This window comes from Pseudochaenichthys georgianus, chromosome 12 (genome assembly GCF_902827115.2).
Source record: "Pseudochaenichthys georgianus chromosome 12, fPseGeo1.2, whole genome shotgun sequence".
In the NCBI taxonomy this organism is placed as follows: Eukaryota; Metazoa; Chordata; class Actinopteri; order Perciformes; family Channichthyidae; genus Pseudochaenichthys; species Pseudochaenichthys georgianus.
The window spans coordinates 28,431,731-28,497,673 of record NC_047514.1 but is presented as its reverse complement, the minus strand read 5'-3'; the positions used below and the strand labels follow the sequence as shown (position 1 = coordinate 28,497,673).

The 65,943-nt window shown below is 42.4% G+C and overlaps 3 protein-coding genes across 3 annotated transcripts in view; all 3 read left to right on the top strand.

Moving 5' to 3' along the window:
* Window positions 1-6,956: 6,956 nt before the first annotated feature.
* Window positions 6,957-47,911, top strand: eeig1b (estrogen-induced osteoclastogenesis regulator 1b). The gene is made up of 11 exons (XM_034096526.1): window positions 6,957-7,159; window positions 33,265-33,385; window positions 33,969-33,998; window positions 43,697-43,813; window positions 44,014-44,060; window positions 44,578-44,738; window positions 45,074-45,169; window positions 45,728-45,935; window positions 47,443-47,564; window positions 47,646-47,715; window positions 47,795-47,911. The coding sequence occupies exons 1-11, from the start codon at window positions 7,014-7,016 to the stop codon at window positions 47,838-47,840; spliced, it is 1,164 nt and encodes a 387-aa protein (XP_033952417.1). The 5' UTR covers window positions 6,957-7,013; the 3' UTR covers window positions 47,841-47,911.
* Window positions 47,912-59,530: 11,619 nt separating this feature from the next.
* Window positions 59,531-61,086, top strand: dpm2 (dolichyl-phosphate mannosyltransferase subunit 2, regulatory). The gene is given in 7 exon segments (XM_034095534.2): window positions 59,531-59,545; window positions 59,644-59,783; window positions 60,076-60,250; window positions 60,505-60,544; window positions 60,547-60,570; window positions 60,573-60,605; window positions 60,691-61,086. Coding segments are annotated over 7 exon segments (483 nt in total). The 3' UTR covers window positions 60,747-61,086.
* Window positions 61,087-63,210: 2,124 nt separating this feature from the next.
* Window positions 63,211-65,943, top strand: part of pip5kl1 (phosphatidylinositol-4-phosphate 5-kinase-like 1) — a 35,849-nt gene continuing 33,116 nt past the window's right edge. Inside the window, 1 exon segment of the mRNA XM_034096197.2 lies at window positions 63,211-63,445. Coding sequence (XP_033952088.2) covers window positions 63,249-63,445 — 197 coding nt within the window. The 5' untranslated portion in view covers window positions 63,211-63,248.

The following is a 65,943-nucleotide window of genomic DNA, read 5'->3' as shown; positions in this document are numbered from 1 at the left end:
CCCTATCACCTCTGAGGATACTCTTCCTTCACCCCACAGCTCTCTCTACTCTCCGTTCACCCTTTCACCCTCGCCCACCCTCCTGGAGATCGCTGAACACACGAAGGAGATACAGAGGGTTGGCACCGATTCCTTCCTGGAGTTCAAAGACCAAACTAAGGCGATACACAGGGTTGGCAGCATGTCCTTTACCCCCGCTCCTCAACGACGCCCACCAAAATCACCGCAGAGACGCACACCATCTCCCCCGTCTTCATCACCGTGCCTACGTCAACCACCTCCCCCCCCTGGCAGCATGTCCTCTACCCCCGCACCATCTCCCCCGTCTCCATCACCGTGCCCACGTCAACCACCTCCCCCCCATGGCAGCATGTCCTCTACCCCCGCACCATCTCCCCCGTCTCAAGAAAGCATCTGCAGTCTCCGAAGCCTGATAAGGATGTGTGTGTACAAAATGCAACAAACTCTTACTGATATGTGCTGGGTCCAGGCTCAAGGGCGTATGGCACACTCAACTGGCCCTGCCTGCCTGTAGCTTTGCCGATATCTGTGTTGATAGGTAATAGATTAAGAGCGGTGAATCAGCTTAGAAACAGGAAGTGCTCAAACGTTTGTGTGAGTTTATCACATTTAGCAGTGATTCCATGTCAGCCACAGCTTGTCACAACAAATCTTACTGATAGTGTGTCCAACAAACTTAAACTAGCTTTATTAAATGTCAGGTCTCTGGCAGGAAAAACATTTTTAATCAATGATTTTATCACTGAGCACAATCTTGATTTTATGTTTTTAACGGAAACTTGGATTGAACAAAATAACAGTGCAGCTGTTCTTATCGAATCAACCCCTCCCAACTTTAGTTTTATGAGTCAGGAAAGAATGCATAAGAGAGGGGGTGGAGTTGCTATATTGTTCAATGATTCCATTCAATGCAGGAAGACATCTTATGGGAACTTTGCTTCTTTTGAATATGTGGCCCTTCAGCTGAAATGCTCCTCTCGAGCTCTGTTCCTAAATATCTATAGACCACCCAAATACTGTGCAAGCTTTTTGATGACTTTACTGAACTGCTGTCTATAGTGTGTATTGACTTTGACCGTCTAGTCATTGTTGGTGATTTTAACATCCATGTTGACAACCCCCAGGACAGAGGGGCTAATGAACTGTTTTGTGTTCTTGATAGCTATGGACTGACTCAGCATGTGACGGAGCCCACGCACAATAAGGGGCACACTCTGGACTTAATTATCTCAAAGGGTCTGAATATCTCTGAGGTTGTGGTGACTCTCTGATCATTCCTGTGTTTTCTTTGAGAGCTATATTTCTGTTCAGAAAGAGGTAACCACAAAGCGATATTTAACTGAAAATACTAGGGAAATGTTTACTCAGAATTTTTCTTCCACACTTGCCCCTGCTAACATCTCAGTAAATGCGCTAGTAGATCATTTTAATTCAAAAATTCAAAATGTTATACTGTAGATGCCATTGCTCCAACTAAGGTAAAGGAAGTGACTGGGAAGAAAATATCTCCATGGAGAAAGGCTATGACCGTGAGAGCAGAAAAAAGAGAGTGTCGAAAAGCTGAACGCAGGTGGCGAAAAACAAATCTCCAGGTTCACTTTGAAATCTATAAAGAGAGACTTGGCCTTTATAATTTGGAATTGAAAAACACACGACAGTCTTTCTTCTCTGACATCATTACCAAAAACAAAAACAATGCACGTGCCTTGTTTGCTACCGTCGACAGACTAACTAACCCCCCAGTATCAGTAGCCTCTGAATTTCTATCCACCAGGGCGTGCAATGATTTTGCCTTCTTCACTGACAAAATTCTGAAAATCAAACAAGCAGTCAGTGCCTCTGCATCAGGAACAGCAAATGTGTTGTCCATATGTCCACCAAATATCAATTCAAACATCAAGACACAATTCCATCAGATTAATGATAAAAACCTACAGTAGAGGACATTATTCAACTTCTGAAATCCTGCTGCCTTGGTATTATTCCAATAGGATTTTTCAAAGATGTTTTTCGTTGCATGGCCTCAGATCTACTTCATATAGTAAACAAATCTCTTTACTCAGGTATTTTTCCACAGGCCCTGAAAACTGCAGTCATTAAACCGCTCTTAAAAAAAAATAATCTAGATGCTTCAGTAATGAACAATTACAGGCCCATATCAGACCTCCCATTTCTAGGTAAAATCATTGAAAAAGTTGTTTTTCAACAGGTGAGTAATTTCTTGCATTTAAATAGTTGTTTCGATGTGTTCCAGTCAGGCTTTCGTCCAAACCACAGCACTGAGACTGCTCTTGTAAAGGTCTTCAATGACATCCACTTAAACACAGACAGTGGCAGAACTTCAGTGTTAGTATTATTAGATCTCAGTGCTGCGTTTGACACTGTTGACCACAACATATTACTCGACCGACTAGAAAACTGGGTGGGACTTTCAGAAACAGTTCTAAATTGGTTTGAATCCTACTTAAAGGACAGAAAAAACGTTGTTTCTATAGGTAAATACACATCTGAGTTGACAAATATGACATGTGGGGTACCTCAAGGCTCCATCTTGGGGCCTCTTCTCTTTAACATCTACATGCTACCACTGGCTCAGATAATGAAAAACAACAAAATAAGTTAACATAGCTATGCGGATGACACACAAATGTACGTAACAATTTCACCAGGAGACTATGCTCCAATTCAAACACTGAGTAAGTGCATTGAACAAATCAATGACTGGATGTGTCAGAACTTTCTCCAATTAAACAAAGATAAAACTAAGGTAATGGTTTTTGGAGCCAAGGCAGAACGTGTAAAAGTTAGCGCTGAGCTTCAGTCTGCAATGTTCAAACTAACAGATAAAGCCAGAAATCTAGGTGTAGTCATGGACTCTGACCTGAGTTTCAACAGTCACATTAAAACAGTTACTAAATCAGCCTATCACCTAAAGAATATATCTAGGATTAAAAGACTAATGTCACAGCAGGATTTGGAAAAACTTGTCCATGCTTTTATATTCAGTAGACTCGACTACTGCAATGGTGTCTTCACAGGTCTCACTAAAAAATCTATTAGAAAGCTGCAGCTGATTCAGAACGCTGCTGCTCGAGTCCTCACTAACACTAAGAAAGTGGATCACATCACTCCTGCTCTGAAGTCTTTACACTGGCTTCCTGTGTGTCAAAGAATAGATTTCAAAATACTGCTGCTGGTTTATAAAGCTTTGAATGGTTTAGGCCCAAAATACATTACTGACCTCCTGCTAAATTATGGACCATCCAGATCTCTCAGGTCTTCAGGGACTGGTCAGCTTTCTGTCCCCAGAGTCAGAACTAAACATGGAGAAGCAGCATTCAGTTATTATGCTCCAAATATCTGGAACAAACTCCCAGAAACCTGCAGGTCCGCTGCAACTCTGACTACTTTTAAATCCAGACTAAAGACTTTTCTTTTTGCCGCTGCTTTTAATTGAACTATTCACATCTTAAACTGAACTGTAACTTTTATCCATGTATTTTTTCTTTTAATGTTTATTTTATTATCTTTTCTTTTTAATGACTGATTGGAAATGCCATTTTCTTAATACCTTTCGTTTTTTGTAAAGCACTTTGAAAGGTGCTATATAAATAAACTTGCCTTGCCTTGCCTTGCCTTGCTATGTTAGTACATTCTTAAAAAACAAAACACCATTTAATTTCGGGTTAAAATGTGTTGTAACTGCGTTACTGAGCATTGTAACGGGTAATATATTACCCACATTTCATTAGTAATGCGTTACATTACTTCGTTACAGCAAAAAGTAATATATTACTGTCACTCAGTTACTTTTGTAACGCATTACACCCAACACTGTCCCCTACAAATGTACCATTTCAATCATTTCAAAGGGACACCGACACATTGGATTAAGCTATGGATTAACCTTCAGCAGCGTTTTTATTGTTTTAATGCCATTGAAGACCACTTTGACCAGACAACGACAAAGGTAAGCCATTTTTTGCCGTTTTTAGCTACCTAGCGCCACATGTTTTGATGTCTGTTCTTGTTCATATCTTCGAGAGTTCTTATCATAGAGTGATGATGTATGTACCTATTGATTCTGTGTCATCTCACGATGCTAATCGGTGGGTTGGATGTGCAGATAAGATAAGTAATAAGGGTGTTATTCCGCTCGTGGCAAATTCAGAGGCAGAGCGTTAGCTTTGTGGGTTTTGTGAGTTTCTTCCCGTTACATGGACATAAAACATTCATAGTTTATTGAATATTAAGATGCCCTCAGACGCTGTATTATATATAGGGCTGTCAGTCGATTACAATATTTAATCGCGATTAATCGCATGATTGTCCATAGTTAATCGCGATTAATCGCAAATTAATCGCACATTTTTTATCTGTTCTAAATGTTCCTTAGAGGAATATTTTTCAAGTTTTTAATACTCTTATCAACATATGAGTGGACAAATATGCTTTATGCTAATGTTTATTATCATTTGAACAATGACAAATATTCTCATGAATATTAAACACAACAACCTGGAACCTCTCTCATACAATTAAAAGTGTGTGTGTGTGTGTGTGTGTGTGTGTGTGTGTGTGTGTGTGTGTGTGTGTGTGTGTGTGTGTGTGTGTGTGTGTGTGTGTGTGTGTGTGTGTGTGTGTGTGTGTGTGTGTGTGTGTGTGTGTGTGTGTGTGTGTGTGTGTGTGTGTGTGTGTGTGTGTGTGTGTGTGTGTGTGTGTGTTGGTTCGTTGGAGCTATGTGCAACTCAAGGCATATGCTCGAACCAGGGTTTCCGCTAGGATTTTTTCTCGCCGGTCAAATGTCCGGGCAGAATTTATTTTACCGGACTATTTGAAACTTACTGGTCATATTTCAATAATAATAATAATAGTAGTTGTGTAGCAGAGTTTCCGTTAGCAGGTAATTACCGGACTATGAGCGGATATGCTGATGTTTAAAACTCAGTTCACGGGGCTCATTTTTATATTGCTTCAGTTTATAATCGTAACAGATCGAAAAATTCAGATTCATTTTTCAATAAATGATTCCACAAACAACAAACAACATAATTATTACATTCAAACAAACTACTTGTAGTAGATAACGTACATTATTCAGAAGTTTACATCAACTTTGAATAATAACACGGGAGAAACGGATCCTCTCTTTTCCCCTCTCTCTCTCCTGACAGCACGTCAGTTTCTCATGCAGCTCCTGCAGCTCGCTAAACAGAGGGCGGGGCTTCAGGTGATTATGCAGAGCTGCGTGTCTCGGTCAGACTCAGCAGCCGATCTGATCTCTCTCTCGCGTCCGGTTACACTTCACTCGCGTTTATGTCCATATCGATCAGATCCAGCTCCTGAGTGGCCTTTATAGAGAGCACCGATCAAACTATTAAGAGTGAATATCGGCCGATAATCACCGGCGGCCGATCGATCGGAGCCTCCCTAATTATTACCAGACATTTTGACCGTCAGGTTTTGAATTTACCGGTTTTTTATAAATGTTACCAGCTAAAAACCGATAATTACCGGCTAACGGAAACCCTGGCTCGAACGGGAGCTGCCTGGACGCTGCGATCATGTTGCGCGCATTAACACTAGCTGAGTGTGCTGACTTCTCCTACAATGTCCCACTGTCTGCTTCCTGCATAAAGTCCTCGGCGCAGTTGTGGCGAAATGTCGCTCCTCTGTTTTCATTTAAACAGCTCCTTATATCCGTTAGCGCAGCTAGCTAGCACCAGATGCTAACAACAGCAATGCACGTAAGGTCTCTCTCTCGCCTCACTCGGGCCACACAAACACACACCCTCCCAGTCCTCCCGATGGCCAGTCGGTGCCTGCCGGTGCCTGCCGGTGAGCGTGGAAGTGTGGTCTGCTGCAAGCGGGCAGCAGGAGCGGGGCTGTCAGCATCAGCTTGTAGATGGTATTTTAAACTCGATGCGCTCTGAAACTACGGGGCGGCCAAGGAAAAAAATACACATGCGTTAATCGCGTTAAAATAATTAGTGGCGTTAAAAATGTTTTGCGTTAACGCGTTATTAACGCGTTAACTTGACAGCCCTAATTATATACACTAGAATTGTGCAAAGTAGATGTTGTGCATATTGTTCTGGGTTCTAGGAAAGGAGAAACTCAATAAAATATTAAAAAGATAAATATTGGCTTACTAAATATAGTGTAGACGTAGTATAAAGCATAACACATAAAAAGAAAAATACTTAGGTTAAGTACAAGAACCATAACATTTTCCTTAAGCAGCCTTCAATACTTAAGTAGCCTAAATGTACTTCCCTACATTCCACCACTGCCTCCATTTTCAGCTATGCACTCTCTGCACCTCTGCACAGTGTGTACACTTTGTGGACGGTCCCTAACTCTGAGTTGTTTTACAGCCTGTCTGACTGTTGAACTCTCTACCGGGGAGGGAAAGTTGTGGAAGATGCACTGAAACCGATGAAAGGGCCAAAAACCCCGCCAACGGTACACAGCCAAAACCAGAATGCGGAGCACCGGACAGACGGAGCGGTGAGTCAGAGAAGTTTCCCCGGCACTCAGCCTGCGGAGAGCCGCCCCGGCGCTGCGTGTTCGCGTGGCAGCTGTCTGAACCGCGAGAGAGACACTGTTACTGCTGGAGGAAACACAGAAAGAGTTTCAAACTGTTGAAAAACCTTACATTCATAAATCAAACTAAAGCATTACATAGGATGTGTTTTTTTAAATCTACTACGTGGGATAGAAACATCCAGGGTACATTTAATGTCCACATCTGTCATTGCTGTAGAAACCGTAACACGAAGTTCCCAATGGAGCTGCATTCAGCTGCTTGTATAACTCTAACAAGTGTTTTTATTTCCCATTCCAGGTCTGAACATGTTTCCAGAGATGACTGACCTTGAAGCAAAGAGGGATTTCCATTCCTTACTTTAAAGCCACGTTCAGTATATTTATTTGTTCCTAACTCTTCCATTGGTGTTCATCATACCAGGAGCACACTCCAGCTGGGAACAATGTCTTTTTTGACAAGAAAGAAGAAGTTCAAATTTCAAGTGCACTTTACATTGGAGGAGCTAACAGCAGTGCCTTTTGTCAATGGAGTGCTTTTCTGCAAGATCCGGCTGATTGATGGGGGGGACTTTGCCATTCAGTCATCCAGGTATTTGGAAACACTCTCAACTCCCTTGTTTTGAAGCACTAACACCTCTGTTGCATGCAACCAACACACTCTGCTTTCACTAGCATACTCTCTGACACAAATGTCCCCCCCCCCTAATTTCAATAGTTGACACTCAGAGGTGGGAGAAGTAGGCCTACTAAATCTGTACCAGAGTGTAGGAATACTCTGTTAAAAGAAAAAGTCCTGCATTCAAAATGTTACTCAAGTTAAAGTACAAAAGTATTGGCGATAAAATATACTTAAAGTAGCAAAAGTACTGCAGATTGGTCCATTTCAGAATAATATATACAGTGGAGGAAATAAGTATGTGATCCCCTGCAGAACATGTGTTAGATCTTGGTGGAGGAACCCTTGTTGGACACAGAGGTCAGACGCTTCTTGTAGCTGGTCTCCAGGTCTGTGCACATCTCAGGAAGGATGTTGGTCCACTCCTCTCTGAAGACCCTCTCCAAACCTTCAGGTGTTGAGGCTGATGCCTGGCCTCTGGAAGCTTCAGCTCCCTCCACAGACTTTCTATGGGATTAAGGTCTGAAGACTGGCTAGGCCCCTCCATCACCTCAATGTACTTCTTCTTTAGCCACTCCTGTGTTGCCTTGGCCGTATGTTCAGGGTCATTGTCCTGCTGGAAGACCGCTCCATGACCCATGTTCAGAGTCCTGGCTGAGGGAAGGAGGCTGTCGGCCAAGATTTTACGCTACATGTCCCCGTCCACCCTCTCCTCGATTCAGGGAAGTCCTCGCGTCCCCTTAGCAGAGAAACACCCCAAAGCAGAATGTTTCCACCTCCATGCTGACGGGGGGGTGGTGTTCTGGGGTTATAGCGGTGGTTCTCAAGCTTTTTCTGTCAGGCCCCCCCTTTGGAGGAAAAAAAAAGCCGGGCCCCCCCAACACAAATAGTCACGTAATGGGCCAAGTTAACATTTATTAAAATACATCAATATGAACGTGAGCATTCCTTTGCTAGAACAGTGATAATAAAACAATGCTCCATAAGTCTGTGTGGTCAGAAAAAAAAACATAATACAATTGTGCAATCCCTTTGCTAGAACAATAAGTTATAATACTTTGCCACTTTGCAATCTGTGCAAAAAAATGAAAAGAAAGAAAATGCTGATATTTGGCAAAAAAGTGTGTCCTCTCACATTAGTGGCTGCAATGAGCCTGTTTGGCACTGCACATTTCTTCAAAACGGGTTGCAGGCTCAGTGGCGGTGCCAGAGATTTCTTTTGGGGGTGCTGTGGGGTAGCTTGACGTTTCATAGAGGGTGCGCACACATTTAGGGTTTCCCATTAATGTACCGGTCGCTACAGTTTCTACTGCAACAACCCCCACGCAAATACACAGTGTACCCGCGACTGTTACAATTAAGGCTCGATAATCAGCTCACGGCATATAGGTGTAAGCAGGGGTCAAGTGCTATTTTTATAAGTGGGGATTGGACCTAGATTTACTTTTTCCTTATGGATATTTTACAAATCACTCCCCTTTTAAACTCTATTCTTTTTTTACTGTCATATAGTACTTCAAACCTGTTTTTCATTTATTCTCTCATTTTTGTATAACTATAATGATCATATAAACGGGAGCCTCGGAAATAATTGTTTACATTAATCGTGACCAAAACGTTTGAGACCCGGCCACTAGCTCGCTAGCACCAGAAGCTAACAACAGCGATCTCCGGTACCGGTTCCTCTCTCTCTCTCTCTCTCTCTCTCTCTCTCTCTCTCTCTCTCTCTCTCTCTCTCTCTCTCTCTCTCTCTCTTAAAACTTAAGTAAAGTACAAGTAAAATTGTACTTAAGTAGAGTACTTGAGTAAATGTACTTAGTGACATTCTGTTTTCCCACACAGAACATGTCTAGATTATGTCCACACTCGCTGCTAGAAGGCGTGGATAATTGACCTCTGTTGTGAGTTTTCCACCTCAGATAAGAGCTACAGCAGTAAAACTGGTATGGCACTGCACGTCACCACAGTTTATGTTATTTCACCCTCATGTCTCCTGGGAAAATGGCCTTTTGTGCTGTTTCAGCTCCAGCCTGACTACAGCGACACTGGGAGCTGCCCAGGGAGGCACCAGCCTCCTGCTGCTCCTCTCTGAGCCTCTCGGAGTATGTTGATGTTCAGTGGTTTGCCTCGGCAAGTTTTGAAGCAAGCTAAATGTTCTTCTTCAAACTGGCTTCTCTTCACATCGAGACCAATTTTCAACAGCAGCAACAGCCAAAAGGGTGGGGAACTTTGTATGGGCTGTCCAACAGCTATAGAGCTGCTGGTCCTTTTTGTGCATGTTTTAACCCTTTTAGAGCTTATAATATTGCAAAATACAATTCAGAATTAGTCTTTTTCCTCTTGGTTTTCATTCCATTCTTTTGCGTTAAGAAATAAGCAGAGACTTTCTTGCCTGAGATAACTAGGTATGCAATTACCACCTAACAGCTCAACAGTTTAGGAAATGCTTATATTTGCTTCTTTCTGAAACTGAGATGACAAGATCAATATCAATATTATGCGTGTAGAGCTGGAGTGAGGAGGTGGATAGCCTAGCTTAGCATTAAGACCTGAGGAAGGTGTAAACTGCTAGCCTGGCTCCACCCAAAGCCATGATAAACTTCCCAACACACCTCAAGCTCGCATATGATTACATTGTATTTCTTTGTTTCAAATTTGTATGCAACAGAAAAGTATTGTTCGAGGCTCTAGAGGAAATGATGTGTTGAAAGCATTTCTTTACATAATCACTACTCTGCCCAGTATTTGTGTGCACGGTCTCCAGCTATAGAATAGGTAGCCGTATTTGTGAGGACAGGTCCTGGTACCTGCGGTATAACTCTGATAACACCTGACCCAGAACTAATATTGATATTTATTTCACCTTTACAAGAAATTGAAGTTTATGTCCTAAGATGTTGATATTCCTATAAAGCAGATTTGATATGTTTCCCAAAATTGAATTCATGTAATACCGTGTCTGTCTGGGAAATATGTTTGCAAAAGACTTTTACGCAGTGTTTCCGCCAGGGGTGCGTCTTGCCGTCATTTGACGCCCTTATTCAGCTCGGAACGCCCTGAACTCGAGCCAAAGGCATCCAAAAAAATAAATAATTCGAGAGAAGATCGAGTTTTTATGGCTTGAAATTACGAAAAGGAAAAAGGACAAGGACATCCCTCTTGGAGGGGCAAAGGAGTCTGGTGGGATTCTTTCCGCCGCCAGCAAAGCGCGTTCCTGTGACGGAAAGTGTTCTGCCGGCGAGCCTTGATGGGGTGCTAGTGGAGCCGGAGCCTCGCAGCGGCGAAACAGAGGCTCCGCGGTGAACTGTGGTAAAACGAAGAGCCGTTTAGGAGCCGAAAGAGCCGGCTCTTCTTGGTGAGCCGAGCCCAATGATCCGGAATTCCCATCACTAGTACATAAAGAGATAGTATCTATAAGGGACGGCTTGATTCAAAATTCAAGTAACGTGACACGACGTGACGTCACACGCTCTCCCCCCCCCCGCTCTCGGGGTGGACGCCCTCTCAGCCCTGGTCTGGCGGAAACACTGTTACGTCCTTTTGATAGTATTCCATTTTTTATAACAGCACTTTGCAAAGCAAGAGGCAAAATATGCTGTTGAGAGAGAGAGAGAGAGAGAGAGAGAAGAATGAATTGAAATATTCAAAAATACACTCAGCCCAGGGGGATGATGAAAGCAGATTGAACATGAATAAGAAACAGTAGTAAAGTGTCTCTGTCGGCAGTCTGCCATGTATCCTTTAACCAGAAGGCAGTCAGCAGCTTGGTGCGTGGGGTCCCTTCAGACAGCGGTCAGCAGGTCACGGCTTTGATCTACAGCCACTGAGCACTTTGCCTGCATGCAAATAACTCAGTTAGTCAACACTGTTTTGGCTCACAGTTACCTAACTTCCCAATGCGAATCCATGCCATGTGTCCGTGTACAGGCTCAAGGAATGTGCAGTGAGTTAGTGTGGTGTTGTTGTTGTTGTTGTTGTTGTTGTTGTTGTTGTTGATGATGATGAGACACAGGGAGACCCTCACTCTGGGTGCAGTGTATTCAGAAAACCCTTCACACAACCCTGACCTGCTAATATTACTACTCATTCTATTTGATTAATGAAGTAGTAAATATCTTAGAATGATTCTAAAATATTTCTGTTCTAAATCTATACTTGTTATTTAACGTTTCAGTAAGGCATTTCATCCAGGAAGCATAATGGAAAGTGGCTGATAATAATAATATTTTGGACACATCTGTATTTCTTGAGGGCTTGTTTGTGTTTACATTATTGAAAGACAATGAATCCCCAAGGAAGACTTGCAAGAGGTGCTGGAGCTAGGATTCACTAATATTATAATAATAAGCCCATTTCCACAACATTCTAACTATTCGTTTCCCATACCAGCCTGTGGAAGGAGCACGCATGTCCGGTGCTGAACAGGATCAAGCTTCTGGGTTCACATTACTGACCCACCACTGACTATCCTTTGACCACTGACTGTACACTGCTCATGTGTACTTGGTTTCACATTATCTTCATACATCCTACATGGGCTGATGACATTGCTCTACTGTCGTGTGTAGTCTGCCGTGATGGCAGCGTGGCACGGTGCTTTGGTGTGCTTTTATATAGAGAAATGAAGAGCTGCTTCTATTTGCAGTGCAGCTCGAGAAAAGGGAAGTGTGAGCAGTCGGATGTGTGTGTGCTCAGTCTCCTGTTGTCTGCTCTCACTGTAAATGGTCCTTTCTGCTTTTCAATATTCAGTGCCACATTATGCTTGAACCTAGACAGGTCTCTAAGCATGATCTGTGTCTGCCATCAGTAATACAGCAGTCAGCTTTAACACATATGAATATATTGGATCAAATTTCGATTTATTTCGATTGTTGTTCATAGATTAAGCATATCTTTGGATTGCTTTTGCTCAGAAATGTAAATCTTTAAATATGTTTATTGGCATTTTCTTATATTGGAACAACAATATGAAAACAAACATGTACTTCACACTTATACACACATACATAATAAATAGAATAGAGGAATTCCTCAATTCCCTTTCAGAGATCACCTTCCCATCCCTCGTAATGTTCATATACGGTTCCAAGAGCTGAATAAAGTCCTTCTGCTTGCCCTTAGTGATGTATGTCAGTCTTTCTAGACCAACACTACCAACAAGTTCCTAAACCAAGTCTTCAGTGATAGAGCATCCATATTTTCCAACATAGCAATAGCCCTCCTGGCTTAAAGAAGTCCAAAGTCCAAACGTTTAAATCTATAAATCTTGTCTGTGTGATCAGTGGTCAGCTTTGATGTCATGCATAACCATTTAAAGTTCCACTCCACATACGTTTTAAGTGCTTTTCCATTTTCAAGGGTTTAAAATGTAGTTCCATCACCAATGTTCCAATCAACCTTTAGTTTCCTCTACCTAAAAATAACCAAAGATATGTAACTGTGCACATCTCTCAATGTTTCAGTTATAGACCTCCATGGGACCTTATTTCGGAAAAAGTATGTATTGAAGTCAATGGGGAGAGAAAGATTATCTTTCGATCCCGTTTGAATTGTGCCACGAATTACACATATGATGTTTGTCAATTTAAAAGATAATTTTGCAAGTCAAAAAAATTAAAATGTGTCGTCAAACTGTGAAGTAACACATTTTTTTGTGTGAAACCGCTCAATGAACTACAACTCCCATCTCGCACCCAGTGGTGTTTTTATATGTACACAAGTGGTGGGGCACAACAAACGTAGATATCTATAAGCTTCTGCAGAGAGGTTCATGGCTGGTGAGGCTCTGACTCTTCAGGTTTACAAATATTATATTTTGACCTAAATCAAAATATAATATTATTTTCAAAAGCTTTTTTTGTCTGATGCTTCAATTAATTTTAAACAGACAGTTCAACAGAAGGATACCCAAAAAAATTTAATTTTATAATTTAAATATTGAATTGTTCTCTCTTAGTAAGATCCCATTTTCAATAAAATTGTGGTCTTACCTTGACTTGAAGATGAAGTCCATTTGCCTATCCTTCTGGACAAAAATCTCTATTACTTTTTTGTAAAAGTCCTCCTTATCTTCTTTTAGTTTCAAAAGTCTATCATAAATCTAATCGATAGATTTATGATTAGAAAATGATAAAAGTAGGGTAGACATGTGGATATTATCCGGCTGAACAAAACGTGCATTTATCTAACAGCTACGTTTCCCACAGATCTTATTTCGAGCTATTTTCTAAAATCCTATGGAGAAATCTCATTACTTTTTTGTGGAGGGAAGCCATGCGCAGCTTACTTCCTGGTTTTAGGACGCGTCTCTCGTCTCCTCTTCACACACCACACTTGTCGCGGCACACGTACTTACAGCCAATCAGCTCTGAATGATGTGAGATGACGTATGGTGGGGATGGCAGCACTTTGCCCCTATGGTCATTATTTTTTTGCCACACACATTAAATAGGAAAATACTCTGAGCATGCGCAGTGTAGTTTTTACAGTCACCGTTCACTTAGACAGTGAGAGGGAGGGGCAGGATCGGGTTTTGTCCCATGGCTCTAAACAGCTCAATAGGCACACACTGTAGACACTAATTAGAAGAACACAGACTAAAACAGCAATGTACAGACGAATCAGATGATTAAACATGATCTTAAAATATATTTTATATATTTATTTTTAGCATTTTTTTGTAATCATTATTTTTAATACTTTCTGCTGACACTAGGTGGGGCTGTGCCTGCCCCTAATGACCAGTCGCCACTGCTCGCACCACACACCAAGACGGCCGTCACGTTGGCAAATTTCACTTCTTTCTTTCAGAACGATGTGAAAAGTATTAAAAGAGGTGAAAATCACTCCAAGTCTGAGCATGTTGAGTTAGTCGGTTCCGTAAGAGCCAGCAGGACCGGGATTCTGGGATTTGTAGTCTTTCTAGTTGCGTATTTCTCATAGTCTTATATTTCAACAGTTTTACGACAAACTGTGACTTTTTTGACTTGGAAATAATTTTTTAAGATTGACAAACATCATATGTGTAATTCATGGCACAATTCAAACGGGATCGAAAGATACGTTTTCTCTCTCCATTGACTTCAATACATGATTTTTCCGAAATAAGGTCCCATGGTGATCATCGGAAAGGGAGGGACTTCGCCACTCTATAGGCGCTTTCACACCGGAGTACTTTTCTCAGGAATAGTTCCGATAGTTCCTGGGAATTTGCATTCACACCGAAAAGATCTGGAAATAGAACTTTCTTTTGCAAACCTTTTCTCCCCAGGAAAGTCCCTGCTAGAGAGCAGGGACTTTCCTGGGGAGAAAAAGGTTCCAATTTCTGATTGGCTGGGCGAATTGCAAACCACGCCCCGTAAAACTCGAAAAAGTTTTGTGAAGCCGCCATTGTATTTGCTGGCATTAGCATTATTAGCATTAGCATTAGCCCAGCGCACAAACGGAGAGAGACTAACTTATGTCAACACAAAAGAAAACATGGGAGCGGTGGAGATGAGGAGGTGTTGGCGTTCTGGCGATTTACTCGGAAGGCTTCAGTAGAAGCTGCTGGGACTCCCAGCAGCTTCTACTGAAGCCAGTCCCCAATTCCGGGGACTTGCGGCCGGGACTTCGGGTGGCAGTATACGCCGTGAAGTGGTTTGCGGCCTGCCAGTAAACCCAAAGCAGAAGAAGAAGAAGTGACGTCAGTGGCTTAATTTGCCTAATCCTCCCTCAGGTACTTATTCCGGTGTGAACGCGATCTCCCCAGGAAAGTACCACCTCTCTAGCAGGGACTGAAAAGGGGTGAAAAAGTTCCCGAAGTTCTAGTTCCAGATCTTTTTGGTGTGAACGCAAAATCCCAGGAACTATCGGAACTATTCCTGGGAAAAGTACTCCGGTGTGAAAGCGCCTAATAGGAGTTGAGTGTTCTTCAAAGTGTGATTTTAACACATTAGCTGTATTTAACTGTTCTTGGAAAACAGACGAATATACTCTTAACACAAGTGTGTGCTAAAGAATGTAAGCAGACAAGTTGACCTGCTGAGTCTCTGGTGTCGTGAGGACATGGTCAGGCTCTGAGCTTTCTCCTGTCAGACACAGGTGTTATTCCTCAGGAGAAAGCTCAAACATCTTCAACAGATTTCAGCCACGAACACATTCACCAGATTCTCCAGCTGTGCTTCATGAAGCTGCAGGTGTGAAGGGCAGATGTTTCTCCCTGCAGCGACAGTGTTTAAATCAGGGGATTCAAACATATGGCCCGTGGGCCTAAGCAGGCCCTCTGGATGACTTTCCAAAGTTCACAAATGACAGAGAAGACATTAACTGCAATTTTCACAACTTTTATGTATTTTGTAAATATACATTTTATACATTTACAAGGCAGTGGGAAAACATAACCTTCTTCCTTAATAGTTCCCACTCTAGTCTGTATTGTGTCAGTTCGGATAACTTCACAGATGGGGTAATGAATGTCAAATAATTTCTAGTTGTTTTAATCATAAAGTAAATTAGAATACTGTTCAGTTCCATTGACTTAATGTGTTTAGCCTTTGTAGATACACTGTGATCTGTTGTAATGCACATGTGTACATTATAAACTGAGGCATACAATTGATATCAGGGCGTTGCCATTTTCTTTTACTTTATGTTTCAGCTTAACATTCAGTGTAGATCCATGCACCTGTTTAATGCACATTAACAAACCTAGAAATACAATGGAAAACTTAAAATAATGCAAAAACCGGTCAACAGTGTATACTGAAATTTAAAAGCATGCGTTAGTCACTAACTCAGACTGTGGCTGTTTTAAACGTCTCCTTGAGGTTGTGAGCGAGCGGCCATGTAAAGCACAGCTTCATTGTGAGAGAGAGCGCTGCCTGTATCTACTCGCTGTACAATGGTGTGTTTGTGAAGGCTGGCTGTAAGAAAAGAAGTGGCAGAACCTGTCTTGCAGTCCTTTGCCTCTCCCAGTCTCCAGGCTTGTTGTTTTAGGAGCACTAAACTTCAGGTCAGCCTTTAGATAAGCGGGGTGGGAAAAGTTCCTTTGATAGTGTTCAAGTTAGGGTTAATGTTAATGTAGGAAAAGAGAGCCAGAGGATATTTACTCAAGCTATTAAGAATGATTGTGCAGGAACAAATATGAGAAACCCTGCCTGAACAGACTGACGTTTTGGATAGCACTGTTTTCTAAAACCACCTCAGCCAAGGTTCCAAGCGAAGCGGAGTAGATAATACAAGTTTATGTTAAAACATTGCAGAGGACACAAACTACTGTCACTGTTATATGTCTACCCAACGCAGCTTTAGAGGGGACCTATCATGCAAAATGCACTTTTGTACGTCTACATGAATACATGAGTATGTGTCCCCGGTGTGTCAGGGAACTCACCAAGTGTCAGAAAACACAACCCTCTCTCTTTTCCTCCATGCCCAAATCTCTAAAAACGGGGCTGCAACGGATCTGACACAGACTGATACAGATTTGAAAATTCTCTGACGTCAAGAACGAGGAGCTCCGCCTATATGGCCAACCCTCCACCTATCGGGGAATGTGGGGTTGGGCAACGGCCGGCCAGTACCGCTCGAAAGCGCTGGAGACGCTGTAGTACATATGCCAGGCCTGTAAGTGGCGCTGTAGTCTGCCACAAAAGCAGCGAAGAAGACTTCCCGCGCATGGTTGCCATGGTTGCCCTTCTGTTTATTCTCCACTGTGGCTCTTTTTCTCCCTCCCCGAGGCAAGCGTTTGCTCCTGCTGCTGTAATCCAATGCAATCCCTCCCCGTCGAGGCAAGCGCTGTAATCCTCTCCGGCAGTCCACCAGCAGATGACCAACACCCACCTCTCCGCCTCTTCCAAGGGACGAGGGGACGGTGCGGCAGAGTTTCAGTTAGATTTTTTTCCGCCGGTCAACATGTCCGTTAAAGTTTAAATCTTACGGACAAAATTAGAAAAGTGCCGGTCAAAGTTCTTCTTTGTTATTTATTGAGCTTTAAAACAAATGAATAATGACTCTTTATAATCATATAAGAATAAGACACAGAGGACGGAGACGGGCCCGGCGCAACGAGGGGGCAAAAGGAATAAAATGTTACATGTCAGTAAAAACAGAGTAACAGGCCCTTTCTCATTTCATCAATACCCCCTCCTCGACTTCTCGACTCCTCGGTCCTCCGGTGGTGACCAGGAAATGGATTTCAGCGCGCCATGTTGAAGGACATCTAATTTCTCTAAATGCACTTCGAGGTCCGAGCATCGAGCGTCGAGGAGGCTCTCTGGAGGAGCTCTAACCGAGGATACACTGATGGCTCCTCCACGGCTCCTTCGTGGATGCATTTCCGGCAACAGATATGTTTCAAAGAGTCGTGACGCACGACCGGACTTATCTCAGCCAATGGCAGCTCTGCATGCATCCCCTGGATATTATTTTAGAAACTGCTTTCATCGCAACGCGATGTTTCCAGAGAGAACAGCTGTGAGGTCCGTGCAGAAAGCAGAGCAGTGTGTATAATATATATCACTCAGTAGAACAGGCCTACTCTCTTTATTTGCTTTAGTTTAGTAGATATCTACAAACAAAGAGTCCATATTTTTCTAAGACCATTTAGTGCTTCACATTATAAAATACACAACGGCTGTAGCCTGATTATGCTTTAGGAGCTGTAGGTGTGTGTGTGTGTGTGTGTGTGTGTGTGTGTGTGTGTGTGTGTGTGTGTGTGTGTGTGTGTGTGTGTGTGTGTGTGTGTGTGTGTGTGTGTGTGTGTGTGTGTGTGTGTGTGTGTGTTGTACAGTGTGTAGGTGCGTGTTGTACAGTGTGTAGGTGTGTGTGTGGTACAGTGTGTAGGTTTGTGTGGTACAGTGTGTAGGTGTGTGTGTTGTAGAGTGTGTAGATGCAGCGGACAGACAGGTCTCAGTTGGTTTGGTGTCCTCTGCTTACTTTTAATACTTGTAAATACAACTTTTGTCCCGTCATTTATTTTCCTCATTGTAGCGACCAGAGAGAGGGGGGGGGGTATCCAGTCTCTGATAGTGTTGCGTTATTATGAGATATTACATACATACATGTGTGTGTGTGTGTGTGTGTGTGTGTGTGTGTGTGTGTGTGTCCGCATCTGTAGCCTGTTATTGTCTCATGACACCGCACTGTGAATGAATCAAAGTAAATATATAAGTCGTCATGAACACATCTGTCCATCAGACAGAGGCTGCTGTGCCTCCTGTCATCATTAATGGACGTCTCTTTAAAATGACCGCTCAGAGGAGAGGAGTTCTCAATTTCTCTAACTGCCTGCTGCTTCCCCTCCTCTCTCCTCGGTTCCCCTCCTCGGCTCCTCCGCTCGTATCTCCTGTGGGCGGGACTAAGTATCGAGGATAGGAGTCGAGGACGGGAGTCAAGGAGGGGATTCGAGGAGGGGAGTCGAGGAAGGGAGTTGAGGAGGGGAATTAGTTAAATGAGAAAGGGCCACAGTGTTGTGCCTTTTTGTAGCGTTAGCTTCTTCTTCTTCTTCTTCTTCTTCTTCTTCTTCTTCTTCTTCTTCTTCTTCTTCTTCTATGTTCCTACCCGTGAGATATTGGACAAAAGAAACTCGGCTAGTAGTGTCAACTAAATCCATATTACAACAAAAGTGCTTTAAACGAGGCAAATTACGAAAGTATGTTCTCAATCCCCAAGTATGGGATTGGATATTACATTAGATTAGATGTATTGTCCCCAGGGGGAAATTCATTTGCACAGCTCTGTTGTGGTAATCTGTATTATATAAACCGTATTGGTACAATGAGCGACATCTAGTAGCGGATTGTGGAACATTGATCTGATTTTTCTCATGGCAGTTTGACTCTAGAGACAAACCAGGGGACTTTTAATCTGTGTCTGTCCATTTGGTGTAGTGTTTTATCCAATATTACATTTGGTTTATATATTAGTCACTTTATTATGAAATGCCAGGTTTTAGGCCTTGGTCTGAACATTCAATCCTGGAAATAAAAAATCAACCAGATACATTTTTCTAGATAGATAGTAAGTAAGTAAATCTGTATAGGAAGACGAGTTAAGGGGTAGAGGAGAAAAGGTTATGGTTTTAGTCTGTTAACCAAAGTGCAGCCATCTAATAATGTACTATCTGTTATTAAAGATAATAATAATAATAATAATAATTTCAATTTATATAGCGCCTTTCACGAAACCCAAGGACGCTTTACAATGGGAAGTAACAAAAAAAAAAAAAGGTAATAATAAACATACAGAGCAATAGCAGGAAATAAGTGACTGTAAATTAGATGAGGCCAAAGGCCTGAGTGAACAGATGGTGTTTGAGGTGTTTCTTGAAGATCAGAGGAAAAGAACAGAATGAGAGGGGTCAATCCGGAATAAATATAAAGAAGCAAAGATATTGTAGAGCAGTGAGAAGGAAAAAAGCTTGGTGTGTCAATTCATTACATTGCCAGTATTTGTCGTTGTTGTGAGAAAAACAAAATCGCCCCCTCGGATTTTTTAACTGCCCCCTCAGTCATTTCATCCTGGAGCCGGGCCTGGACGGAGATCTCTTTTTCTCCCCCACTTCTGACAGTCCAGCAGCTGATCAGAGCATGCTCCCCTCTCCTGCAGGGGGGCGTGGTCAGCTGCAGCTCATTTGCATTAAAGCAAATCAATCAGCCCCCTGCAAAAACAGGGCTGGAAAGAGTAAATAGAGCGAAATGAGGCATGGCTAAAATGCAGGATCTGTTCGGTATTTTGAAAAAAAAAACTATATTTATATACTTTATATAGGTATGGCCCTACAATATATTGTTCAAATATAGCATGATAGGTCCACTTTAAGTTCTTTGAAGTATTTATTGTCTTGTGTTTCAAAAAGCATGAAACACAGTCCTTTGGTTATACATTGCTCAGACATGTATCTGTGAAACAAAATGTATTGAAAGTAGAGAAACATCAGGAATCTTATGAACATAATGCAGCGTTCCGGTGTTTCCCATAGGATAAGAAAATGCTTAAAAAAAGACCTTAACGCTTCAATGTGTGGCCCTTTAAAGCAAAATTAAGAGGTTATATCTATCAAGACACTTTCTCACACACATGCAAACACTCACACATAGACTCACTGTAAATAAACTCACGTTAACCCACAGTCTGAAAATAATTACGCACCAATCTTTCTTTGCTGTAGATCATATATCTGGGCCTATACAGACTACGTAGATAATACATTTTTAATACATTTAGGGCAGATTATATTAAGGCATGCCCCCACAGTCTATACAATGAATGTGAAACACTGTAGGGATCATGATGTACAGGTTCAGTAGTTTCTCTGGACTCAAAACATTTGATTGGGTTGAATGCTTTCCATTTGAGAGTTACACCGACAGTATCAAGGATACCCTTCTGTTTGCATCGGCTAATGAGCCCTTAGCACAACTCAGTAGAACTACATTAGTGATAAGAAGCACAGCACACAAAAGTATGCTGACAGACACTTTCCTGCTGCACTGGGTCAAGATAACACCTTTTTATTTCAGTTTGAAGGTTAAAACAATTTGGAGACATCGGGTTTTAAGGTGACATTATAGAAACAGAAGCTATTTGGCAGGCTCTGCTCCACCCAGCTGTTTTCTGTATTCACCAGCCACTAAAGGATAAGCATTGGTACCTCGTTTTAAACCAATCATATTGCACAGACAAACCCTACCTGTTGGCACAATAAGTGTTCATAAAATAAATATAATACCTAGATTGTTGCAACCTCAACAGATGTTGCCAAACTAATTTCCCTGCAGATTATTTTTAGATTAATATTAAATGTTCACACATATTGCTGTCGAAATGTTTAAGAATGAATAGTATAAGAACAAGGGGGACAGGAAGGGCCTAATATGCAGCTATACTACTGTATATACAGTGGGGCAAAAAAGTATTTAGTCAGCCACCAATTGTGCATGTTCTCCCACTTAAAAAGATGAGAGAGGCCTGTAATTTTCATCCTAGGTATACCTCAACTATGAGACAGAATGAGAAAAAAAAAAAAAATCCAGAAAATCACATTGTCTGATCTTTAAAGAATTTATTTGCAAATTATGGTGGAAAATAAGTATTTGGTCAATAACAAAAGTTCATCTCAATACTATGTTATATACCCTTTGTTGGCAATGACAGAGGTCAAACGTGTTCTGTAAGTCTTCACAAGGTTTTCACTGTTGCTGGTATGTTGGCCCATTCCTCCATGCAGATCTCCTCTAGAGCAGTGATGTTTTGGGGCTGTCGCTGGGCAACACGGACTTTCAACTCCCTCCAAAGATTTTCTATGGGGTTGAGATCTGGAGACTGGCTTGGCCACTCCAGGACCTTGAAATGCTTCTTACGAAGCCACTCCTTCGTTGCCCGGGCGGTGTGTTTGGGATCATTGTCATGCTGAAAGACCCAGCCACGTTTCATCTTCAATGCCCTTGCTGATGGAAGGAGGTTGTCACTCAAAATGTCACGATACATGTCACGATTCATTCTTTCCTTTACACGGATCAGTCGTCCTGGTCCCTTTGCAGAAACAGCCCCAAAGCATGATGTTTCCACGCCCATGTTTCACAGTAGGTACGGTGTTCTTTGGATGCAACTCAGCATTCTTTCTCCTCCAAACACGTCTAGTTGAGTTTTTACCAAAAAGTTCTATTTTGGTTTCATCTGACCATATGACATTCTCCCAATCCTCTTCTGGATCATCTAAATGCTCTCTAGCAAACTTCAGACGGGCCTGGACATGTACTGGCTTAAGCAGGGGACACGTCTGGCACTGCAGGATTTGAGTCCCTGGCGGCGTAGTGTGTTACTGATGGTAGCCTTTGTTACTTTGGTCCCAGCTCTCTGCAGGTCATGGACTCGGTCCCCCCGTGTGGGTCTGGGATCTTTGCTCACCGTTCTTGTGATCATGTTGACCCCACGGGGTGAGATCTTGCGTGGAGCCCCAGATCGAGGGAGATTATCAGTGGTCTTGTATGTCTTCCATTTTCTAATAATTGCTCCCACAGTTGATTTCTTCACACCAAGCTGCTTACCTACTGCAGATTCAGTCTTCCCAGCCTGGTGCAGGTCTACCATTTTGTTTCTGGTGTCCTTTGACAGCTCTCTGGTCTTGGCCATAGTGGAGTTTGGAGTGTGACTGTTTGAGGTTGTGGACAGGTGTCTTTTATACTGATAACGAGTTCAAACAGGTGCCATGAATACAGTTAACGAGTGGAGGACAGAGGAGGCTCTTAAAGAAGAAGTTACAGGTCTGTGAGAGCCAGATATTCTTGTTTGTTTGTCGGTGACCAAATATTTATTTTACTGAGGAATTTACCAATTCATTCTATTACAAATCCTACAATGTGATTTCCTGGATTCTTTCCCCCCATTCTGTCTCTCATAGTTGAAGTGTACCTAGGATGAAAAATACAGGCCTTTCATCTTTTGAAGTGGGAGAACTTGCACAGTTGGTGGCTGACTAAATACTTTTTTGCCCCACTGTATATTGTGGGCACAATATGAATGATTTAATATAGGACTGAGGGAATCCAGATACATGAATTGATTTGTAGTCTAGAGAGGACTGACCCTTTGTAAATAATAAGAAGGTACAACAGGAGGGTATAATAACTAAAGAGTAATGTCTGTTTCTGATTTTTTTCTTCTAGCATGATGAAATCCAGATCAAGATTAGATAACATTTTTCGTGTTTATTAAATTGTGATTACTGCTGTTTTTGTGTTTGTTCAGGTATAGTTAAAACAACATGGTTTGGTGCATAATTGTATATTTCATATGGCTGTGCACTTATATAAATACATGCTGCCCATCCTGATAATACTGGTCAGCAGTAACCACGCTGTTTGACATCACATCCCAAGAACACGCCTGTGGGACTGAGTCATCAGCAAACAGCAGCTGAGTGGTGTGTGTTGTGTAACTGCAGAGCGGATCATGGAACTGGACGATTCCCATGTGGACCTTCTGACATGTGCGGGACAGATACTGTAACTTCAGAGTTCACAAGTCAGGACAAGCCGAGCACGCCGAGTGTGTTTGTGTGTGTTGAGAGAAGTGTAGATAGCTTAGTAAACCCTATTCACAGCTTTAGTTTGAGTTCCCGACTAGCTTAGTCTTGTTGAATTAGTTAGTGAGAAAGGCCTGTTTTCAGACTAAGGACGGGACACTCTGGATCAAGCCCATCAGGCTTCACTCCCCACCCCAAATCCACGGATGCAGGGATGAAGGTTCTGTGTCTTAGTTCTCCAGCTATAGCAGTCTGAGCTGCTACGTTGTGGTCTCTTTCTCTGTTTGTGTTCCCCTGCTTTGGTCACCACGTGGCCAACATTTAAAAATGATCACATGGACACTGCAGAAATCATTTTATTGCTGAGTGTTAGACACATAGACTGCATCTGTTTGCAATCATTGGAAAACCCCTCAACACTCCTGGGTGACATCATCGGGACTATCATCACAATGTGTAGTTATATCATTTGTAAATGTTCAATACATCTCTTGAAACAATGCTCTTTAAACCTAGTGAGGAAGTAACTAAACTGGAAACAACAAGCTACAGAAGAACTGAAGGGGGGGACTTTAAATATGTGAAGCCGTTTTCAAACGACCAAAGGGGGCCATGCCCTGCTTGCTGTTTGAAATACATCTATTTGCATAATCATTGTCATCATTATGGCCTGTAAATAAACACATTTTAAAGTTTTTAAAGAGTGCCTCTCGCTACGAGGAGCCTGCTGAGGGTTTAGTCCAGGGGTGTCAAACTCAATTTCATCGTGGGCCACATTCGCATAAAGGTTGCACTCAAAGGACCGATTGTAACTATATAAATATAATATATATATATATATATTACATGATTGCCTCTGAATTTGATTATTATTGGATAGGATAATAACTTAGTAATTAACTACTTCTGAAAGCAGAAGTCCAGGGAAAATAATTGCAAGTCTCTTCAGTGGGCATGTCACAAAACGAGATGCATTGTGGGTAATTTATGGGCAACCTGCTCATATAAAGTGGCATGTAACCGTATAATAAACGTATTATATTCGTTGCAAGCTCTTGCGGGGCCACATAAAATGAAGTCGCGGGCCGGGATTGGCCCCCGGGCCTTGAGTTTGAGACCCCTGGTCCAATCACATTGCAGCTCAATGCATTACATGACTACTTTTGGGAGTTGATAACTAATAAAATGCAACAGTGGTGGATTCCCTTGTCAGAAGCGAAGTCAAGCTCTCTGTGGTCACCCAGATACATGTGGACTTACTCGAAATTGGTTTGTTTTTCAAATATGTGAGCATAGCTGATGGATGTGTGTGTGTGTGTGTGTGTGTGTGTGTGTGTGTGTGTGTGTGTGTGTGTGTGTGTGTGTGTGTGTGTGTGTGTGTGTGTGTGTGTGTGTGTGTGTGTGTGTGTGTGTGTGTGTATAGAGAGGAGGTGCAGCAGAACTGTGTTCGATGGAGGAGAAAGTTCTCTTTCGTGTGTAAGATGGCTGCCTAATCCAATCACTGGAGTGTTGGACCCCTGCATCTGCCGGGTCTCTGTACGTAAGGTAATTCCCAGCAGCCACCTGTGCATGTATAGTACGGCCCCCAGTAATTACAACTGCCTGATACTACCTCACATAATGTTGGGCAATTTGTACAATTAGCATAATTGCCGTAATTAGCACTCATGACAATTTTGGAGTGGTTTCTGAGGTTATGCTGAATCCATTTCTGAAATAATAGAGAATTTACAATTCCAGGATTGAAAAAGGCAGTTTTAACCTGATCTTACTATGAGCAGTGTTGTGACCATTGGATATAGAGAGCACACAATGCAAATGATTTCATCTCTGTGGACAATTATTTTTCAAATGATTAAGCAATTTGTCCAGAATCCAAATGATCCAGAGGCCCCCTTAAACTTCAAAAAATCTATTCAAATATGCATTAAAATCAGCACACACAGAGTACAACTATGAACATCTTCCGGTTAAAAACGGCCATTTGGAACCCTGAAAAGTCATAAATGCATTCAGTTAGGGTCCATGTGATGTGCTGTAATGCGTCTATGAGAAAGACTGTGGAGATGGTGATCGCAGTCTGACATCCTGCAGACTGTTTCACTGACTGCTTTGTTTTCTCTCTCCAGGAGCTCAAAGGTGGAAAGGCCTTCTAAAGGTAGGTTAGTTTATGATGAGATACAACCACCGTCATACACAAGACAACACACTCCTCTTCAGTCCAGCTCAGCACAGGTGATCGAACCCGTTAGACCTGAAACTATGGCCTTATAAGGTTGAGAGAGGCATGTGTTCTGCTGTAAAACTTTACAGAGTCAGTGATGGTCAGTAAATGTGGTGTTTAAACACCAAGCATGACAAACATCACAGGGCTTTGTTTACAGGGAAATGTGAAAGAGGACAAGACATTGAAGTGGTACAGTAACACATCAAATGTGTGTGTGTGTGTGTGTGTGTGTGTGTTCTGTGTGTGTGTGTGTGCTGTGTGTGTGTGTGTGTGTGTGGTGTGTGTGGGTGTGTGTGTGTGTGTTTGTGTGTGTGTGTGTGGTCCTGTCTTTTAAAGTACAGCTGTTTTGAGCGCTATAGTGTCGTTGTCACACGTGATTATAGGTTAATTACTGGCATCACTCCATGCCTGAGTAATGTGTGTGCGATGTGTTTGTTTTATCTGTTTGTGTCCCAGGACTCTTTCCTCTGTCTGCACCGCCTTATCTTCAGTCAATGAGTTAAGTAATGAAAGATAAAATGATTTCTGAAGTGAGTAATAGGTACATTCAAAATCCTTCACAACCTGGTAAATAAAAAAACCATTGTCCATTCAGATCCTAGTTAATCTTTGCTGAAATGCCCCTCTTTAAAATACTCTTTTAAAAAGAGGGACCTTTATCACAAGCCCTGTGGTCATTACAGTCTGGAGGGGTTCCCCTTACTGCATTATCATGTTCAGAAAAGGACCATTTCTTGAGAATCTAAAACAATTAGGCTCTAAGGAGCAGGGACGTGCACAGACATTTTGGGGGGCGGGAGCCCAAGTGAGAAAAAGGACACTTCCCTAATCATTTATAAAAAAAAATGTAAAACAAAAAGTTAAATATAGTTAACACAGAGACAATGGTCTTCTATATTCACTACGCACAAGAGCAGACAACAAACTAGTCAAATTAATAGTTATTAAATAGTAGCCAACAATCAAAATTATGAAGTTATCTATAGATTTAAAAGCTAATCTGCATTTAAACAACAACATTTCAGGGGAAAATACGGACTTGACGTAAGTAACTATCTGGGGAAGTTGTGAGGTGACATTTTTTTGTTTTTGTTTTATCCTTTTCAGCTGCAATGCCTTGGTAACTGCATGCAAATTAGCACATTTTAATCAAGATAAGATAAGAGATAAAATAGTACTTTATTACTAGTGTACTAGTTAACGCCTGATTTGCATATCAATGTGGCGATTGTGATGACGTTATTATATACACATTTGACTGTATTTCACTGTAGTGTCTCCCCTTAAGTACAGTAGGCTACATTAGCCTGTATGCTCATGATAAATTGCCTTTGCTATACCTTCAGCTAACTTATCCATTAGCTAGTATAGTTAACTCTATTTGTTTTTGTCTTTAGCTAATTAGCTGTAAACTCGAGGCACTGGCAGTTTAGTAATTTGTTCATCACCACTCACCTTCAAACAAGCCAAGAAAAGCCGGCATAACATGCTGTGTGTTGTGTGTGTGTGTGTCCGCATCTGTAGCCTGTTATTGTCTCATGACACCGCACTGTGAATGAATCAAAGTAAATATATAAGTCGTCATGAACACATCTGTCCATCAGACAGAGGCTGCTGTGCCTCCTGTCATCATTAATGGACGTCTCTTTAAAATGACCGCTCAGAGGAGAGGAGTTCTCAATTTCTCTAACTGCCTGCTGCTTCCCCTCCTCTCTCCTCGGTTCCCCTCCTCGGCTCCTCCGCTCGTATCTCCTGTGGGCGGGACTAAGTATCGAGGATAGGAGTCGAGGACGGGAGTCAAGGAGGGGATTCGAGGAGGGGAGTCGAGGAAGGGAGTTGAGGAGGGGAATTAGTTAAATGAGAAAGGGCCACAGTGTTGTGCCTTTTTGTAGCGTTAGTGTCTTCTTCTTCTTCTTCTTCTTCTTCTTCTTCTTCTTCAATGTTCCTACCCGTGAGATATTGGACAAAAGAAACTCGGCTAGTAGTGTCAACTAAATCCATATTACAACAAAAGTGCTTTAAACGAGGCAAATTACGAAAGTATGTTCTCAATCCCCAAGTATGGGATTGGATATTACATTAGATTAGATGTATTGTCCCCAGGGGGGAAATTCATTTGCACAGCTCTGTTGTGGTAATCTGTATTATATAAACCGTATTGGTACAATGAGCGACATCTAGTAGCGGATTGTGGACATTGATCTGATTTTTCTCATGGCAGTTTGACTCTAGAGAACAAACAGGGGACTTCTTTAATCTGTGTCTGTCCATTTGGTGTAGTGTTTTATCCAATATTACATTTGGTTTATATATTAGTCACTTTATTATGAAAGCCAGGTTTTAGGCCTTGGTCTGAACATTCAATCCTGGAAATAAAAAATCAACCAGATACATTTTTCAGATAGATAGTAGTAAGTAAATCTGTATAGGAAGACGAGTTAAGGGGTAGAGGAGAAAAGGTTATGGTTTTAGTCTGTTAACCAAAGTGCAGCCATCTAATAATGTACTATCTGTTATTAAAGATAATAATAATAATAATAATAATAATTTCAATTTATATAGCGCCTTTCACGAACCCAAGGACGCTTTTTTACAATGGGAAGTAACAAAAAAAAAAAAAGGTAATAATAACATTACAGAGCAATAGCAGGAAATAAGTGACTGTAAATTAGTTGAGGCCAAAGGCCTGAGTGAACAGATGGTGTTTGAGGTGTTTCTTGAAGATCAGAGGAAAAGAACAGAATGAGAGGGGTCAATCCGGAATAAATATAAAGAAGCAAAGATATGTAGAGCAGTGAGAAGGAAAAAAAGCTGGTGTGTCAATTCATACATTGCCAGTATTTGTCGTTGTTGTGAGAAAAACAAAAATCGCCCCCTCGGATTTTTTAACTGCCCCCTCAGTCATTTCATCCTGGAGCCGGGCCTGGACGGAGATCTCTTTTTCTCCCCCACTTCTGACAGTCCAGCAGCTGATCAGAGCATGCTCCCCTCTCCTGCAGGGGGGCGTGGTCAGCTGCAGCTCATTTGCATTAAAGCAAATCAATCAGCCCCCTGCAAAACAGGGCTGGAAAGAGTAAATAGAGCGAAATGAGGCATGGCTAAATGCAGGATCTGTTCGGTATTTTGAAAAAAAAAACTATATTTATATACTTTATATAGGTATGGCCCTACAATATATTGTTCAAATATAGCATGATAGGTCCACTTTAAGTTCTTTGAAGTATTTATTGTCTTGTGTTTCAAAAAGCATGAAACAACAGTCCTTTGGTTATACATTGCTCAGACATGTATCTGTGAAACAAAATGTATTGAAAGTAGAGAAACATCAGGAATCTTATGAACATAATGCAGCGTTCCGGTGTTTCCCATAGGATAAGAAAATGCTTAAAAAAAGACCTTAACGCTTCAATGTGTGGCCCTTTTAAAGCAAAATTAAGAGGTTTATATCTATCAAGACACTTTCTCACACCACATGCAAACACTCACACATAGACTCACTGTAAATAAACTCACGTTAACCCACAGTCTGAAAATAATTACGCACCAATCTTTCTTTGCTGTAGATCATATATCTGGGCCTATACAGACTACGTAGATAATACATTTTTAATACATTTAGGGCAGATTATATTAAGGCATGCCCCCACAGTCTATACAATGAATGCTGAAACACTGTAGGGATCATGATGTACAGGTTCAGTAGTTTCTCTGGACTCAAACATTTGATTGGGTTGAATGCTTTCATTTGAGAGTTACACCGACAGTATCAAGGATACCCTTCTGTTTGCATCGGCTAATGAGCCCTTAGCACAACTCAGTAGAACTACATTAGTGATAAGAAGCACAGCACACAAAGTATGCTGACAGACACTTTCCTGCTGCACTGGGTCAAGATAACACCTTTTTATTTCAGTTTGAAGGTTAAAACAATTTGGAGACATCGGGTTTTTAAGGTGACATTTATAGAAACAGAAGCTATTTTGGCAGGCTCTGCTCCACCCAGCTGTTTTCTGTATTCACAGCCACTAAAGGGATAAGCATTGGTACCCTCGTTTTAAACCAATCATATTGCACAGACAAACCCTACCTGTTGGCACAATAAGTGTTTCATAAAATAAATATAATACCTAGATTGTTGCAACCCTCAACAGATGTTTTGCCAAACTAATTTCCCTGCAGATTATTTTTAGATTAATATTAAATGTTCACACATATTGCTGTCGAAATGTTTAAGAATGAATAGTATAAGAACAAGGGGGACAGGAAGGGGCCTAATATGCAGCTATACTACTGTATATACAGTGGGGCTAAAAGTATTTAGTCAGCCACCAATTGTGCATGTTCTCCCACTTAAAAAGATGAGAGAGGCCTGTAATTTTCATCCTAGGTATACCTCAACTATGAGACAGGAATGAGGAAAAAAAAAAAATCCAGAAGAAAATCACATTGTCTGATCTTTAAAGAATTTATTTGCAAATTATGGTGGAAAATAAGTATTTGGTCAATAACAAAGTTCATCTCAATACTTTGTTATATACCCTTTGTTGGCAATGACAGAGGTCAAACGTGTTCTGTAAGTCTTCACAAGGTTTTCACTGTTGCTGGTATGTTGGCCCATTCCTCCATGCAGATCTCCTCTAGAGCAGTGATGTTTTGGGGCTGTCGCTGGGCAACACGGACTTTCAACTCCCTCCAAAGATTTTCTATGGGGTTGAGATCTGGAGACTGGCTAGGCCACTCCAGGACCTTGAAATGCTTCTTACGAAGCCACTCCTTCGTTGCCCGGGCGGTTGTGTTTGGGATCATTGTCATGCTGAAAGACCCAGCCACGTTTCATCTTCAATGCCCTTGCTGATGGAAGGAGGTTGTCACTCAAAATGTCACGATACATGTCACGATTCATTCTTTCCTTTACACGGATCAGTCGTCCTGGTCCCTTTGCAGAAACAGCCCCAAAGCATGATGTTTCCACGCCCATGTTTCACAGTAGGTACGGTGTTCTTTGATGCAACTCAGCATTCTTTCTCCTCCAAACACGTCTAGTTGAGTTTTTACCAAAAAGTTCTATTTTGGTTTCATCTGACCATATGACATTCTCCCAATCCTCTTCTGGATCATCTAAATGCTCTCTAGCAAACTTCAGACGGGCCTGGACATGTACTGGCTTAAGCAGGGGACACGTCTGGCACTGCAGGATTTGAGTCCCTGGCGGCCGTAGTGTGTTACTGATGGTAGCCTTTGTTACTTTGGTCCCAGCTCTCTGCAGGTCATGGACTCGGTCCCCCCGTGTGGGTCTGGGATCTTTGCTCACCGTTCTTGTGATCATGTTGACCCCACGGGGTGAGATCTTGCGTGGAGCCCAGATCGAGGGAGATTATCAGTGGTCTTGTATGTCTTCCATTTTCTAATAATGCTCCCACAGTTGATTTCTTCACACCAAGCTGCTTACCTACTGCAGATTCAGTCTTCCCAGCCTGGTGCAGGTCTACCATTTTGTTTCTGGTGTCCTTTGACAGCTCTCTGGTCTTGGCCATAGTGGAGTTTGGAGTGTGACTGTTTGAGGTTGTGGACAGGTGTCTTTTATACTGATAACGAGTTCAAACAGGTGCCATGAATACAGTTAACGAGTGGAGGACAGAGGAGGCTCTTAAAGAAGAAGTTACAGGTCTGTGAGAGCCAGATATTCTTGTTTGTTTGTCGGTGACCAAATATTTATTTTACTGAGGAATTTACCAATTCATTCTATACAAATCCTACATGTGATTTCCTGGATTCTTTCCCCCCATTCTGTCTCTCATAGTTGAAGTGTACCTAGGATGAAAAATACAGGCCTTTCATCTTTTGAAGTGGGAGAACTTGCACAGTTGGTGGCTGACTAAATACTTTTTTGCCCCACTGTATATTGTGGGCACAATATGAATGATTTAATATAGGACTGAGGGAATCCAGATACATGAATTGATTTGTAGTCTAGAGAGGACTGACCCTTTGTAAATAATAAGAAGGTACAACAGGAGGGTATAATAACTAAAGAGTAATGTCTGTTTCTGATTTTTTTCTTCTAGCATGATGAAATCCAGATCAAGATTAGATAACATTTTTCGTGTTATTAAATTGTGATTACTGCTGTTTTTGTGTTTGTTCAGGTATAGTTAAAACAACATGGTTTGGTGCATAATTGTATATTTCATATGGCTGTGCACTTATATAAATACATGCTGCCCATCCTGATAATACTGGTCAGCAGTAACCACGCTGTTTGACATCACATCCCAAGAACACGCCTGTGGGACTGAGTCATCAGCAAACAGCAGCTGAGTGGTGTGTGTTGTGTAACTGCAGAGCGGATCATGGAACTGGACGATTCCCATGTGGACCTTCTGACATGTGCGGGACAGATACTGTAACTTCAGAGTTCACAAGTCAGGACAAGCCGAGCACGCCGAGTGTGTTTGTGTGTGTTGAGAGAAGTGTAGATAGCTTAGTAAACCCTATTCACAGCTTTAGTTTGAGTTCCCGACTAGCTTAGTCTTGTTGAATTAGTTAGTGAGAAAGGCCTGTTTTCAGACTAAGGACGGGACACTCTGGATCAAGCCCATCAGGCTTCACTCCCCACCCCAAATCCACGGATGCAGGGATGAAGGTTCTGTGTCTTAGTTCTCCAGCTATAGCAGTCTGAGCTGCTACGTTGTGGTCTCTTTCTCTGTTTGTGTTCCCCTGCTTTGGTCACCACGTGGCCAACATTTAAAAATGATCACATGGACACTGCAGAAATCATTTTATTGCTGAGTGTTAGACACATAGACTGCATCTGTTTGCAATCATTGGAAAACCCCTCAACACTCCTGGGTGACATCATCGGGACTATCATCACAATGTGTAGTTATATCATTTGTAAATGTTCAATACATCTCTTGAAACAATGCTCTTTAAACCTAGTGAGGAAGTAACTAAACTGGAAACAACAAGCTACAGAAGAACTGAAGGGGGGGACTTTAAATATGTGAAGCCGTTTTCAAACGACCAAAGGGGGCCATGCCCTGCTTGCTGTTTGAAATACATCTATTTGCATAATCATTGTCATCATTATGGCCTGTAAATAAACACATTTTAAAGTTTTTAAAGAGTGCCTCTCGCTACGAGGAGCCTGCTGAGGGTTTAGTCCAGGGGTGTCAAACTCAATTTCATCGTGGGCCACATTCGCATAAAGGTTGCACTCAAAGGACCGATTGTAACTATATAAATATAATATATATATATATATATTACATGATTGCCTCTGAATTTGATTATTATTGGATAGGATAATAACTTAGTAATTAACTACTTCTGAAAGCAGAAGTCCAGGGAAAATAATTGCAAGTCTCTTCAGTGGGCATGTCACAAAACGAGATGCATTGTGGGTAGTTTATGGGCAACCTGCTCATATAAAGTGGCATGTAACCGTATAATAAACGTATTATATTCGTTGCAAGCTCTTGCGGGGCCACATAAAATGAAGTCGCGGGCCGGGATTGGCCCCGGGCCTTGAGTTTGAGACCCCTGGTCCAATCACATTGCAGCTCAATGCATTACATGACTACTTTTGGGAGTTGATAACTAATAAAATGCAACAGTGGTGGATTCCCTTGTCAGAAGCGAAGTCAAGCTCTCTGTGGTCACCCAGATACATGTGGACTTACTCGAAATTGGTTTGTTTTTCAAATATGTGAGCATAGCTGATGGATGTGTGTGTGTGTGTGTGTGTGTGTGTGTGTGTGTGTGTGTGTGTGTGTGTGTGTGTGTGTGTGTGTGTGTGTGTGTGTGTGTGTGTGTGTGTGTGTGTGTGTGTGTGTGTGTGTATAGAGAGGAGGTGCAGCAGAACTGTGTTCGATGGAGGAGAAAGTTCTCTTTCGTGTGTAAGATGGCTGCTAATCCAATCACTGGAGTGTTGGACCCCTGCATCTGCCGGGTCTCTGTACGTAAGGTAATTCCCAGCAGCCACCTGTGCATGTATAGTACGGCCCCCAGTAATTACAACTGCCTGATACTACCTCACATAATGTTGGGCAATTTGTACAATTAGCATAATTTGCCGTAATTAGCACTCATGACAATTTTGGAGTGGTCTCTGAGGTTATGCTGAATCCATTTCTGAAATAATAGAGAATTTAACAATTCCAGGATGAAAAAGGCAGTTTTAACCTGATCTTACTATGAGCAGTGTTGTGACCATTGGATATAGAGAGCACACAATGCAAATGATTTCATCTACTGTGGACAATTATTTTTCAAATGATTAAGCAATTTGTCCAGAATCCAAATGATCCAGAGGCCCCTTAAACTTCAAAAATCTATTCAAAATGCATTAAAATCAGCACACACAGAGTACAACTATGAACATCTTCCGGTTAAAACGGCCATTTGGAACCCTGAAAAAGTCATAAATGCATTCAGTTAGGGTCCATGTGATGTGCTGTAATGCGTCTATGAGAAAGACTGTGGAGATGGTGATCGCAGTCTGACATCCTGCAGACTGTTTCACTGACTGCTTTGTTTTCTCTCTCCAGGAGCTCAAAGGTGGAAAGGCCTTCTCAAAGGTAAGGTTAGTTTATGATGAGATTACAACCACCGTCATACACAAGACAACAACACTCCTCTTCAGTCCAGCTCAGCACAGGTGATCGAACCCGTTAGACCTGAACTATGGCCTTATAAGGTTGAGAGAGGCATGTGTTCTGTGTAAAACTTTACAGAGTCAGTGATGGTCAGTAAATGTGGTGTTAAACACCAAGCATGACAACATCACAGGGCTTTGTTACAGGGACATGTGACAGAGGCAAGACCTTGACGTGGTCAGTAACACATCACATTGTGTGTGTGTGTGTGTGTGTGTGTGTGTGTGTGTGTGTGTGTGTGTGTGTGTGTGTGTGTGTGTGTGTGTGTGTGTGTGTGTGTGTGTGTGTGTGTGTGTGTCCTGTCTTTTAAAGTATCAGCTGTTTGAGCGCTATAGTGTCGTGTCACACGTGATTATAGGTTAATTACTGGCATCACTCCATGCTGAGTAATGTGTGTGCGATGTGTTTGTCTGTTTGTCCCAGGACTCTTTCCTCTGTCTGCACCGCCTTATCTTCAGTCAATGAGTTAAAGTAATGAAAGATAAAATGATTTCTGAAGTGAGTAATAGGTACATTCAAAATCCTTCACAACCTGGTAAATAAAAAAACATTGTCCATTCAGATCATAGTTAATCTTTGCTGAAATGCCCTCTTTAAAATACTCTTTAAAAAGAGGACCTTATCACAAGCCCTGTGGTCATTACAGTCTGGAGGGGTTCCCCTTACTGCATTATCATGTTCAGAAAAGGACACATTTCTTGAGAATCTAAAACAATTAGGCTCTAAGGAGCAGGGACGTGCACAGACATTTTGGGGGGCGGGAGCCCAAGTGAGAAAAAGGACACTTCCCATAATCATTTATAAAAAAAAATGTAAAACAAAAAGTTAAATATAGTTAACACAGAGACAATGGTCTTCTATATTCACTACGCACAAGAGCAGACAACAAACTAGTCAAATTAATAGTTATTAAATTAGTAGCCAACAATCAAAATTATGAAGTTATCTATAGATTTAAAGCTAATCTGCATTTAAACACAACATTTCAGGGGAAAATACTGACTTGACGTAAGTAACTATCTGGGGAAGTTGTGAGGTGACATTTTTTTGTTTTTGTTTTATCCTTTTCAGCTGCAATGCCTTGGTAACTGCATGCAAATTAGCACATTTTAATCAAGATAAGATAAGAGATAAAATAGTACTTTATTACTAGTGTACTAGTTAACGCCTGATTTGCATATCAATGTGGCGATTGTGATGACGTTATTATATACACATTTGACTGTATTCACCTGTAGTGTCTCCCCTTAAGTACAGTAGGCTACATTAGCCTGTATGCTCATGATAAATTGCCTTTGCTATACCTTCAGCTAACTTATCCATTAGCTAGTATAGTTAACTCTATTTGTTTTTGTCTTTTAGCTAATTAGCTGTAAACTCGAGGCACTGGCAGTTTAGTAATTTGTTCATCACCACTCACCTTCAAACAAGCCAAGAAAAGCCGGCATAACATGGAACTGTAAAGTGGGAGGTGCTGCTACCTGTCTGTCTGAAGTGACTGTAAGGTGGGAGGTGCTGCTACCTGTCTGTCAAGGGACTGTAAGGTGGGAGGTGCTGCTACCTGTCTGTCAAGGGACTGTAAGGTGGGAGGTGCTGCTACCTGTCTGTCAAGTGACTGTAAGGTGGGAGGTGCTGCTACCTGTCTGTCTGAAGTGACTGTAAGGTGGGAGGTGCTGCTACCTGTCTGTCTGAAGTGACTGTAAGGTGGGAGGTGCTGCTACCTGTCTGTCTGAAGTGACTGTAAGGTGGGAGGTGCTGCTACCTGTCTGTCAAGTGACTGTAAGGTGGGAGGTGCTGCTACCTGTCTGTCAAGTGACTGTAAGGTGGGAGGTGCTGCTACCTGTCTGTCAAGGGACTGTAAGGTGGGAGGTGCTGCTACCTGTCTGTCTGAAGTGACTGTAAGGTGGGAGGTGCTGCTACCTGTCTGTCTGAAGTGACTGTAAGGTGGGAGGTGCTGCTATCTGTCTGTCTGAAGTGACTGTAAGGTGGGAGGTGCTACTACCTGTCTGTCTGAAGTGACTGTAAGGTGGGAGGTGCTGCTACCTGTCTGTCTGAAGTGACTGTAAGGTGGGAAGTGCTGCTACCTGTCTGTCTGAAGTGACTGTAAGGTGGGAGGTGCTGCTATCTGTCTGTCTGAAGTGACTGTAAGGTGGGAGGTGCTGCTACCTGTCTGTCAAGTGACTGTAAGGTGGGAGGTGCTGCTACCTGTCTGTCAAGTGACTGTAAGGTGGGAGGTGCTGCTACCTGTCTGTCAAGTGACTGTAAGGTGGGAGGTGCTGCTACCTGTCGGTCTGAAGTGACTGCCGAGGTCCGCACCGCTGTGCACGAGACGTGGAGGGAGGGAGGGTAGAGAGAGCATTCTGAACTTCACAGTCTAATCTCCTGACCTGATATTTTCATTTTCTATTCAATCAATATATTTTTGGAAAGGGAAACTGTGCGCAAACAGCAGTAGATAGATATTCATTTATTAAAAAAAGGGCACTTTCTCTGGAGGAAGAAAAAGGGCAGGGGCTCAAGGCTAAGCCCACTTTGATGTCTATGGCTGCAGCCACACGAGGACGATAACGCAAACGGACCGCAATCGTTATTAAAAAAAGTCTTCCGTCCACACGCAACAGGCCCACTTAATGCGCGGCATGTATTGGCCGGCCGGCAACGAAAGTACGTTACTTAACGAAAAACCCTATGCATTTGATGTTATTTTGGACCATTATTCATATAGTAATCACATTACCTGAGCCCTTGAGTTGCCTAGAGCAAAATAGTTACAGCATATATTTAGTGATTTTAATGTTAACAGATCATTGATGCAATAACATTTTGACCCAATTTGCCTGACTTGACACATGGAATAAAACATGGGCGACGTACGAAGCATCCTCAATGTGGGTGAGACAATTTAACAGGGGGTGTGGGCAGGTGGTGAACCTCACCTCTTCTAGGGGGGTCCGGGGGCAAGCTCCCCCGGGAAGATTTTTTTTAAAATGTTGAAGTTAAATGCATCAATCTGGTGCACTTTGAGAGCAAAATTAGGGACTAAATCTATGGCAGTCAGTAGGGGCTTGGACTGTGAGCCGTAGGGTCGCTGGTTCAAGTCCCCGACCAGACCTACATTTGGAGTGTGGACTTCTACTTGGAGAGGTCCCAGTTCACCTCCTGCCCTGCCGTGGTGCCCTTGAGCAAGGCACCGGACATCCCCCTTCCCCCCTCACTCTCCTGTACAATAGTTGCCCACTGCTCCTAGCACTAGACTCCTGGTACTAGGATGGGTTAAAAGCAGAGAACACATTTCACTGTGTGTGCTGTGTGCTCTGCATGTGTGACCATTAAAGAGGGTTTCATCCCTCCCAATTCATCTTCTTCTTCTTCAACACCCATATAAAACAGAACTGTAAACAGATTTACTTTTTCTTTCAAGATTTATTTGAACTGCAAGTGGAGGCAAAAGTGACTGCACCCAAAATAATAAACCTGCTAGCCTAAACTCAGTAACAGAATGTGGGCAACACTTTCTTCTCCACAGCCGCGCGACCTCTGAGTCAGACGTCACTTCCCCCTTTTCTATCCTACTACAGCCGTACAGCCACTCCCCCATCCCCCGGTTTCCCTGCCAACCCCCCCCCCCCCCTCCCCTATGCAAGCCCCTCCCTCTGAACCCAGGGCTCGCTACAATACTGTATACACAAACTATACAAAAACGCCTTTACGCTTTGGAGCTTGTTTATCCATCTGTAAGCAACTGCCAGCTAGGTCTCTCAGTCACTCACTCCTGATCGTTCACTGCGCAGTGACAGCTGCTACGGTCCTGATGTGTGAAAGTGAGAACAAAGGTAGCCTATCAAAACGGCTCAGCCACAAATGTGGGCAGGTAGGATTTAGGTAAGCAAAAAAAAAAGGGAGTGGCCGGAACACTTACAAATGTGGGCCGGTAGGATTTAGATTTTTTTTTTGGCCCTCCGGCCTACACACAGCATCGGCCCACCGGGAAACTCCCGGTATTCCCAATGGCCAGTCCGCCCCTGGGCGGGGCTATTGCTTCAACATTATCAGGAAATGATCGTATAGGCGTAAACACGGAGCCGTTTGCCCCCCCAGAGCGTTTCGTTTGCAGATCTACCCACCTAGAGACCCGTTATCGTTATCGTTTTCTGCGTTTCCGTGTCGGCCTCATGTGGCCGAACCGTCTATCTGATAGAGAACTGTAGCAGATACGACCGTTATCGTCCTCGTGTGGCTGGGGCTTTAGTGTGCATGTGCCTGCTAAGGAGCATGATTCAGCTCTGGAAATACCACTAATGGATATTGGACTTTTTTAATGGGACAGGAGGAAAGGTCAATGAATCATTCAAAACACAGGAGTTATCCTTTGGGAACATGAATATTCTGTGCTAATGTCATGGAAATCTACGGAGCCCCTAAAGCAGGGGTGGGGAACTCTCAAGGGCCATTTCAATTTTTACAATATCCTCAGAGGGCCGTACAAGTTATTGACCTCTGCTTAAAAAAACTAAAATCACAGCCCATTCATTTCATTCTGTGCAAAGAAAAAGCAACCTCTTAATCCAGATATCTCACCATGACTCGCGTATGCATGCACGTGCACGGTGTGGCGTGACCACCAAAACAGAAAGATATGGACACAAGATGTGTGCAAATGTATTTAGTTTCCTATCCATGTGAACATGATTTAAGTGGGGGGGGGACCTAACCTCCTCTAGGGGGGTCCGGGGGGCGTGCTCCCCAGGGAAGATTTTTTTTTAAATGTTGAAGTTAAAAGCATCAATCTGGTGCACTTTGAGAGCAACATTAGGAGATCTATGGACACATCTCTCAACACCCAAACACAACTGTAAGCAGATTTTCTTTTCATTTATGGATATTTGACAAATCACTCCCCTTTTAAACTGTATTCTTCTTTATTAATAACTGTCATATAGTATTTTATACCTATAGTATTTATATACTTTATTCTCTTATTGTTTTTATAACTATAATGATCATATAAAGATGTGCCTTTACCTCACTGGTTGAAGACAAAGCTTCTTATATTCGTTAGCATAGCTAGCTAACCAGATGCTAATGATAACAACACAGTTATTGACTGTCTGATCAGTGTGACAGATGAGCAGATCGCCACTGGGCTTTCAACTAAAGACACAGACACGCAGAAACTGCGGCATGTGTATGGACTTATCGGTACTGCAATTTCTGAAGTGGCGTTCTGGTGCTCTCCGTCAGAACTGCACCCCTGTCAGTCGAGTCATATACCACGTGATGACACGTTAGGCTCCTGTTGTGTTCAAGGACCCTGACCTTAGCCAGGAAAAACAGACACTCGCTTGTTTAATTTTTTTGCGGTCTAGATTTCTTTCATTTTTTTATTTTTTTGCGTGTGTTTATAAATTACCTCGAGGGCCGTACCAAATTGTCTCGCGGGCCGTATACGGCCCGGAGGCCGGAGGTTCCCCACCCCTGCCCTAAAGGGACATGGGGGGAAAAAAGAAAAAAAAACAGAGAGAAAAAAAAAAGTCGGGATAACGGGTTAGTATCTCGTGGGCACCAGAACGTTTCTCGTGCTCAGTATCTATTTCTTTTTTTGAGAAAGTTACCGGTGCGCCAAGGAGGAAGTGGAGCGCACAGGAGACAACTGTTTCATTGCAGACTGTTATGTTTACGTGGGGAAATGACAGTGCATACATTATTTGAGATATATTTCGTACTCAGACTTCATTTTAAGGACATTTTGGCCAGGCGTGTGTGGTCACTCCAGGAGACAGCGGGACGTGCAACTCAGAGAAGAGCAGCACCAGCGCTCATAGAGCGTTTACGCACCGCCTACACTGTGTTTACCTTCATTGAACAGCTAAAGAGTTACGTTTTAACCACACACACCTCTACACACACACACACACACACACACACACACACACACACACACACACACCACACACACACACACACACACACACACACACACACACACACACACACACACAACACACACACACACACACACACACACACACATCACTCTAGACCTAGGGTTACCCACCGTTATACTGCGGAGGTCCCTGAACGCACCGCAGCCACTCTCACGGGGGCCGCGTGCCTTCGTATTAACGCTGTGTTTCACATTCAACAGTGAAACGCATTAATCGGAGCTATTATACCAGGCAAGGTGTGTTTTCTGACAACAGCACGCCGGCAATAGCGTCTCTTGAACCCGTACAGTGCTTTGACAGCACTTTCTGCGGTTTAGGCAGGCAGGCAGACAGACAGACAGACAGACAGGCAGGCAGACAGGCAGGCAGGCAGGCAGACAGACAGACAGACAGAAATGAGAACATAATTGGTGTAATGTGTTAAAAACATTGAAAGTTAAATATGAAGTGTATTCAAGTGTGGCTCATTTCTTCTCAAAGGACATGAATGCAGTGAAAGAGAGCGAGGATCTTCTTGTGGAAATATCCATAAAATTAAGTCTGAGTTCGAAATATATCTCAAATAATGTATGCACTGTCATTTCCCCACATAAACACAACAGTCTGCAATGAAATGTTGTCCACTTCTACTTGGCGCACCGGTAACTTTCTCAAAAACAAAAAAGTCGGGATAACGGGTTCACTAGCAGGAACTACGCCACAACAGTGTGATATTTGTAAGTTTATTGAAGTAACATGTGAATGATATGAGGGGGGTGAAGGGGTGATCTGGGAGGACGAGCTGTGGTCCGTGCAGTGGGAGACTCAGAGTGGGAGTTCCGTCTCCGGCATGATCTGCGTGGGCTGATTACGGGCCCCCAAAAGAGTCGGATTAAAAGCAGCTGACTTGAGCGTGTGCATGTCTGACGTCGTTTAGATTGTCGCGGATGTAAGCGTGGTACGCTTGGGATGTCGAGCGGCCGAGGGCCTAGATGGTTGGATAAGAGATGCCCGGTCTAGCTGCTGTGGACGCTGCGCCAATGCGGGAGAAATGGCTCTAATAATGTTCTGAGAATGCCCCCAAAATGTGTGGGATGTTCTGAAAGTGTTTGAAGGGCTTGAAAATGAACGAATGACTACATCTTCACTTCTAAATCCAACTAAACATTACCATTGAGGAGTTAGAATGATGCGAGCGGTTTACCCAGAACCGGGCCTCCGTTACACTCTAAAGGGAAAATACGTTTATGCCATAAATGTTAGGTTGGGTTGTGGGGGCAGGTGCTCCTGGTATGAGCGACGCCGCGGAAAGAGCAGATGTGAATTAGGCGAGAAAGCAGCCTAGCTCATTGAAGTTATTACACGCCATCCTGCCTCCCTGCGGGTGATAGACGGTTAAAGTCTGAGGCGTTGCGTGATGGAGAGGAAAGTGAGTGAGGTGTTTGAGGTGGTGGAGCGCTGACTGAGCATGCTGAGGCCGGGTGGGAGGGGGCTCCACATAATTGGCAAGAGAGGGATGCGCGTGCTGTGAAGATGCGGCAGTAAAGCTCGGAGTCCAGAGCGCCCCAGTATGTTCCCTGGTTGAACTAATTGATGCGGCCGGCGGCTTGGCTAGTGAAGTGGACGTGGTAGGTGTAAAACCCTGAGCCTCCGAAGCGTAAGGCCATGTCCAGAAATTGTATATATGTATATGAATATATGTGTGTGTGTGTCCGCAAGTAAATATATAAGTCCGATTCCTTGCTCAAGGGCACCACGGCAGGGCAGGAGGTGAACTGGGACCTCTCCAAGTAGAAGTCCACACTACATATCTTAGGTCTGGTCAGGGACTTGAACTGGCGACCCTACGACTCACAGTCCAAGCCCCTACTGATTGAGCCACTGCCGGACAATCAAAACTATACACAATACTAACACGTTATCCCGACTTTTTATTTTCTCTCTCTCTTTTTTTCCAGGTCCCTTTAGGGCAGTGTTTCTCAAAGTGGGGGGTGCAGAGGCATGACAGGAGGAAAAATCAGAATTTGAAAAATTTGAAAAATTATTGAATCGAAAATAATATGATACAGTATAGTAAAATTACGTCTAGGTCTTGTATTTTATTCAAGCTCGGTTCGGTGTGGAACGAGCCATTTTGTGTGCGTGCGCAAGCGAGAGAGAGAGAGACCGGTGCCGGAGATCGTTGTTGTTAGCTTCTGGTGCTAGCGAGCTACGCTAACGGATATAAGGAGATTTTTTCAACAACAAGGTGGAGGGAGTCCTCTCCTGTCAAACTGAGAGGCTCACGGCCCGTCCACCACAGCGGCGTGCGTTGACGCTTGCCGGCGGGCGTGTCTGACACTCGACCAACAACCAATCACATGAATCTCCCGCCCCTGACACACAAGCAGCGGTTTGATTGGCTAGAGCTTGTACTGGCATATGATTCGATTGGCTGACGCCTCGCCTCGTCGAAAGTTGAACATTGCTCAACTTTTGCTGCGAGACACGCCAGCTACGCTCCACGTCGCTTCCCACGATGCATTTCGGCTAAAAGTGACGTCACCCCATTCAAAGTGAATGGGGAAGCGTCAACGCACGCCGCTGTGTGGACGGGCCGTCAGTGAACTAAAGGACTCTCTCAGTGTCTAGATAGTTCACTTTAGTCTAAGTTATCTCAGTGGGTCTCAAACGTTTTGGTCACGATTAATGTAAACAATTATTTCCGAGGCTCCCGTTTATATGATCATTATAGTTATAAAAAAATGAGAGAATAAATGAAAAACAGGTTTGAAGTACTATATGACAGTAACAAAAGAATAAAGTTTAAAAGGGGAGTGATTTGTAAAATATCCATAAAGAAAAAGTAAATCTGTTTACAGTTCTGTTTCATATGGGTGTTGAGAGATGTATCCATAGATCTCTTCACGTTGCTCTCAAAGTGCACCAGATTGATGCTTTGAACTTCAATATTTCAATACATGTTAACTTGGCCCATTACGTGACTATTTGTCACTTTTTTTCCCTCCAAAGACAGAAAAAGTTTGAGAACCACTGCTTTAGGGGCTCCGTAGAAATCTAAGCCCTGCTGTGCAGTAGTTTTCACGACTCTCACTGGACCAACGTTTTGGATGTATAATCCAACCAGATATCATCTTCTTCTGTGTCAAAACAATCTTGTTATGAAATACTAGTCGTGATCATTTTTGTTCTGAACCCATCGAAGCACTTGATGAAGTACATCTTCACATTTTGAGCAATAACTTCTATTAAAAAAAGAAGCATAGATTCACTGGGAGCACATATGGAACACATCTGAATAAACATGTTAATATGATGGACAATGACAGACACACACCACCAAACACTGTGAGCCCTCAAGTGAGAAGCAGTGCTGACTGAGCGAAGATCATGAAACACGAGGTTAAAGGAGGTTATTGACTTCCACAAGAAGATCCTCGCTCTCTTTCACTGCATTCATGTCCTTTGAGAAGAAATGAGCCACACTTGAAGACACTTCATATTTAACTTTCAATGTTTTTAACACATTACATCAATTATGTTCTCATTTCTCTCCTCCTGTCTGTCTGTCTGCCTGTCTGTCTGTCTGTCTGTCTGTCTGTCTGTCTGTCTGTCTGTCTGTCTGCCTGTCTGTCTGTCTGTCTGCCTGTCTGCCTGCCTGTCTGTCTGTCTGTCTGTCTGTCTGTCTGTCTGCAGCTAGGTTTTGCTGATCTCAACATAGCTGAGTTTGCTGGTTCAGGCTCCACAGTTCGCTGTTGCATCCTGGAGGGTTATGACACCAAAAACACCCGGCAGGACAACTCTATCCTCAAGGCAGGGACAAAACACACACACACACACACACACACACACACACACACACACACACACACACACACACACACACACACACACACACACACACACACACACACACACACACACACACACACACACACACACACACACACACACACACACACACACACACACACACTCATCCCTGTGGTTTAGTAACACGTCTTCATTTATAGGTAACAATTGGAATGACTCTCCTGTCTGGGGATCCCTGCTTTAAAATGTGAGTTCCTCTTGGTCAGGGATTCTGACTCTGTGCACACCCTATCAGAAAACACACAAACAAGCTATAGCTTCAACCTATACTTGTTACATTTTGGTAAATTAGACCGATAGTGTAGATGAGCCAGAGTAAGCCAAAGGACCTATTCGTAGTTCCAGTTTGCTGTGTATGCATTGATGCACATTAAACCAATGTATGAACATTCAGTCTTGATGAACATACAGCACATACTGTAAGATATATGATATTAACAGTCACACTGAATCTTAAAATATGAGTATCATGTGTGTTCATATTCTACTTAACAATGACTCAGCAAAGGAGTACCATTTTATTGCAAGATTACACCAACCTAAGACTTAGTGTTTCAATATTATACAATACAACTTGTTATACAACTTCAATATCTACATTTCAGTTTTTTGACAATTCCAATATGCAACTGTCCCTGTTCCCCTCTGACCCACACATGAGACTGTGACTGTGGTGACTTTATTTTAGTTTTTGACATCACTAGGCCTCCCAACACGACCAAATCTGTCTCCATTGGAGACGAGGACCCAACCCTGCAGCTGGACTGTAAGGGGGAGAGCACTGACCCCACAGGGCAGCCTCTGGGGGGCGTCAGCGGGGTGGCGCGCACCTTCAAACCAAGACAGTCATCAGTACGTAGCTCAGGTAACTGCTCAGCATGGTTCCCTGTGTCCATAGCGTTTTAATGGTAATATAAGTAGATCAAGATAACATACAAATATTTAAATTACATCCCAAAATGATTAAAGAGTAAGTATGTTTTCCAATTTTGTCGAACCAATTTTTTAACAGGTATTCAGACAACATTTTACAAAATAAAACAAAAAAATGCCAGTTAGCAAGTTCTGATGTGAAAAACCTAAATGTTTGAAAGTGACAGAGAGACACGGCTAACGGCTTCAGAACGGACCGGATCATGTTTCTGATCCATGTTCTTCAGTCAGATGTGTGTGTGTGTGTTTACGGTGTGTGTTCTGCAGGGCTTCCTGAGGAGGGGGAGTGTGTGTCAGAGGAGGTCTTCCACACTGGTCATATCCGCAGCTCCAGCCAAGCCAGCCAGCACAGCAAGATCTCAGGTCAGGGGGGGGGGGCATCTGGCACGTTCTAATACCACATTCCACCATGTGCACTGTTAATAATGAATGCATATTACATTAGTTTCCCACCTGATTGCACTGAAAAAAGTGAAACATTGACTTTAATTTAATGTTTTATGTCAACAGATTTCTCATAACTGTATTACTGCAGGTTAGTTGAAATCAATAATATTAAGTTGAACCTAATACATTTTATTTAAATGTAATATTATTGCTTTCAACTAACCTAATACAGTTATATGTAATTGATTACATAATACGTCAACGAAAGTTTTTCGGTGCAGCATTCCTTCTGTGCTCACCACGACTGTCACTCATTTGTCCTTTGAACTAAAAGGAGGTTTCCATTCAGTCATTGAACCAAACACTTCCTCAGATGTTTCAGTCTTTAGAGACACTCAGGCTTTATGTGAAACGACAAGATCAAGACTAAGATCATGAGCTGTTTGTCTGGAGTCTACAGCACACTTCCACAAACAAATCATCTCCTCTCCTCCTCTCCTCTCCTCCTCTCCTCTCCTCTCTCCTCTCCTCCAGGCTACAGCACGGCTCACTCTCGCTGCTCCAGCCTGACTGACCTCAGTCACCAGAGGAACGCCTCCTCCAGCAGTAGTGTTTCCACTGGGTTAGCCCAGAACGCCCCCCTCAACCTCCACCGAGCCTCAGCAACATGCATCTCCCACCAAACCAGAGAGGCCCCCCCCCCCCCCTCTGCAGCAGCCCTCATGTCCAACAGATCCTCCAGGTAGATACACACCTGTAGCACAACACCGAGGCGAGTCTGGACAGCATCACTCTGACAGAAGTCTGAATCTCAGGCATGTGTAAACCTGCAAGCCAGACATTCTTTAGGCGCTCATGATGTGAGAGGAGTGTGTGTGGAGTGAGAGGAGTGTGTGTGGAGTGAGAGGAGTGTGTGTGGAGTGAGAGGAGTGTGTGAGGAGTGTGTGTGGAGTGTGTGTGGAGTGTGTGAGGAGTGTGTGTTGCTCACACTGAATGCCAACCAGCACAACAACAAGCCTCATCCCTCCCTCCTCATGTGCTGTTGTCAAAGAGCAACTATACAAATAAAATGACACTACCTATACCTGACAGTAAATACTTACACACTTTATTAGAACACACATTTCCTTTTCGTAGCATTTGCTTCCTGGATTTATCAGTTATAAAGTCCATTAATCAAACAACACATTCCTCCTAAAGTTACAAAATGCATTGATCAAGTAGCGAGGCATTCTGCTGTTTGGTTTGTTCCAGACATCTGTGTTCTCCAGAGGGCACATCATCTGATTTCCTCCAGAGCCACAGAGGGTGGCACTAGATCATTTCAGAACTAACACAACTCTCAGAAGCTGCAGTTTTCTTAGGGCTTAACAGCACATGTTGGCATGCCAACACTACATATAGAGAAGGGGCAACATCACTGTGCAAGGTCACCGCTCTCTGTTCACATTCCTTTATTCATTTTCAACCACAAGCCCACCGTGACAACAACACAACACCCTGTGATGAAACATGCTCTAGAAGTTTAGTTCAGCAGCTTGTTTGAAAGGCTCAGGAGACCAGTGGTGAGGAGCAGCTGGAACGGGAGCTAACGCTGCATGTCTTCATGAAGCCCTGAAACAATATGATGTTAAAACATTGGCCCTGCTAACAGCATTGATCTCTATGCAAAGTGCGGTGTTACAACTACTTCCGATTATCATGTTACTGAGAATATAGCTATTAAAAGTACAACTTTAAAGTGTAGTCTGTGTCTCAATTCAGATACACTACCATGTCGTACTCTGAACTGTGAACACTTTGCACTGACACTGAAAACCCTGAACCGTTGGCTTTAATCGAGTTTTTTATGTCAACAAATGTCACATAACTGTATTATCTTAGTGGAAAGCTGCAATATTAGGTTTCAACAGGTTCAACTTAATATTATTGCTTTCAACTAACTTAATGTGAAATGTGACTTAATACTTTTAATTAAAGTCAACGGTTTACTTTTTGCAGCAGACTTGGGTAGTGGGTGAATTTGAAATGGTATAGCTGTCGACAGAGGAGCTCTATCAGCTCTGAAACACACAGCACCTGTCAGTCGATACATTCAGTGTTTACTCTGGTCTGCTCATGGGAAAAGGAAAAGGATTAGAACAGGACCACTCAACCCCCCCTCTAAAGGATCAATGGTGGCAGAAAGCAGGACGTTAATGCTTCCTGACTTTGAGTGTATTTCAGACACGTTATCTTCCTGTCGTCAGGAGGAAGAAGGACCTGGTGGAGAGGCAGCCCAGCTGTGTGGACGACACCCGCATCGATGCAGGCGACATCGTGGAGAAGATCGTCCAGAGCCAGAACTTTTCTGACAGCAGCAACAATGAAGGTAGGACAGTTTATGGGATGGAGTTCAGCATGTGTGTATCCTAATGTAAACGCCTCTCCTGGATTCCTTGTTTTCCTTCAGACAGCAACTTGAGACTGTTTGTCAGTAAAGATGGAACCACCGCCCTCAGCGGGACACAGCTCTCCAACAGGTATGCACTTTTTATCTACCGTATCTTTTAACAATCTACTTTCTTTTGTCTGACCGAGCATGTTTCTGTGTTTTCCCAGAGGAACACCTGGTATCTTTGAGCCGGTGGTCATCGAGACTCACTGAGAGGTATCACCTCTGCAGCTCACCAGCTGGGAGGATTGTGTGACATCAGATTGTCTGTGACTGTATGTGCAAGGCTGCATACTGTTCTTAGGGCACACGACTTGAAAGAAGTCGACAATATAAATGAGGAACCTTTATTAATTAATCAGGAGGTACACTGAAACGTTGACTTTATCCAAATGTATTAAGTTGAACCTATTTAAATGTAATATTATTGCTTTCGATCAACCTAATACAGTTATGTGAAATGTGTTGACATCATACATTGAATTAAGTCAACGTTTTTTCAGTGTGGGAGACAGGATTACTGTATTTTCTCAAATGAAGGAAAAAAGGTATTTTTTACTATATTAAATTATTTTATAAGTACATTTTAAAATATTCAGATGTGCTCCCTGTTGCCATGTTGAGTTACGGTTCTAGTTGTTTGCTGCAGAATGAACGTGTCCTCTATGTATCTGTTTGACTTTAAAACACAGGAAACCTTCCTCCTCTTTATTGCCAAGCTTCTGTCATGGAACGTCCAGGTGGAGTTCTGTTGCAGCAGATGAGCTAGAATCAAACTGAACTTATCAATGAGACATACGAGTCTGTAGTAAATATAGCAGTAATCTAAGCACTGCATTCTCTTTTAGGATTTACAGTAATGCAATAATGTGCTCTACATTGGGTGCGTGTCAAACCTGTCACCGGCTACAGGTTCATTGATCACTCCTTTGCAGTCCCTGCAGAACGATTTGAAAAAATCAGCTCAATTTAATATTTTCCAGTATTTCTTTAAGGAAATTGAAGTTAAAGCTAAATACTTGTTCTACAGCACAGCACACATGTGAGCTCCTGGACCTCTCCTCTTAACTCTTCCTTAACCCCCCCGACCATCACTGATCATTTTTTATCTAATGGTTCATATTTCTCCCTCGCAGTCATTGGACAGTCTGATGAGCTGCAATGCATGTTTGGGGCAGTGAGCTCGCGTCTAATGTAAAATTCAAGATGAATGACACATCCAGGCAAAGATCCACAAACAATTTGGACATCATACTGGTTTCATTACTATGTTAGTCTGGGATCTGGAACACTATCAGGCCTTGAATAGAACACGTTCATTTGTATTAGTGGTGTGTTCACATGTAGTAATGTCTGCCAGAAAAAAGGACTATAAAAGGATTTAGCTTTCGTGCCTGTTATTGTTAATGATGACGGCAAACAAAACAGATACACTCATTTCTTAAATAAAAACAGGGAGGGGTCTGAGCTTTTATATCCGTCCTCCCCATGGCTAATATTATTAGCTTTAGCTGCACTTTCCAATGAAAAGACACGTGATACATGTAAACGCAAAAAAAACATAAAATGATTTAAAGTTATACAGTTAGCATTGTTACAACTACAGTTGCACAATTAATTTCTTTTACACTTTTGCTAGAGATGTGTTGGTGATGTTTCACTGATCAAGGGACCAGCCTGAAACACACCCAGTGACGCTTTGACCAGGGCTCGTGCAAGAGTCACTTGAACAATACCCTGAACCCTGCACCCTGGGAACTATAGTGCTACACTGAAGTAATGCTGCGTTCAGGAGGGCCTCGCTAACTTATACAAACGCCTGTTCTGCGGTCCAGGCGATGCATTCACCTCTGATGACCACACAAGTCAGATATGATTCCATCCTGTTATTTGTTTTTTGCATTTTATTTACGCAGATTCTTTTAGCCAAAGCAACCTACAATAAGTGCAATCAACGATGAGTAAGAATCAAGAATGACTTAGGCCAAACCTTTCTAATTGCTACGTAGAGGAATAAGACTTTTAAAGGCCAGATGCAGTGAAAGCAGCTTCCAGATGTTTCTCCTGCTTGACGCGTCGATGAGCACCTCCTGAACGCAGCACCAGAGCCATGAAAGGCTGGAACTGGAACATTAGCTTATACTCTTTTATTATATTGTTTAAACTTGATCACTCTATATATGTACTTAAGATACTATTTTGCACAGGTGTACTCTCTGAGGAGGATTGTTAGAAACCACTCAAAGGAATTGGGAAATGCATGGTTGTCTTAAATGTCATGTTCTGTTTTTATTTCTTTTATTTGTATTTGAATGCTTCTGTTGTTGGGGAAATGTGTATATTGTGTATCTCACAGAGGCTGCTCTCATGAGGCAGCACAGAGCGTGTATTCATATGGCTGGCCATATGTAACCGTCCTTCCTCTGCACTTACTAAGTACTTTGAATCTGAATGCTCTTGTAAACTAAAGAAGAACGATGGATGTTGTGGTGATGTACTTGCTTCCTCTTGGGCTGTTAACCTTTGGCTAGATTCACTCCTATCCACGTCAAACCCAGGCTACTCCCTAAGTGCTCCCACTAAGCTGAGCTCAGAATGCAGACTATGAGTAGATCAGGACACGATGAAGACAGGCTGCGAATAAAGTTCATTAGAACTGCATTGTTTGGTTCAAGCAGCAGAAGAAGCCGTTAACGTCACTGATATATCACATCATGCAGCTGTTATGGCTGCTGTGTTAGCAAACTATTGGAAAGAGAACATTCATGAGGAATGTTTATGACCAGACACACTCTTTCTAGTTTGGTCTCAACCAAATCCTAAATCACATGTCTGACTCTTCCCCACGACATGCTTCTTTCTTCTATGTTCAGTTTGCTGCTGGATCGTAGGTCTTCTGAGATCTTCTTGTGGGGCAGGCTCACATCAGCAGATGCTTCTTGTGGGGCAGGCTCACATCAGCATATGCTTCTTGTGGGGCAGGCTCACATCAGCAGATGCTTCTTGTGGGGCAGGCTCACATCAGCAGATGCTTCTTGTGGGGCAGGGCTCACATCAGCAGATGCTTCTTGTGGGGCAGGCTCACATCAGCAGATGCTTCTTGTGGGGCAGGGCTCACATCAGCAGATGCTTCTTGTGGGGCAGGCTCACATCAGCAGATGCTTCTTGTGGGGCAGGCTCACATCAGCATATGCTTCTTGTGGGGCAGGCTCACATCAGCAGATGCTTCTTGTGGGGCAGGCTCACATCAGCAGATGCATCTTGTGGGGCAGGCTCACATCAGCAGATGCTTCTTGTGGGGCAGGCTCACATCAGCAGATGCTTCTTGTGGGGCAGGCTCACATCAGCAGATGCTTCTTGTGGGGCAGGCTCACATCAGCAGATGCTTCTTGCGTTAGCAAACTGAACATGTTTCATGTTTAAAAGTCATTATTATAAGTGGAAATAGCTTGAACGACACTTCTGATTAAAATGAGGTACTAACTCCTGACTGAATTAGCTTTTGTTAAAGTCAAGGGCTTTTCACTTTTTCCAACCTACTCTGTGAATGTTTGAATTATTTATTAATATGGACAAGAACAAAACAAGCATTTGTGTGCTATGAGCTAAAACCATATTTTAGAACACATGTGTATGTAAATGCAGGTTATTCACTTGTTCTTGCCACTGTAGTTCTGTTTCTGAGAGGAACAGCTTGTGAACTCTGTCCCTGTGTGGAGTTAACACTAGGGGGGGGGGGGGGGGGGTCTGAGTTCAGTCCCACAGCTGCAGCAGCACTAAGCCCTGTTGAACTCTGACACAGTACAGTAGATGCTCACCAGCAGGACTTGTGTGTGTGTTTCTGTATGTGCAGTGTGTGTATGGTCATGTCTGTGTGTGTGCCACTGTTTGCATGCTGGACATGCATGTTTGACTGACCTTTTGACCTTGGCTCTGGTCTATCAATCCCTGTAATAACTGCATAAACACTAGGACCAAGTGTAACATAGGGCATACTGGGGTGTCCCATGGGGGGATTTATCACAGCTGTCACATTATAACATGGAAATGATGGATATCGATACAGTTTAGTGCCAGGAAGAAGTCAACTAGTGGCCTACTTTCATTTCTGTTTCTTTAAACACATGCTTTTCTTTTTATTCCCCTCTTGTATGTATCATTTGATGGTTATGAATGCAGTTTTCTAGTCCCCCACCTGAACACACTGAAAAGGCTGTGTGGTGTTTCACTTAAAGGTCCCATGTCATGCTTTTCCGGGTACTACCCGTCCCCTTGTGTTATGAAGGTCTTTCTGCATGTAAACGGTCTGCAGAGTCACAGACCCTCAAAGTGCACCCTGTAGCGAGTAAAGCTCTAACACAGAGAAGACCTGTCTGCTGCCCCAGAACGCCTCGTTGGACATTTCTCTTTTTCCATTTGTTTCTCACACACCAGGACCTTTAGCGTAAATGTTCAACTAACAGGGAGTCCCATTGACTTGCATAGAGCTCCCTGAACGCTAGTAATAGACGAGTTGGGATGGCGGAGAAATGCTCTCCGCAGCAGACCCATTCTCACAGCGTTATAAACCTTTTTCTTTCTCAATATCAAGCCACACTTATTGTTTTTACTTCGGCTGTGAGTGTTTGTGTGCTCAGGATGAGTTTCGCGCTGTCTCGCTGTATCGCCGACCCGGAAACCACACCAGTAAGCCAGCTCACTGAGCTCCAACAAGCCGTTTAGGACAGAGTGAATAGCTGGTGAATACACAGAGATACTGTTTGAGAAACCAATGTGAGTTTGGAACATTGAACAATGTAAATCTATTCTAGTAGACCTCAACAATGGAACTATGATCAGTAGAAATGGCCGTGACATGGGACCTTTAATGAACCATGGTTACACATGTATCCATCTATTCTATTTCCTTTTCTCTTCAGTCCAGCGGGCTGCTCTGCAGATTATGTCCAGAACTATATGTAAAGGTTCATATTTGATGGTGAGGTGGGACTGAGGGTAAACAGTCTTTATTTACAGGGAGGGGTGGGGAGGCATACACAGGATAAAGGGAACTGTTGTGCTGGTGATTTGTTCTAGAAATGGTTCCTTTGTCATTGCCCATGTGTAACCTGCAAACTTATGAAATGCATTCATTGGTGAACTGGTTTGGGTTATAATGCATTTAGAGCTATTTTACTCTTTATTAGATTAGGTTCGAATCTTTGCTGAAAAGCTTATACAAATGATCTTTTCAAATTAAGTTTAGCTTTGAAAATGTGGACCTATACTTATCAAATTAGTAGACTTATATCAAATAAACCTTTATAAATATAAATGTTTAGCATTGCATATATGAAATAAAAAGTGTCTGTCTCCATGTTTGATACCTTTTATATGTTGTGCTCAGACATCAAACTGTGAATGAAAGGTCTTTTTTTCCATTTGTAACTCAGAAATACAAATGTTTTATCTCCATGTATCAAATGATTTGAAATACAAACCAAAGTGAAAAAGATCTGTGTTGTTAGTCAATGGGTAGAGGATTAACGATATGATTTGCATAAACATGCATACCAAATAAAATGGAATCATCACTATTGTGTTTTCATTTGGATTGATTTGTTTTTCATATACACTGCATGAGTGATGCCCCACACCGCTACAATCTAAGTATTGAATCTTCACAATATTACAAATAAAACAACATGGGAAAATGGGTTAATTCAACTACAAATACCAAATAGTCAGCATCGGAAAAATATTCAAACCCATTCATTATTTGCACATTCTTTGTCTTGCAGTTTTTATTTTTAATTGATCAAATATTTTTCAAATTACTCTATCCCCAATAACCCATAATGACTAAGAGAAAACGTGATTTAAGAACACATTGCAAATTGATTAGAAATCAAAAAGTGACCAGCTTGAGTGACTCAAACACATTTTAAATGAATTCTGAGTGTACTAAGAGATTTCAGTTTTTTTTTAAATGTGCTAAAATGTATTTAAACCCTTTCACACTGTGTCCTCATTCTTTAATCTGAATTGACTATCATTACTATTTTATTATGTGTAACATACAGTAAAATTGTGTCTTGACAAAAAAAAGGCCCACTAACTAGTCTGTCACATCATTGGCACTCTTCTTCAGTCCACCCTTGCTAAGCTACAGAGGGAGGTGCAGTTCTGAAAAAAACTAGTAAATTAACCTTAAGATATTTCTAACTGCTACATGGTCAAATTGCATGTAATTTAAATACAAAATATTAGAAAATGGCTATGGTGATGTGATGATGGTTATGTTACGTTAGGTACGGATTTGAAGATCACAACTCAGATACAATGTTCCAAAAGTTCAGTTTAATCAAGGCAGCAACAGGCAGGGTCAAAACCAGGAAATCCAGCAGTCAGGAAATAAATCTAATAATGGGGGCGGGCAGGAAAATCAACGTCCAAAATCAGACATGCAACGTCCAAACCGGGCAGAACAGATGCTGCGAATCAACCTGAAACACTGGCAAGCTTGGCAAAACACAAGACAATCTGGCAGAGGACAAGTGAGAGGGAGGTGGGATATACTATATTGTGGGGCTCATGAGGAAATGTGAGGGAATGAGCTGATTACAAGAGCTGGGAGGAAGGCAGGGTCTGAAATGACAGGACAGTTATTGAGATGCGAAACCAAAATCGACTATGAGAGGGTTAGTGTTTGTTATAGGTCAAATTAAGTAATACATCAATACAATATTTTAAATATATACTTGTGCACTGTTCATGACGATGCAGTAGCATCATTTCTTCAGAACATGTGTTTTGCAGGTCCCCCAGTAGGGGGCAGCAGAGACCTTCAGAAGCTTCTGTTCTGCCGGATATTTCTACAGGAAGAAGAACGTTGCAGGAAACGTCGCCAGCAAAATGGTAGAAAGATAATCTGATTAACCCTCTGTGATTACATTATACCATGAATTTCTGCAGAAAGTTAAGAAAAAAGCACGACTGAGTGTTGTGCTGAAGTGAAGCAGAGCGGCTAAGTGCAGAGCTAACTCTGCCGCTAATTTCACTTCAGAGCAACAGTCGAGACCATTCATGTAGATCTATTTTAGCTTCGTCAAATAAATCGAATTGTACGTCATTATCATTAACTTATTGTCTCTGTTCCGGTATACAACTTTGCGTGTACTGACCGTAAACAGCGACAGCTTCACAGTTCTCTCAATTGAAAAACAAGTTTGGTCGAGATGTTCCGAAGCAGTCATTGATGGAGAACTGACCGGAGAAGCTGCTCCTGTCAGAGCCCTGTCCAGAGAGACATATTATGTCCTGTAGGGAAGGGGACCAGGCCAGCGTTGTAGCCTACTGGAAATAACGTTTCTAATAAAGGGGTTTATTTATTTTAAAAGCCGACATTTTGGTAGATAAATGTACTACATTTACAGAATAAGAATCAGGCGTAGGTTTACACATACGAGGAATTTGCCTTGGTGTGTATGATGCACACATAAACACAGTTAAAGAAGATAAATTGTAAAAAAAAGAAAACTATTATCACAATTTGTTTTAAACTATTATAACATGAAAAGAACATAGCAGTGGCTCAGTCAGTAGGGGCTTGGACTGTGGTGAGCCGCCGGGTCGCCGGTTCCTACGGTGGCTGAGAAGTGCAATCGACAATTACAAAGTGTGAAACACTTTAACAAAGCTTGAGACACATTTACATTTTATAAAACAAATTTACATTTTATAAAACAAATTTACATTTTATAAAACAAATGTACATGTTATAAAACAAATGTACATGTTATAAAACAAATGTACATGTTATAAAACAAAATGACATTAGCGAAACTCTTTTGCCAACACTGAGACAAATTTACAAGTGCCGAAACACTTTAACAAACTAGAGAATCAAACCGGAAAGGGAATGCCCATCATACCAGAAGTGACGTGCAATTGATTGACACAAACTTAAGTTTGTTTTGGCGGATAGACCGGATGGAGTGTGTTTATGGTCGTTAAACATGTTTAGTCCGTTCTGTGGAAACCACCCGGGCCAAGTGACATGGTTTTGCTCATCACGAGAAAGTTACAGGTTCGCTAAGTAGGAAGTGGAGCTGTGCCTTTACACACAGCCTTCGCTGTGTTTACCTTCATGAGACAGCTAAAGAGCGACTGCAGGCTGCTTCATTTTAAGCACACACACACCTCCACACACACACACACACACACACACACACACACACACACACAACACACACACACACACACACAACACACACACACACACACACACACCACACACACACACACACACCTCCCATAGGTGCATGCGTATGTTCCCAAATGGATTGAATGTGTTTCATCTTAATCTGGATGTAGTGCTCAGCGCTGTCGGAGTGCAGGGGAGCACTGCAGTCACCTCAGCCGTCTCTCGCGTTCGCTTGGTCAAATCAGCAGCTCTTCATGTTGAGTGTGCGATTAATCACGCCTTTACGGTAATCGCCGAGAATCGGCACTGACTGAGTACACGAGTAAAAGATTGCATGTTTTTGTGCTATATTTGCGATAAAAATATGTTTTACCATAAGTTCTTAATACAACTGACACTGTTGGACTCTACTTGTTTGACTGCTACCACAAATACAATGAAGTACTTTTACTGTGTACTTTTTGAGTATAATCATTCATGTATTTTGCTATATTTGTTGAGTGATAAAATGATTTGTTACCATAAGTTCTACATGAAATTGATACTGTTGGACTCTTTTGCAAAAAAACATTTTATCCCTCATCAAATATACCAGAATACATGAATTATTGTACTCAGGACGGGAGTTTAAGTATTACTCAAAAAGTACACAGACGGCTGAGTTGAACGCAGGCATTCCCTTTCCAGTTTGATTCTCTAGTTTTCACCTCCTGGGTCCTGGGCCCCTGGGCCCCTGGGCACCACAGCCCTTTAATAAAGAGCCTCTTACATACAATTAGGGCTGTGCGATTATGGCAAAAATCATAATCACGATTATTTGGGTCAATAATTGATATCACGATTATTTTGACGATTATTCATTGTCCATTTATTGAACTTTAAAACGAATAATATTTTACCAATAAACAAGATCAACAAATATGTTGGAGCGCACTTCCAAAACCATACTAAACATATATTATTAATATGATAAATAAAAAATAAATTAGACCAAAATAAATTAAATCAAATCTGATGCAGTGCACTGTCACAACCTGCTGAAAACTCCTTAACATATAGCCAACATGTTGGTCAAACATATTCAACATATTCCACTCAGTTAAACGTTGAAGGCTGGCCAACCGTCATGGTCCAGAAGTAACAGGAAATAAATGTTGAACTACAATTTAAGACCAAATAAAAATGTTTAGGCCACCATGGCAAATGCTGGTAGGGCTGCTCATGTCATCTCTTAAAGATTGTTTGCAAGAAACACCAGCCTGTTGACATGGTCTGGTTTCAGAGATGAGCGCAGGCAGGTGACAAGCCACCTGTACTGAAGACCCTCAGCCACGCCCCGACACATGGGGTGACGCCGGCCAATCACAAAGCTTTGATGCGTTCAAGTGCATTATTCTGGCACAGGAAGATTATGTTAGAGGGCATTAACGATAAAACAGAATATTGTTGTTCTATTTTTAGACACATCTCGCGATCGACTGGTTGGGCACCCCTCGTTAAAGTAGTCAGCTGAAGCCACATCTCTCTCAACTTCCCCACGGCATGTGTCATATAGTGCAGGCAGCGCAGACCTGCTGAAATAATACCGAGACGGCATCGCGTCACGCTTGTCCAACGTGTTGACAAGTTGCTTGAAGCCCTGGTTGCTAACAGTGCTAACTGGGCACATGTCTTTAGCGATGTGAAACGTAATGACAAAGTACTTGCAAATAGTGGAAATAGTTTTACCCTTCTTTTTAACGAGTTGCTGCTCTTGTTCTGACGTCTTCGCTCGCGCTGAACACTCACAACACATGTCACTCCCACGTGGCCGAGTGGGCTTTTAGGGAGGGGCGAAAGCGCACCCAGCAAAATAATCGTATTTTGTCAATTATGCTGTTTTCATAATCGTCGCAAGCCATAATCGTAATCGCGATTAAAATACAATTAATTGCACAGTCCTACGTTCTAGTCACTTTTCGCTATTGCTTGATACAACTTTTATTTGCCGTACTCGCCTTTAACTGTTAGCTCAGGTTAATCTCGCCCCCATCCGACGTAAGCGTGACGTATCAAATAACGTATCGTAGAAGCGTTCTTGCTTCTAGACCGAACATTTTTTGGTGCTTGAAACAAACCGGATTCCGGAGCTTAGAGCCGGCTCCGCTGCGGTGTGAACAGCTACTACTACTACGAAGCAGGATTTTCGCTTGGCGGCTAAATTCAGGGAAAACTCCGGCTTTCCGGTCCTACGAAGCTGGTTCTCTTCTTAGCGGCTAGATCTCCATGGTAATATATGCTAAGCAGCTAACCTGGTCGGGACCAGGTTAGGTTGCAGGCTAAGAGCTCAACTCAGTGAAAGCACCGCCTGCTGACCAATCAGAGCTCAGTGTGCGGAGTTTAAAGCGATCAAGTCATATCACAGGAGAAAGGAAATACAGAAAAACTGCCGTCGCAGGAAAGACGGCCGGCAGAAATCACCGACTGTGTGAACGTGAACATGAATAGAATATCACCTCCATCTTCAGAGCAATCTGACTATTATAACATTAGCGTTAAGAAAGCTTACTTAAATATCGGCCACAACATAAGTAACCGGATCAGAGTACATTAAGTACAGTCCGCGGCATATCACTTCATAATGTATCATATATCTCCTGATCTGAGTCAGCTGAGCCGTATCTGGCCGTGCAACACTCACAGTGTCACAGACTGGATGCAGAAGTATTATTTTAAGCAACACATTAAGTTGAGGAAACACTCGAGACAAATGTAATTGAAGTCAGATCGTGTTTTAGACGGGGCAGTGATATCATAAACCTGTTAATGTACGCATTCAAACACGTGTTCTGTTCCCAGCTGTGTTCACCTTGCAGGTGCAGCTATGTGGCTTTGATCCTGATCAAGTGTTTAAGTCATGGATGTTTAAAGTTTAACTTCTTCATATTTGACTAGTATTAAAGTTCACTTTTCATTCAGGAAGTATGACGCTGCGCTGTCAGTATGCTTCTCCATGTTTGTGATTGGTCGAATGCTCCAGATACCACCCCTTTCATGTGAACGCGCACCTAACTAGATAGGACACGGCTGGCTTGAGCGATCCACTTGATAACCCGCGTCGTAGTACCGTTTAGCGAGAGCGCGTATGTTTTGGATTAGGCCAACCGGCTAACTCAAACATACCAGGTTAGGTTGAACCAGCTTCGTAGAACAGGCCCCAGGACTACATACAATGAATGGCCCTGTCCAATCTGTCACCAGTTGATGACTTCATGGTGGAGAGGTAGATAAAGGGACGTTTCATTCCAACTGCCCAGCCACTTCAAACTGTGGCAGGTGACTCAAGAAATAGTCGTGTCGTACTACTCCACTCTGTGGTACAAATTATTTAGACGTTTTTTTGATTGCACCAAGGAGGACCTCAGATTTTCTCGTCGGTTCCGAAACACACTACAGTGACTTTGTACAGTACGTCACTCTGAATACTCATAATTCCCAACCGTTCTCCACCCAGTAGTATGTTTTAAATGTACATCCTTTCACAGCTATGAAGTAACAAGCCCGTCTGAGTCTGTCTTATTGCGGAGCTCTGTACTGGAAACAAAGAGACTTGCGCTGGTCAATAACTTGCCTGTTAATGGTCTAGAAATGTATATTAAATAAACGTTTTGTTATTGTTGTTTTGCTTTCAGTGACCCATCAGGCGACTGACTATTGTATTACTGCTACTTTAGTTCTGATGCACAAGCTCGCAGTGAGCCGATCTGATGATGCAGAGTGAAGTGCATGGTTGAGTGTATGGTTTAAATAAATCCCTGACTGGACCAGAACCTGTGTCGCCTTCTGGCTCAGTCGAGGGAGCATGCTCCTGAGGTTGTAAAGGGTGGCAGTAAAGGACAGCTGGTCGGTGTGGTAGCTGAGGGGAGAGAAGCCATACGAGCAGAGACGGAGCGAAGGGAACTGGCGTGCAGAGAAAAGAAGAGCGGACCCCTGTGATGAGTTGAAAAAGAACTCGGGTGTTTCCCAAGTCGTCGTGCAGGTGCAGTCTTTGAGCCCTGAACCAAATTAAACTTAGAAATAATTGTGTTAAGATTTCTTATAAATATTTAATTAGAAACTAAACGTCAGGTTTTTTGGGCTCTGCTGCTTCAATTTTCACCATTCGATTTGATCCCTTGCACCTCAACTGTCACCTCTCTTAATGGAAGTGCACAATTACGTAAAAGTCAAAAACAATATAGTCTGCTATTAGGATCAGAACCGTGACCCATAATTAAGTCCAAGTTGGTCTGAAGAATTATCACAAAGAGATCGGTCGGTCATATGTGCGACATATAACAACTCCAGATGCACTCTGCTCTTCTTTCAGGCCACAGGAGTGGATCAGGCAGTCGGCATGAGTCTGGTTGTCTTCAGCCTCCTGCTGTTTGCATACTACTCCGTCTGGGTCATCATCCTGGTAGGTTCTGTAACGTCCTTACATCCCTATAAAACAGCCGCATTACAACACAAGATGGAAGTTAATTTCACACATGTCAGAACCTGTCTGCTGTGTCCACACACACAGACCAGTATGCCTATCCTTTCTCCCTAAATATATTCATTTCATGTTTTTACACTTTTACTTTTTAATAACAATGTAAGTCTCTTTAGACCATATTTAAAAAACAATGTAATATTACATGTATGATGTTGTATGTCGTTCTTTTCCAGCCTTTCATGGACAGTGATCACATTCTGCATACGTATTTCTTCCTCGGGAGTACTCGGTCATTCTGCCGGCATTGCAGCAGTAATACTTCTTCTCTGTATAGGTGAGTACACACTCAAGTATTCTCATTAAAATATGCACTCCAAGCCATCTAATACCAACTTGATACCACTCTTATGTCCTCACAGGGGCCTTCACTGCAGTGATCATGTGGAAGAACCGCAAGCCAAAGAAAGTGGACTGATCTCCGGATGTCAGAGTGACTGCTGTGGATTTAACAATGTGAAAATAGCCTGGATGCAGAACACTCTGTGGTGTGCCTACAAGAGAAATCATACCTCCAACATATCATTTCTAAGGAACAACTGCAAAATGATATTAAGTGAAAGAAAAAACAACGATGTTTCCTTATATTTTAGTACAGTAAAAGTCAGTGTCTATGTTTTAAAGTGTTGAATTTAAAAACCTTCACCTTGGTGCCCGAGTGGCAGTAAACTACACTGAGAACGGCTTAAAGCTAAAGATGGACGGCACCAATGAGAATAACTTGAAACAACACATTAAAACATGCCATGATGTCATCACTCGACTTTTTTTATTGTCACTCGCTGTGTTTTTCTATCGGGCGCTAGGCAGTAGACTGTTAGCAGGAATTCATTTAGCTCAAGGCTCTGAGGTGTTTTATCAAAGTTATATTTAATAGACCAAGATGGAATTAGCATCCAGCTGATAACCCTTCAGACCAACCACTGCAACGCGAGAACTTGTCAGTATTTTGGACTTCACAGCCGTCTCAAAAGATTGATGTCACTTCCACCTGTTCAGATACCATTCAGAAACAAAAGAAGACAACCCTGATAATAAGACCACAGCCCCCTGCCCAGGTTATAGAGCAGTCAGAAACATATCTTAACTGATTAAGATCTCACTCAATACAGCCTTGAAATTGATTAAATGGTTTGAATTGTTCCCGACCAAGGACACATACACATGGGAATTCTTCATTTAGGTGGTGCCTCACTTTCAGGCCTCCCATAATGCATTACTCTCTGCAGGATCTAATGTTACACCGTTACTCTCCAGACCAAAGAAAATCTAATGTTGTGAATATGTATTGTCTTGTTCTCAATATGGATCTCAGATAGAAGGAGGTGAAATATACCTTCCTGTGGTAACAATGACAACATGTTTGACTTGATTAGAAGCAGCACAGGTCTTCAAATATGTAAATAGTGACACTGTTTCAATTGTATAGGGTAGTGAAGTTTGAATTATGTTAATTATTTTGAAAATAAGCAAACATTTTGTCTGGCTTAAATAAATTGAGGCTGGTGACGGGGCCAGTTGTGCTTTTTATATGTTCAATAAAATGTCGATGCTGGGAATCGTCTCCATATTGCAGTATTTGATATGCAGTAGCTCCAATAGCCACACTTGATACATATGCTATTGGTCGTATCTGTAGCTTCAGCAAAGTCATGTTTTCCAGTGCTGCATATCACTCCGTCCTCACTGCGTTTAAAACGGGGAAATGACTGCTGAAACAGTGCACTGAGTTAAACAAATGTATTTTGGCCTTTTAGTCGTATTTGTATTTAGTCGTTTAAAAAAATATATGTAATATGCTTTATTACTGTAAAGGTAGATATTGACATTTGGACGCCGACTTCGAAGGCGAAGAAGAAGTGTGCCACATTTTATTTACAGCGAGGAGAGGAGACATCAAATATGAACTTTTTTCCCCAGTGATTTGCTGGAGAAGGATAGCTGGACCACCGCCAGGATCCATGAGTCAGCATGGCAACAAACCCACACATGTTTTAGATTTATTCCAACATTGTCTGAGGTATTTTGTAATGCAGTGATAGTTTTGTGGCAAATATTGTGTTGTAACCTGGCCCTATGATAACAGGAAGGGTTTCTTTCCAATAATGTTATTTAGGAAAAGACTGAGACAAATTATGTTACACATTATTTAGTTAATTATTTTTAGTTAATTTCTTATTTTCAGTTACTTTGGCTCAAGTTACAGCACAGCCTTTGCTGTAGCACTATTAGCCCCCCCCCCACAAAAAAACTATACTGCGTTTAGTTTTTTTGTGGGGGGGGCTAATAGTGCTACAGCAAAGGCTGTGCTGTAACTTGAGCCAAAGTAACTGAAAATAAGAAATTAACTAAAATGTAAGTAAGTAATTGACGCACATTATTTGACGTAAACACCAGTAATGGTATCTTATGGGGTTCTTAGCGTGTGATGACTGTATACTGAACTAAAGTGCTGTACTCGTGAACACTGTTGCGTCTCCTTTGTCCTCAATTACATGTGGCCTATCATTAAGTAGGCTAATTGCCCTCCCCGCAAGTAAAATTGATCTAGGACCGCCACTGTGTGTGTGGTGTGTGTGTGTGTGTGTGTGTGTGTGTGTGTGTGTGGTGTGTGTGTGTGTGTGTGTGTGTGTGTGTGTGTGTGTGCGTGCGTGCGTGCGTGCGTGCGTGCGTGCGTGCGTGCGTGCGTGCGTGCGTGCGTGCGTGTGTGTGTGTGTGTGTGTGTGTGTGTGGTGTGTGTGAGTTCTGTTGCAGTGGATGTGCAGGGTGCTGCTGTGTGTGGGTGTGACCGCTGCGCGAGACCACGAAGGCTTCTCAATTCTCTAATTTCCCCTCCTATCCTCGTATCTTAGTCCCGCCCACAGGAGATGCGAGCGGAGGATTCGAGGAGGGGAAATTTGAGAATTGAGGAGCCTTCCAAATGTCAGCAAACCGTCAGTCTGTCGACAAGCTGACACGTGACACACACACGCACACGCACACACACACACACACACACACACACACACACACACACACACACACACACACACACACACACACACACACGCGGAGACAGGACAGACGGAGCTCAGCGGCCACGCGACCCTCTCATCTAAAGTCCGTGAGCGCACTGAGGCAAGTAACGCTTTCTTTTCATGTTGGCTTTAAACTGCAGTGTAATGCATCCTTTGATAAATGCTGCTTATAGTTTTTTTACTGGGATGAACTTACTCATTATCACCAGTTGTGTCCACATATAGGCTACTGAGTCACAGTGTGTTTCCATTCAACACTGAGGCACATGAAAAATGCTCCGAACTGATATATGTTCTTGTGACTAATGCATCTGTCACTGCATCGCGCCTCATTGCACAGAACGGCTTCATTAGTATAAAGTACAATGCTAAGTCAGAAGAAGAAGAACAATGACTCACCATCAGCCATGACTCTGTAAAGTGAACTAGTCAGTGTGTTGTGTGAAATATTATATAAGTACAGATTGATAAACTCCTTCACCCCTGTACAGAGGTGGGAAGTAACTGAGGTACTTGTACTTTACTCGAGTATTTCCATTTAATGCTTATTTATACTTTTACTTTACTCATTTTGGAGGCATTTTTACTCCACTACATAACATATGAGTTCTTCCTCCACATCTGCTCCAGTAGTGCTGTAAAAGGTGTTGGGGGCTTGGCCCACATTGAAGTTCCACGTGTGATCCATGACTGAACAGGCTTTGTGTGGTCAGCAGCTGCACACTCAGCATCCCTGCTTTATGTGTTGATGGCAGGACAACGACATGTTGTTGGACCTCATGTCAAACGCTCGGGGAACGCAATGGTCCCATTTTACCACACATTTCCAGTGGGGTGGTGTGTTGCTACTTTGTACTTCTACTCCACTACAGTTCAGAGGTACATGGTGTACTTTTACTCCACTACATGTATCTAATCCCTTTAGTTACTTCACAGATGTGGATGAATGATGTGAAATATAACCAAGTGTTGAATCAGACTTTAGTTCCACCTGGAGTAAATCCACCAGCTACCCTGCAGTCTACAAAGTACTTCAGACTAGCTGCACCTTCACCAGCTTTGAGAACACTTTCATGATCAATCATTATAAAACATATCATATATATTATTCTGAAATGGACCAATCTGCACAACGACTACTTTTACTGTCTTTCACTATATTTAGATGAGAATACTTTTCTACTTTCACTTGAGGAACATTTTGAATGCAGGACTTTTACTGTAACAGAGTCTTCCTACACTCTGGTACTTCTACTTTTACTAAAGTACAAGATCTGGGTACTTCTACTTTTACTCAAGTACAAGACCTGAGTACTTCTACTTTTACTCAAGTACAAGACCTGAGTACTTCTACTTTACTCAAGTACAAGACCTGAGTACTTCTACTTTTACTCAAGTACAAGATCTGAGTACTTCTACTTTTACTCAAGTACAAGATCTGAGTACTTCTACTTTTACTCAAGAACAAGATCTGAGTACTTCTTCCATTGCTGCAAATTGCTGTATTTGCAAATTTTTACATCATGTTCAAGCCACACATTCAATAAGTATCCAGTTTGAATATTCGGTCACTTATGAAACTCACTGGAACAAGAATATATGATTGGAACTTTGGATCATATCAGCCTATCAGCTAGGGTGTAAAGTGAGCCATCAAATGTTACACTGTGCAAACACATCCTCCAGTCTCTCTCAATAACTAGCTCTGGCCTGAGGCACGCAGCATTTCTTCAGAAGCAGCGTGCTGACAGTTTGCAGTCTGTCACGTTCTGGTTTCTGACCAGCTGCATGTCAGCTGCATGTCAGCTGTTTCTATGAGCATCCCTCTGCTCATTCTGACAGAATGTAAAACATGGTGAGCGCTTCTTATGAGGTTTCTGATGAGATGTATCGCTGACTGTTAAACCAAAGTCTAATATCACAGGCGTATATTTTAGAATTCCTGGAAACAACACTATTCTAGTAGTAGCCTACAAATGAGACATTTAGTGAACATACGTTTATTAACGAGAAGCCAATCGTTTTGATAAAGTAGCGTGTTTTTTTAATTGAGATGTGCAGTATTGTGTTTGGAACACACGATTTAGCTTAAAGAACCGATTACAAATTGTATTACTAACTTATAAAGCACTAAACGGTTTGGGAGCCCAATATATATCCGACATGCTGCTCTGTCACGAGCCCCCCAGAGCTCTGAGATCCCCGGGGGGGGGGGGGGGGGGGGGGGCTAGCTCATTGTTCCCGGGTCAGAACCAAACGCACAGAAGCTGCTTTTAGTTTTGACGCGCTGCACATCTGGAAAAAACTCCCAGAAAACCTGAGGTCCTCACCAACCCTGAGTTCCTTTAAGTCGTGGTTAATAACATTTCTTTGTGCTGCTGCTTACCCAGAAGTCATTTAACTTAGTTTGATTATTACACCTCTTGCAGCATCATCTGTGTTTACAATGTAGATTCAAACTGCTTATTATCTCTTTTATGAATCTGTTATTCCATTGGGTTTATGTGTTGTGTTCTTTCTTTTGTCTTCTTTCTTAACTTTTGTTTGTTATGTTGATGTAAAGCACTTTGAATTGCCTCTGTGTCGGAAAATGTGCTG

Excerpts from the sequence above, each read along its gene's own strand:
- eeig1b (XM_034096526.1), top strand. The coding sequence starts at position 7,014 with ATGTCTTTTTTGACAAGAAAGAAGAAGTTCAAATTTCAAGTGCACTTT. Across the intron at positions 7,160-33,264 it reads TTTGCCATTCAGTCATCCAG|AGAGGAGGTGCAGCAGAACT; the intron begins GTATTTGGAAAC and ends GTGTGTGTATAG. Across the intron at positions 44,061-44,577 it reads GGGGATCCCTGCTTTAAAAT|GCCTCCCAACACGACCAAAT; the intron begins GTGAGTTCCTCT and ends TGACATCACTAG.